This window comes from Elephas maximus, chromosome 7, assembly GCF_024166365.1.
Source record: "Elephas maximus indicus isolate mEleMax1 chromosome 7, mEleMax1 primary haplotype, whole genome shotgun sequence".
Taxonomy (NCBI): domain Eukaryota; kingdom Metazoa; phylum Chordata; class Mammalia; order Proboscidea; family Elephantidae; genus Elephas; species Elephas maximus.
The window spans coordinates 131638605-131708165 of NC_064825.1; the positions used below are offsets into that span (position 1 = coordinate 131638605).

At 51.2% G+C, this 69561-nt stretch overlaps 2 protein-coding genes across 5 annotated transcripts; one reads left to right on the plus strand and one right to left on the minus strand.

Annotated features, from left to right (window-relative positions):
- Window positions 1–3816: 3816 nt before the first annotated feature.
- Window positions 3817–13365, minus strand: MRPL21 (mitochondrial ribosomal protein L21). 2 transcript variants are annotated; one of them, XM_049892725.1, is made up of 7 exons: window positions 13249–13365; window positions 11197–11254; window positions 9220–9305; window positions 7875–8038; window positions 6263–6315; window positions 5756–5859; window positions 3817–3929 (listed from the first exon to the last, which is right to left on the minus strand). In XM_049892725.1, the coding sequence occupies exons 1-7, from the start codon at window positions 13346–13348 to the stop codon at window positions 3868–3870; spliced, it is 627 nt and encodes a 208-aa protein (XP_049748682.1). In that variant the 5' UTR covers window positions 13349–13365; the 3' UTR covers window positions 3817–3867. The 2 variants fall into 2 exon arrangements, with proteins under 2 accessions (XP_049748682.1, XP_049748681.1); XM_049892724.1 differs by lacking the exon at window positions 3817–3929 and having other exon boundaries at window positions 3936–5859.
- Window positions 13366–13420: 55 nt separating this feature from the next.
- Window positions 13421–54466, plus strand: IGHMBP2 (immunoglobulin mu DNA binding protein 2). Of its 3 annotated transcripts, none has more exons than XM_049892726.1 (15): window positions 13421–13562; window positions 15495–15664; window positions 24681–24873; window positions 26339–26436; window positions 29302–29465; window positions 33374–33574; window positions 35765–35912; window positions 43356–43530; window positions 44885–45067; window positions 45451–45569; window positions 45918–46012; window positions 47314–47437; window positions 48650–49603; window positions 49872–50044; window positions 53304–54466. In XM_049892726.1, the coding sequence occupies exons 1-15, from the start codon at window positions 13477–13479 to the stop codon at window positions 53499–53501; spliced, it is 3081 nt and encodes a 1026-aa protein (XP_049748683.1). In that variant the 5' UTR covers window positions 13421–13476; the 3' UTR covers window positions 53502–54466. The 3 variants fall into 3 exon arrangements, with proteins under 3 accessions (XP_049748683.1, XP_049748685.1, XP_049748684.1); XM_049892728.1 differs by lacking the exon at window positions 53304–54466 and adding an exon at window positions 52755–53297; XM_049892727.1 differs by lacking the exon at window positions 53304–54466 and adding an exon at window positions 52135–52304.
- The last annotated feature ends 15095 nt before the right edge of the window (window positions 54467–69561 follow it).

Here is a 69561-nt window from a genome sequence, read left to right on the forward strand (position 1 = left end):
GGCCCCTTCTGTCTTTTGGGCTCTTAGTTATCGTGTGACCTTGGTGTTCTTCATTCTCCTTTGATCCAGGTGGGTTGAGACCAATTGATGCATCTTAGATGGCTGCTTGTTAGCATTTAAGACCCCAGATGCCACATTTCAAAGTGGGATGCAGAATGTTTTCATAATAGAATTATTTTGCCAATTGACTTAGAAGTCCCCTTAAACCATGGTCCCCAACCCCCTGCCCTTGCTCCGCTGACCTTTGAAGCATTCAGTTTATCCCGGAAACTTCTTTGCTTTTGGTCCCGTCCAGTTGAGCTGACCTTCCACGTATTGAGTATTGTCCTTCCCTTCACCTAAAGTAGTTCTTATCTACTAATTAATCAGTAAAAAACCCTCTCCTACCCTCCCTCCCTCCCCCCCCGTAACCACAAAAGTATGTGTTCTTCTCAGTTTATATTATCTCTCAAGATCTTATAATAGTGGTCTTATACAATATTTGTCCTTTCGCCTCTAATTTTGCTCAGCATGATGCCTTCCGGGTTCCTCCATGTTATGAAATGTTTCACAGATTCGTCACTGTTCTTTAACGATGCGTAGTATTCCATTGTGTGGATATACCACAATTTATTTAACCATTCATCCATTGATGGACACCTTGGTTGCTTCCAGCTTTTTGCTATTGTAAACAGAGCTGCAATAAACATGGGTGTGCATATATCTCTTTGTGTGAAGGCTCTTATTTCTTTAGGGTATATTCCGAGGAGTGGGATTTCTAGGTTGTATGGTAGTTCTATTTCTAACTGTTTAAGATAACGCCAGATAGATTTCCAAAGTGGTTGTACCATTTTACATTCCCACCAGCAGTGTATAAGAGTTCCAATCTCTCCGCAGCCTCTCCAACATTTATTATTTTGTGTTTTTTGGATTAATGCCAGCCTCGTTGGAGTGAGATGGAATCTCATCGTAGTTTTAATTTGCACTTCTCTAATGGCTAATGATCGAGAGCATTTTCTCATGTATCTGTTAGCTGCCTGAATATCTTCTTTAGTGAAGTGCGTGTTCATATCCTTTGCCCACTTCTTGACTGGGTTGTCTGTCTTTTTGTGGCTGAGTTTTGACAGAATCATATAGATTTTAGAGATCAGGTGCTGGTCGGAGATGTCATAGCTGAAAATTCTTTCCCAGTCTGTAGGTGGTCTTTTTACTCTTTTGGCGAAGTCTTTAGATGAGCATAGGTGTTTGATTTTTAGGAGCTCCCAGTTATCTGGTTTCTCTTCGTCATTTTTGGTAATGTTTTGTATTCTGTTTATGCCTTGTATTAGGGCTCCTAAAGTTGTCCCTATTTTTTCTTCCATGATCTTTATCATTTTAGTCTTTATGTTTAGGTCTTTGATCCACTTGGAGTTAGTTTTTGTGCATGGTGTGAGGTATGGGTCCTGTTTCATTTTTTTGCAAATGGATATCCAGTTATGCCAGCACCATTTGTTAAAAAGACTATCTTTTCCCCAATTAACTGACACTGTGCCTTTGTCAAATATCAGCTGCTCATATGTGGATGGATTTATATCTGGGTTCTCAATTCTGTTCCACTGGTCTACGTGTCTCTCCTAGTCCAATTTCTAAAAGAAGCAAAATCTCACCAGTTCAACCCTGATATTAAGACTTCACAGGCACGCCCCGGAACAGCTCCGTGGACAACTCCTGCTGGGCTCCATGCTGGGTGACACAACAGTGATGCCACCAGGCACTCACTGTTTCAGGGGTCCGGAGACAGTACTGGTGCCGCTGCCATTTGACAAATGAGGAGCGTCAGGCTTGGAGGGTAAGCGGCTGGCCCAAAGCACACCTGGCTCTTTGGGGGGTAGGTCTGGGTCTCACCCAGGTCTGTCTGGCTCCAAAACACACACACCACTAGGAAAATGCCTTACCAAAGCAGGCATTTTCATTTTGGTGCCCCATTCTGGTATTCTTCGGTGGAGCAGTGGTTAAGATCTTGGCTGCTAACCAAAAGGCCGGCAGTTCGAACTCACCAGGCGCTACTTGGAAACCCTATGGGGCAGTTCTACTTTGTCCTGCAGGGTTGCTGAGCCGGAATTGACCCGACGGCAATGGGTTTCAAAGCTCAAGGAGCCCTGGTGGCACCGTGGTTAAGTGCTCAGCAGCTAACCAAAAGATCAGCAGTTCAAATTCACCAGGAACTCCTTGGAAACCCTGTGGGGCAGTTCTACTGTCTTATAGGGTCGCTGTGAGTCGGAATTGACTCCTAGGCAGCTGGTTTTGCCTTCGTTTTTGGTTCTCTATTTCAAACATAGTAAGAAATGTGAACTATGTAAGAAGATGAGTTCCAGACGTGATTCCTGCCTGAACATCACACAGCCTGGGGAAGACACGCAGACACCTGCACATGGATCCCCCATGGACAGCACCAATGACCTGGAGACCTGAGGGAAGGCCAGGAGAGGCAGATGCCGGCCACAGGACTTGTGACTCAGCTGTAGGCTGTGGCCGCTGGCATGAACTATGGTGTCTAGAAACTTGTTAAAAAATTCCATAAGTGGTGGCATAGAAGAGGCGAGAACCCCGTTTTGAGGTTTGGTCCCACCTTCCACATGGCAGCTGTCAACACAAGCTCCCTGGGGCCAGCACAGGGGAGCAGCTCAGTTCACCTGGCCAGCAGGGCTACTGCCCCCTGCTGTCCACAGAGGACACTGCAGGGGAAGGAGCCCTCCAGGGCCAGGTGAAGGTGGAAGTGGAGGGAGGTGGGAGAGGAGAGACACAAAGTGAAAAGTGGACAGTGGAGAGATGGGGAGAGGGAGAGAAAGAGAGCAGTTAAAAGGGCTTCAAGGAGAGGCTTCCTGGTGAGGAGTGCTGTCTTCATTTCTTTTCTCCAGACGACAGGGACGCCCCGTGGGCCTCCCAGAGGAAATGTGTAGGAAAAATGGTGTGGTTAACAGTACCATTGTGTCACATGAGAGCCCTACCCATGCTCAGGGAGTAAGATCCTGTCTCCGTGAATGGCACAAAACCAGGGGACTATCTGAGAGCCCACCCCTCCCTCCTCCAGGTGGCCCAAGCCCTCCTTCCTGCCTCTGGGCTCCTGTAGCCACTCTGGGTTCAGGACCTGACACTTCTTACCTGGACCTGCTTCTGAACTGTCCCCCCGCCCCACTGCCTGCCCACCCTCCTGAAAGGGGCCTGGGCACCCCAAACCTGCAGGCCTCTTTGAAGCTCACATGGGTTGGGGCCAGGACCAGCCCTGAGTCTCTGCTATTCTCCTAGAAGAGTCCCCTTAAGCAGCCCCAGACCCAGAGCACACAGTCCCCACCACCTTGAGGGTCACCCCTCCAGACTCGGCCCTCCCCACCGTCCTGCACCCATCTCCCCTCTCTGATGGACCGGGAGCAGGACTCTGGAGCCATGTGGCCTGGTTTGAACCTCAGCTTTTAAAAGGGCAAATCATCAGAGAAGGTGCTTTTTCGGTTCCCTAGGGATGCAAGTCTCATGTTCTGTGCATCTTGCCCAGAAATGGGATCTAGATGGCACCTCTCCTGACGGTAGGTCCTGGTCCCAGCCATGCCCCCAAGGCCCTCCCTCCCCCGAGCCAGCCACGGGCGGTGGGGAGGGGGGGAAGGATGGCCGAGAGTGCGATTGTCTTCCACAAGCACACAGACCCTAGGAGGCCCTGCCAGGAGGTTTTCCCCAAGTCCTGTTTTCTCTGGCTCTGCGGAGAAGTGGTATGTGTTAAGAATAAGCTTGTTGCCACAGAGCTTGAGGTAACATGGTCATGCATAACAGGCCTGCGGGGCTTCCTACATAGCACACACACCCGTCTCCTTGGAAAAGCAGAGTTTATTTTTCTGCTTCTGTCAACATGAGTTCCAGTCACAGGCAGGGCGCAATCTCGATGGTGTTTATCCGGAGCACAGTCTGTGCTGTGACAATAACTGCAGGAGAGAACACATTGACAGGCTGGCAGCAAACTCTGTGCTGTTCGCCAGGCCCCGCTCCACAGGCAGCACGCGCCCAGACGCCCCCAGCAACACCAGGTCACCCGCTGGGGCACGAGTTCTCTGTGATGCTCCCACCTGCTGCCCACACGTTCCGTGCACAGGCTACACCAGCTCTGTGGCTACGTGGACGTCATTGCAGAGGCTGGAACACCCAGAGCCTAGGGCCGGCACGTAGTCTTCCCTCCCCACACTGCTCACACCTGGTGACCTCGCCTGCCTGGGATGGGATGGCCTCCACCGGGCTTACCTGGGGGCTACCTGGAAGCATCCAGATGTAGGGGAGGCTCCCCACTAAAGTGGCTTTAAGGTAGCCTGGGGTCACCGTTTCGGGAGACCCTAATTCACTCATGCTGCTGTGGAACGGCCGGAGGTGCCACTGTTGCGGGTGTACTTTAACTACTCCCCGCTCACAGCAGGGGCGGTGGTAGGACTCTCGCCTTCCATGGGGGAGACCTGGGACCAATTTCCAGCCAGTGCACCTCATGCAGCTGCCACTCGTCCCTTAGTGGAGGCTTACGAGGTGCCATGATGCTGACCAGGTTTCAGCAGGGCTTCCTGACCAAGATGGCCTAAGAAGAAAGGTCTGGCAATCTACTTCTGAAAGTCAGCCACTGAAAACCTAATGGGTCACAACGGTCCAGCCCACTGTGTGTGGGGTCCCCATGAGTGGGGACCACCTCACCGACAGTTAAGTATGACACCGTAGTTTAGGCTGACAATCACTTTTGCAAATGAGAGCTGTAATAGCCATTTCCCCTGACAGAGCTCTATACCCACCCGCCGTATGCTAGCCAGGCCCTGGGCCACCCCAAGGAGCCCTGGCCCCCTGGGCTGTGTCTCCTGGCGGGGCCTCCTGGCGTGGGTGTCCACTAACTGCTTCCTTGGGGGCAATGCTAGGTGTCCAGGCCTGGAACAGAGAAGTGCAGAGTGGCGGGTACGGTGAGGACTTTGGCCAAGCTAGGGGTCAGGAACTCCCTCAGGATGGGCAGAGGAGGACAAGCCGTGGGGGATGGAGTGAGGCCACCTGGCACAGCCTCTCCCGAGACCTCACCTTCCCCTGCCCTCCCTATGGGTGTGTTGGTGTTTACGGACACCCCGGTCCCCTGTGCCCAGAGACTGCTGGACACGCTCCGCCTGCCCCTGCTTCTCTGTCTCGGCCAGCCAGGAGCCCGGGTGGTGTCTCCTGTGTCACAGCCAATGCCTGATGCTTCTTGGCTTCTGTGGCCAGGACCAGAATGCCATCAGGGCCTCAGCTGCCTCGCGCCGCAGGCCTTGGCTCACTCACACTGTTGAGTAATGGCTGTAATGGCTACAGTTCATTTCCTGTGTGGCTCTGACAGTCCCCAAGTGGGTCTATCTCAGCGAACCCACCCCTGCTCCTAGCATGCCATGGGGGTTGTGTCAAGCTTTTTGCTCCCATAAACAAAGCTGTTGCCCATATTCTTGTTTGTATCTCACGGTGCATGAGTGTGAGAGTCTAGCTGGGGAAGAGCGGAATTGCTGGTTGTGGTGCGGATGGGTGTTCAGCTAGTCCCAGGGGTCGTCCACATCACAGCTCTGGGGGCAGTGACTGCGGGTTCCCAGAGACCTGCTCCCACCACCCTGGTGCAGCTGAGAAGGAATCCTGACAGACCCCGGGGCCTCCTCACCTCAAACGGCACCTGGCAGAGGGTAGGGAAGTGCCTGGCCCGGCCCAGGGGGACACGGGACAACAACCAAGGCACAACAGTGCCCTGGACGCCAGCTACGCTCTTGCTTACTTTTTTTTCTCCTGTAGTTTCTCCTTTTCTTAAATTTCATATTGATTTTTGGCCATGATTCTGTCTTTTCAATGACCGTGGCTTCTACTCGAACAAGATCCTTTCTAGAAGGAAGGAGAATAAACAATGACATACCGTCTGATTGTTTCAATTTTACTCACACCCCATGTGAGAATTTCTAAAGTAAAATTTTATTTTCCTTTCTGCTGATTATAAAAGGAACTGTGGACATTTTGAAAAATACGGAAGCATGTGAGGAAGGTGAGTTCTGAGCAAGACATCAGCCAGTCCTAAAGGGACCGCACAGGGCTGGATGAGCAACGTGTTCTCTTCAGGGGACGCTGACGGGTACCCTCCACCGCTCTCAAGCAGGAATGCGTTGTGTGTTGCCTTTACAGCAAGTGGGACCAGACCCCCCCCCCACACCCGGCCTAGCTGCACTGTCTCCTTGGTCCGCACAACCAGCCCCCAGTCTGGAGACCATGCCCGTCACGTAACAGCACGTACCCAAGAAGCGGCTTGCCAACTAACGTGAAGTTGTCAGACCCAACCAGCAGGACCTTGAAAAATCAAACGGGAGCACTTATTTAATCATCGGCTCATGACCAATCAGTAACAAGGGTCTGAGGCTAGAAGTAAGGGTCAAGTCTCACGTGGCTGCACTGCTGAAGCGCAAAGGAGCAGATTATCTGATATCGAAAACACTTGAATACGCATTTGATTTATGCAATGACTCCTTTTAACATCAAAAACCTGGGTGGGCAAGCTTCCAGGCTCGTGGCCCTGAACGTGGCGGGGTGCTCTTACGTTCAGGCCCTGGCTGCCTTTGTCGCAGTGGCTCTGCACTCAGCTAACTGCCATGAACCCCCTACAGAAACTGGGGCCTTTTCGAGCAGTTGATGTTACTGCTGGTACGGCAGAGTCAGGCTCAGCTGTGTACTCGTAACGGCTGCGAGCTTGTGTACAGCCCGGCAGCCACCCGCAAGCTGGGGAAACCGGGACGCTAAGCTGTCGCAGGGGAAACGTCTGCACTCCAACCACAACGGTCACCTTATCAGATGTTGGGAGAGTGTCTTAAGTTTTACTGATGAGGACGAAATCCCATCCCATCCAACGCAATGTCTAAAGGCAAAGTACATTTTACAGCAACGTCAATGGACGATGTACAGTAGATAGTAACAAATAATAAAAAGAAGCTTTTAGAGTTGATTTCAGCGTGACACGTTCTCCATTACGGGGTTTCCTAAGTTCTGCGAAGCTGTCTGCATTACGTGGGCTTCCCATAACCTTTCTGTTAACGTGGAATGGCTCAAAATGGTGTCTTTTAAAAAATCCTCAGAGACATGCTCCTGAAGTCTCCTACATTTCTGACATGAAAAAACACTGGCACCCTGGCCCGTATGTGGCGACAGGGTCCCTGACATGCTTGGGGAGAACCGGGCTCCGCTGGCTGCTGGTGCTTCACGACAGCTCAGCTCACAGGCTGCATGCGGGAGGGCCTGGAGATGGAGGTTGCTGCTCGCCCTGGTCTACAGACACAGAAACTGTACCACCGTGAAGGAAGGAGGAGTTTTAAATAGTAAAATCACACATATGAATTATTAAATACACCCTGGAAAAATCAGCCATTGCAGAGATAAATGCAGGTTGATCCGCTCGGCTGAATCAGAACAGATCACTCTGTGCTGGCTGGGCCGTGAGGTACATCAGTGCCTGGAAGTGCCCTAAACAGTCCCGGTTAAAAACGGCAGCCACAGCAGACAAACCCAAGGTCAGAACAGTGTTCTGGCCGAAATGTAACCTTGTTCCCCTTAAATCTGGGCTTCAAGACCCACTCTGTACTTCCTGGGATGTTTACAGTGCCTCAGGGCCAAACATTTCCCGGGGAACGTGCTGAGAGTGGAGGGCAAATCAATATAGACACGCTTCGTTCCAGAGGGAGCAGTCGCCTCACCTGCACTTCCTGCGGCTCTGCCAGCGAGCAGGAGGGAGGGCTCCGGGCCAAACACCCCCCGTCCCTTCCAACAACGCAGGGTACACCTCCTCCCCCCAGCGGTGGACTGGGGCTGGGGTTGCCTCCTTGGTGACTCAGCCCGAGTGCAGGGAAACCATGCCTCACCTTCTCCAGGCGGATCCTCTCGCCACAGGCGGCATCCAGCTCATTCTCAATCAAAATCAGGTCCTCACTGGTCACTTTCCACTGGTGGCCGGCGAAGTGCACCACAGCAAAGAGCCTACCGTACTGGCCCGTGGCGATCAGCTCATTCACCTTGCCCACGACCTCTGCGGGGGAAGGGGACAGGTCAGTAAGCACACCTGGGAGGTAGCAGCCCCTGCAGGGGTCTCACCGTGCAACCCTCCACTCTCCCCAGTGACCCAGAGCTCCGTGAAGTGTCTTGGGCTGATGTGACAGCGGTACGCTTTCTCAGGCTGCCGGCTGAGCTCTTGCCCCCTTTCTCCCCGCCACCCTGTAGGGGCACCGGCACCAAGTACTGCAGGGCCTGCCCCACTCCCAGGAACATCGCTCACCATGAGAGGCCTGCACAGACCGACATCCCCACACGTCAGACCGCCAGAATGCCTCACACAATTCTCTGGCCCATGCACCCGGCCTACGCGGCCCCCTCCTTACGAATCTGGGGCAGTCTTGCTGGGGTGTAACAGCTGGAGGACTGAAGGGTGTAAAAACCCCAGAAGTAAAGGGAGGCCTTAGCACCTTTAGAATTAGCTGGGAAGGCCTCTAACCCTCGCCTCGCCCACCAGGGCTCCTGGCTCGTCTCCACTGTTGCTGCTCTGACTCAGCCCAGACCCCTCCACCAGGGCTATTCACTTTCTGAACAGGTGCTCCCCGTGTACCAGCCCAGTGGCCCTGGCTCAGGGTGGGGCACAGGCTGGCGTGGCCGTTCCTGCCCTGGACATGCAGCTGAGGCCACAGCTGCAGCCGGCAGTGCAGGGCTGACGGCATCGTCCTGCATTGCGTCCGAGGCAGTATGGTAAAACTAGAGGATTCCATGTGATAATTGGGATTCCCAGCTTCTCTGAAAACTGAAGGTCCGGCATGGGCACGGCCGAGGCGGCTGCTGGCTGTGCCCTCTTCCTCACATGCAGCATCTCACACGGCTCCGAGGGCTCTGCCTGTCTCCAGCAGGAGGACGCACCGGCCCCCGCTGGCCACCACGCCTGGTGCCCTTGTGCTTGGGAGGGGTCTTCCTCTGAACCCACAATTCTACCAACAGACAGGGAGGGCCGCCCTCATCCCGGTACCTGCCCAGAGTGCGGCAGGTGCTCAGGGACCATCCGTGAGGTGAACACGTTTCACATTTTGGTGTCAGCTGGCAGAAAATTAAGAGGCGCTTTTACACGTGCTGTGTCTCAGAGCACCTGGAGGTGAGACCTCCTCGACCTGGGCCAGGGGATGCCTCTGACTGGAGGTATGGGTGTGGCCTTGCGGTGAAGCCTGTTACCTGCGTGGTGCTTCACCTCCTCAACGGGGTCGGGCAGCACGACCTCTGGCCAAGGTGGCGAGCTCAGGGAGGTCTTAGGAACGTATCTGTGAAGACAATTTTATAGAAGCACATCACACTCCCGTACAAAGGTGCACAGACCCTACGAGGTGATGTGCACAAAAGGCTAAGAAGCACAGGGTCCCACCCGCTCAGGAAGTCGGGCTTGGGTCCTGCAGGCCCTTGTGGGGAGGCTGCCCTTGCAGCGGGAGTTAGCTGCCCTCAGACATTCACAGGAATGGCTGGAATGCTGGGAAGGGGCGTGCGGGTGTGTGCACCCATGTGTGTGTGTGTACGTGTGTGCATGCACGTGTGAGCTATCTTGATGTTAAGTGACTCCAGGCAACACCAACGCTGTCTCTCTAGTACAGACCCCACTTCTGCTGTGACCCTGAGGACAGGCGCCCACACATGCTCTCAGAACCCCATATACTTCAAGGGGCAACAGCAGTCATTCAGTGATCAGGGCAAGAACCCGAGGATATTGTGCTGTAGGCCAGCCCTCACTCCTGGGTGGGCACCCAGGGAGGCCGGACTCTCCCGGTGTCCTGGGGCACCCTTACCCTCGGAGGCTGAACCACTCACCCCTTCTCCCTACCTTCCCCATACCCTTTACTCTCCCCGCCTCCCGAATGCAGTTATGGTGCTCCCCACTCCCCTCCCCGCAGGCAAGGGCATCGAAAGCCTGGCTCCAATCGCCCTTCCCTGCATCTCATGCGAACAGGACTACTTTCCTTGCTCTTCCCTCACCTTATGAGCCCCAGCCCCTACCCCTGCCAGGTGGGTGCCTCCTCTTCCTTTCTGCCCAGACAGGAGCTGTGTGTCACCCCTGCCCTGCCACTTATGGCTACCATGATCTTAGGCAAGATGTTTACTCTATGTCCCAGCTCCTTCAGCTGTGAAAATGAGAACAGAAGCAGCAGCCTGAAGGGCTGTGGTGGGATGAGATCAGCCAATGTTCCCAGATATGCACTAGGCAGGGCCACAGGTCTGGGAACGTGGCCAGTGTGCTGTACCTGGGGCCCATCACAGTCTGTCCTTGCTACAGCCACGGGTCTGTCCGCCCCCCACCTCAGTGACTATGAGTGCCATATGGGCAAAGTCATCTCTGTTTTAGTAACTCCGCCTGTTCCACCCTCTGCCTCAGTTTCCAACTCCCTGACCCATACTTCCCTCTAATACCTGGCATCTACAAAGAGGGAAGGCCTGGTGGCACAGTGGTTAAGAGCTCGGCTGCTAACCAAAAGGTCAACAGTTTGAACCTATCAGCTGTTCCTTGGGAACCCTATGGGGCAGTTCTGCTCTGTCCTATACGGTCGCTATGAGTCAGAATTGACTTGACGGCAACAGGTACAAAAAGGGGAGGAGTAGCCAGAGCCCAATCCAAACGATCCTGACTGCTTTTATGCTTTTGTTGTTGCTTCTAACAGAAAATGAAATTGCAGTTTTTCTACCCCAGGGCCTCATAAAAAACAAACAACAAAAACCAAACCAAACAAACAAAAGCTGCCTGCAGGGAAACTTGCTCTCCTCTTGGGCACTGGCACACAGAAGGTCTCAGCACAAAACTTACTTCTGTTGTTTACATTAAATTTCTTTTTGTTTTCCAAGTATAACATTTTAACACTCAGTGTGATTTTCAAATCATGTCAATTCCTCCTGGAGATTGTGATACAGCCTTCTGCTCTCCCTTCCCAGTTAGAAATCTCTGATTAGGAATTACAAGATTTCCCTTAATGAACTACAGCTATATAAGGCCTAAAACGCCTTTCTCTCGGGGTGTTTGCAACGCTATCTATATTTAAAGGGCCTGAGGAAAATACTGCCAAAAAGTCAAATTTAAATATTCTTGAAAACCTGATGTTTGAATTTATGAATTCAGAAAGACAGTCCTACCAATGAAAGGAAAGAGCCACCAAGCCCCGCGTTTGGCATTACCCTTGTGGAAGTGAAGAGCTCTGGGAGCAGAGCTGCCGAGCAGCGGACCAGAGGGGAGCTGCGGGAACAAGAGAGACAGGGATGATTACCAGCGTGAACCACAAACTGCCCTTTACCGTGCTAAACACGCAACCGCAGTCACTGGTCCTAGCCAGTGTAAGCCACGGCATCGTAACTTCTGCAGAAAACTCTAGGGAGCCAAGCTAAAGGCACGTGGTTCTAGTAGTTGGTTATCTGTTGCCATGTGCTCATCACGCCATGTCACAGTACCAACTGCAGAATCATCTTCCCACGCACTTGGTCCTCAACCAAGTGCCTTGTACGTTCATCTCCATTCTATGTCCACCTGGGGGAGCAGCCTCCAAGAGGGCCCCAGTGAGCCCCGCTTCCTGGCCTTCTCACCCTTGTGTGGACCCACCTACAGGGTGGGTGTGGCCATTGGCACATCACTTCTGAGACCAAGTTATAAAAGAGACCGTGGCCTCCTCCTGCGTGCCCACTCTCTCTCTCTCTGGCTGTGGGGGCTGCTGTGTTGTGAGCAGCCACACGTTGTTGAGCAGCCACACGGAGAGGAGCTGAGTCCTGCTAAGCACCACAGGAGTGAGCTTGGCAGCACTTTAGCCCCAGTGGAATGTTGCAGTAAGTGCAGTTCCAGCTGCTGCTTGACTGCAATCTCTTAAGAGACCCTGAGCCAGACCCTTCCAGCCCAGCTGCTTCTGTATTCTCAGCACTCAGAAACAGTGTGAGATCATAAACGTTTGCTGTCTTGAGCTACTAAATTTTGGGTAATTTGTTTTGTAGTAGCAGATAACTAATAGTTTAGGGGACAAAGGCACTCACAGTCAGAGGGGAGAAATACAGTGTATGGTACTTTGAAAAAAACAGGGGAGAGGTTTCTCAGTAAGTACAGTTCCTGGAGAAGGACGTCGTGCTTCTAGCCTTTAGAAATAGCTTGCCTAGTTTCACGTAATTGTATTTAGGTGATCAGGCTCACTCAAACACTTGAAACTTATTCTTTCAGAAAACAATCAAGGATTAATGAACATGACTCCAGAGGTCTTGTAATCGTGGCTCACTGATCCTGTGATTGTCTTAGTAAGATTTCTATTTTTTATTCTTTATAATGTTTGTGCAGATTTATGTATTCTGACATAATCCTCTACCAATCAAAACTTGTTCAAAATTCCTGATTAAATTATACATAATTACCCTCAAAAATCTTAATTGGTGCACTGATTTACTTAGTAATGGTGTGATACCCAGCTTTAAAAGTTGTCTGTTAAACCTGCATGTTGTTGCTGTTAGGCACCCCGGAGTCGGTTCTGACTCACAGCAACCTGTGTACAACAGAAGGAAACACTGCCAGGTCCTGTGCCATGCTCACAATCGTTATGCTTGAGCCCACTGTTGCAGCCACTGTGTCAATCCAACTTCTTGAGGGTTTTCTTCTTTTTAGACGATCTTCTACTTTACCAAGTATGACGTCCTTCTCCGGGGACTGATCCCTCCTGATAAACCTGCACAACAATCTGTTAATGGTGTTCTGAGTTGTATATTTTGGACAAGAGGCCTGCAGAGCTTGGACAATGCGATCCTCTTTTATCTCTGAACCATCTCCTGTGCTCCTTCCCCCTTGCACCCTGCACCAGCTGCTGTAGTTCCTTGCCATTCCCGGAATCCGCCAGGCACACGCCTGCCTCCGAGCCTTCGTCCTGTGACTTGGGGGTGCGTTTGGATCACTCCCGTTTCCCTGCTGTGTGACCCTGGGCAAGTTACGTAACTCCTCTGAGCCTGAGTCCCCACCCCGACCCCTGTAACACAGAGAATATACAGAAGCTGAAGCGCCATAGTCAAAATTTAAGCTATTAACGGGAGAAACCGAGATCTGCACCCAGGTTCCCCTAACTCCAAAGCCCGTGCTCTAGCCACCGCATCAAAACACGTGATCAAACCGAAGCCACCAAGTTGGACAGACACGGACGCACACGTGGCGGGACGGCAGGGAGCACCGCTCGCCATGCTTCCCCCTCCACTCCGGGGCCCGGGTCTCACCCGCTCCGGGGCCGGGTGCTCTCAGGATGCTGCGGCGGCACTCAGACGCCAGCCGCCCGAGGTTGACCCTCAAAACCGAAGCTACTACGGCCGCCGCCATCTTCCTGCAGCCGCGGCCGGAAGCGGAAGTGGCGCGAACGTCGTGCGTCGACGCATCGGGTCCGGTGGGGGAACACCGGCCCGGCTGGGAGCATCCGACGGGTAGGGAGCATCGGCCCGGCGGCGGCCATGGCCTCGGCGGCTGTGGAGAGCTTCGTGACCAAGCAGTTGGAACTGCTGGCGCTCGAGAGAGACGCGGAGGTCGAGGAGCGCAGGTACGGTCGCCGCCTCCCTGCGGCCCCAGCCCGCCCGGCTCAGAGCTCCCGGGCCCTCCGGTGCTGCCGGGGCCGCGGGGCTCTGCTCGGCCGCCTGCAGGGAGGGCTCCCTCCGGACCTCCCGCGGCAGCCTGTGGGCGTTTTCCGACCCCTGGGAAGCCCTTTCGTTTCTCGGCCCGAAGCCCCCTTTCTAGACTTGCACTCAGAGGGCGGTGGTGGTTCACCGTAGAGCCCTCGCCTTCCATGCGGGAGACCCGGGTTCGGTTCCCAGCCAGTGCGCCTCGGGCGCAGCCAGCACCCTGTCGGTGGGGGCTTGTGTGTTGCTGGGATGCCGACCAGCCTTCAGCGGAGCTTGCAGCCTGAGGTGGACGAGGAAGAAAGGCTGGCGATCTACCCCCTCAAAATCAGCCAAGGGAAACCTTATGGGGCACAGTAGACGGATCCCGTTGTATATGGGGTCGGCGTAAGTTGGGGCCGACTGGAGGGCAGCTCACAGCCACCCCAAAGCATACAGCTATAGGTACTGGTCCTAGCCCCAGTTCAGCCCCAGCTGCTCTCAGCCTTTTTCCCTATTCATTCGCTCAGTAAGCACCGTTTGCACCTATTCTGCGCTAGGCCCAGGCAAAGCAAGTAAGATACGGCCTCTGGGCCTCTGTGCCCGGTATGGTCGACTGGAGGCTGGGTGTAAGCAGACAGGGTAGATGGAAACGTAAACAACTGCCTTCCAGTGGGAGAAATGCTGACAACTCCTTTACAGCTCACTCCCCCGTGCAGCAGGTTACTGTTGTCACCCTCACTTTGCTGATAGGGAGATGGAGCCAGAGAGGTAAAGTCACATGGTAACACAGGTGTCAGGATTTGAGTTGAGGCACACGGATTCTAGGGTTTGCACTCAGCCAGCACACTGCGGGCAGTGATGGGATTTGTTTGAGAGCGTATTGCTGGTGAAGGTTAAGTCAGCCCTCCCTTACTGGAATCCCAGCTCTCCATCTATGGCTGTGTGACTCTGCAGGTTCCCTCTCCGAGCCTGAGTTACCTCATCTGTAAAATGGCAACAGTTCCCACCTGGCAGGTTTACTCTGAGAATGAAATGGCCTCCAGGTGCTTGGCGTGGTACGCAGCGCCTCAGGTTGGTGGCTGTTCCTGACAGCGAAGGAGAGAGACAGAGGGTGCTCATCCAAGGGGCGTCTGTTCTATTCTGTGCACGGAGCGTGGGCAGCAGAGCTGTTAAGCAGGTGACGGAGGTGGATCGATCTGCATTTTAGCAGGCTCACTCTGGTACAGCTGCTGGACAGCTGGTCTGGGAGAGGCCAGAGCTCAGGCAGTTACAGTTACAGCTGCTATTGAGGCAACTCTGATTCGTGGCGCCCCGGGGTGTGCTAGAGTAGTACTGTGCCCCGTTGGGTTTTTGATAGCTGATTTTACGGAATTAGGTCACCAGGCCTTTCTTCCGAGGTACGTCTGGGTGGACTTGAACCATTGACCTTTCCGTAGCAGCCGAGCACGTTAACTGTTTGCACCACACAGAGACTCTGGTGAGGCTAAGTTAGGAGACCATTGAGTTCAGGTGAACAGTGACATTGGTGTGAACCAGGGCTACAGCAGTGAGCATGAGAGGTGGAGATAGACTCAGGGTATAACTGGGGGGAGGGGTTGATAAAACTCAACGACTAATGGGAGTAGGGGAGGGTAAAAGTGAATGAAGTCTCCTTCTTGGGTAGCTGGGAGGAGGGTCCTGGTGTCATGGGCACCGGGAGATATAGGAGGAGGAGCAGGTTTGCGAGTGGCCCGGTTCTGAGTTTCGTCGGGGAGTATTTAGTGCTCACACAGATCTCTTTCTGCTTTTCTCTCCCTTTTACTTTCCTCCTGCATGAATGGAAGTAAAGGCCTGCAAAGTACAAATATTGAGAATTAATGCCGTGTGTCTTCCAGGTCCTGGCAGGAAAGCGTCTCCCTGAAGGAGCTCCAGAGCCGAGGTGTTTGTCTGCTGAAGCTCCAGGTATCCAGCCAGCGGACTGGGCTGTACGGGAAGCTGCTGGCCACCTTCGAGCCCAGGAGGTGCGGGTCTGCTGCAGTGCTGCCCAGCAACAGCTTCACTTCCGGTTCGTGCCATGTTTGCAAACAGCTTTATTGAGTTAGAATTTGCATGCCATGCAATTCACTTGTTTAAAGTGTACAATTTGATGGAAGAAACCCTGTTCTCTTTAACTGTCACCTCCCCACCCTCCAGCCCCCCAAGCCCAAAACGCAGTGCTGTTGAGTCAATTCTGACTCATAGCAACCCCATAGGACAGGGTAGAACTGCCCCATAGGGTTTCCAAGGCTGTGGTCTTTATGGAAGCAGACTGCCAGATCTTCCTCCTGTGGGTGGCTGGTGGGTTTGAATCTCTGACCCTTTGGTTAGCAGCAGAGTACTTAACCACTGTGCCTCTAGGGCTCCTTCCCTAAGCCCTGGGCACCCACAAATCTACTTTCTGTCTCTATGTATTTGCCTACTTTGGATATTTCATATAAATGGAACCATACGCTATATGACCTTTTCTGTCAGGCGTCTTTCAGTTAGTGTGATGTTTGCAAGGATCATCCGTGTTGTAGCATGTATCAGAATGCCATTCCTTTTTTTTTTTTTTACACATTTTCAACAGCTCTATTGATATATAAGGAGCCCTGGTGGCACAATGGTTAAAGCAGTCAGCTGCTAACTGCAAGGTTGGCGGTTTGAACCTCCCAGCTGCTCTGTAGGAGAAGGATGTGGCAGTCTGCTCCGTAAAGACCACAGCCTTGGAAGCCCTGCGGGGCAGTCCTGCTCGTCTAACACAGGCGCTGTGAGTCAGAATCCACTCGGTGGCAGTGGCCTTAGTATTGGTTATTGATGTGTAATTCGCATATACGGTTGACCCATTTAAAGTGTATAATTTAGTGGGTTTTAGTATATTCACATAAGTGTACAACCATCACAATAATCACGTTAGAACATTTTCATTTCCCCTAAAAGAAGCTGCCATTTCTCAGTCCCTCCCATCCCATTCCAGCCCTAGGCAACCACTAGTCTACTCTTTGTAGTTTTGCCTGTTTCATATAAATGAAACCATACAGTATGTAGTCCTTTGTGACTGACTGGCTTTCTTTCACTTAGCATGATGTATTCAAGGTTCATCCGTGCCGTAGCATGTATCAGGACCTCATTCCCTTTTATGACTGAGTAATACTGCTATCCGAAATATCAGGAAACGTGTGCGGCAGGGTTGTATTCTTTCGCCATACCTATTTAGTCTGTATGCTTAGCAAATAATCCAAGAAGCTGGACTATATGAAGAAGAACAGGGCATTAGGATTGGAGGAAGACTCATTAACAACCTGTGCTATGCAGATGACACAACCTTGCTTGCTGAAAGTGAGGAGGACTTGAAGTACTTACTGATGAAGATGAAAGACCACAGCCTTCAGTGTGGATTACACCTCAACATAAAGAAAACAAAAATCCCCACCACTGGACCAAAGAGCAACATCATGATAAACGGAGAAAAGATTGAAGTTGTGAAGGATTTCATTTTACTTGGATCCACAATCAAGAGCCATGGAAGCAGCGGTCAAGAAATCAAAAGACGTGTTGCATTGGGCAAATCTGCCGCAAAGGACCTCTTCAAAGTGTTGAAGAGCAAAGATGTCACCCTGAAGACTACGGTGCGCCTGACCCAAGCCATGGTATTTCCAATCGCATCACGTGCATGTGAAAGCTGGACAATGAATAAGGAAGACCGAAGAAGAGCTGACGCCTTTAAATTGTGGTGTTGGCGAAGAATATTGAATATACCATGGACTGCCAAAAGGAGGAAGAAACCTGTCTTGGAAGGAGTGCAGCCAGAATGCTCCTTAGAGGCAAGGATGGCGAGACTGCGTCTTATATACTTTGGACATGTTGTCAGGAGGGATGAGTCCCTGGAGAAGGACATCATGCTTGGCAGAGTACAGGGTCAGCAGAAAAGAGGAAGACCCTCAACGAGGTGGATTGACACAGTGGCTGCAACAATGAGCTCAAGCATAACAATGATTGTAAGGATGGTGCAGGACCTGGCAGCGTTTCGTTCTGTTGTGTGTAGGGTCACTATGAGTCGGAACCGACTCGACGGCACCTAACAACAACAACAACAACATTGTTACTGCATGGATATACCACATTTCGTGTATCCATTCATCCGTTGGTGGACATTTGGGTTGTTTTCTCCGTTTGGCTGTTATGAATAATACTGCTGTAAAAAGTCATGTACAAGTTTCTGTGTGGACATGTCTTCATTTCTCTTGGGTACATGCTTAGGAGTAGGGTTGCTGGGTCACATGGTAAAAGTTTGTACGTTTTTTCGTGCAGAAATATGTTGACTCTTGCTGGCATTCAAACTGTGACTTTTATTCTTGTAAAAGAATAACCGAGGTTGGGAGAAGGACAATGAGAAACTCCACAGCTGCATGGCTTTCTCATAGTCTAGATCAGCAGTGTCCACAATGGCAGCCGCTGGCCACCGTGGTTATAGCACTTGAAATGTGGCTAGTGATGTGTTGAAAGTGTAAAATATACCCCCGATTTTGAAGACTTGGTACAAAAAACAGAAATCTAGAATATATCCTGGATAATTTTCTGAATATTGATTATATGTTAAATGGATCACATATTCTTCGTTTCTAAGGTTAAATGAAATATATTACTATTAAAATTAATTTTACCCATTTATTTTTTGTTTTGTTTTTAATGTGGCTGCTAGAAAACTTTGAATTACACGTGGCTCTCATTACATTTCCGTTGGACGGCGTTGGTCCGGGTTGCTGAACATGCAGCCTGTGTAGTTCTGTATTCCCGTACTTTCCGTACCACACGTACTGTGGCCAAATCTGTGCGTCTTAGTCACCCAGCACTGCTGTAACAGAAATGGCACAAGTGGATGACTTTAACAAACAAATTTACTCTCTCACAGTCTAGGAGGCTAGAAGTGCAAATTTATGGTACCAGCTCCAGGGGAAGGCTTTCTCTCTCTCTTGGCTTTTGGAGAAGGCCCTTGTCATCAATCTTCCCCTGGTCTAGGAGCTTCCCATCCCATGGACCTTGGGTCCAGAAGATGCACTTCGCTTCTGGAGCTTCTTTCTTGGTGGCGTGAGGTCCCTTTCCTCACTGCTTGATTCTCTCCTTTATATCTCAAAAGAGGTTGACTCAAGATACAACCTAATCCTGTAGATTGAGTCTGGCCTCATTAACATAACTGCTTCTAACCCTGCCTCATTAATATCACGTTGTTGTTGTTGTTAGGTTCTGTCCAGTCGGTTCCAACTCATAGCGACCCTGTGTACAACAGAACCAAACCCTGCCCACTCCCGCAGCAGCCTCACAATCGTTGTTGTGCTTGAGCCCATTGTTGCAGCCACTGTGCCGATCCATGTTGTTGAGAGTCTTCCTCTTTTTCGATGACCCTCTACTTAACAAGCATGATGTCCTCCTCCAGGGAGTGATCCCTCCTGACAACATGTCCAAAGTACATGAGCTGAAGCTCACCATCCTTGATTCTAAGGAGCATTCTCATTGTGCTTCTTTTAAGACAGATCTGTTTGTTCTTTTGGTAGTCCATGGTATATTCAGTATTCGCCAACACCACAATTCAAAGGCGTCAGTTCTTCTTGGGTCTTCCTTATTCATTGTCCAGCTTTCATGTGCATATGATGCTATTGAAAATACTGTGGCTTGAGTCAGGCATGCCTTAGTCTTCAAGGTGACATCTTGGCTTTTTAACACTTTAAAGACATCTTTTGCAGCAGATTTGCCCAATGCAACGCGTCTTTTGATTTCTTGACTGCTGCTTCCATGGGTGTTGATTGTGGATCCAAGTAAAATGGAATCCTTGACAACTTCAATCTTTTCTCCGTTTATCATGATGTTGCTCATTGGTCCAGTTGTGAGGATTTTTGTTTTCTTTATGTTGAGGTGTAATCCACACAGAAGGCTGTGGTCTTTGATCTTCATTGGTAAATGCTTCAAGTCCTCTTCACTTTCAGCAAGCAAGGTTGTGTCATCTGCATAATGCAGGTTGTTAATGAGTCTTCCCCCAATCCTAATGCCCCGTTCTTCTTCACATAGTCCAGCTTCTTGGATTATTTGCTCAGCATACAGATTGAATAAGTATGGTGAAAGGATACACACCTTTCCTGACTTTAAACCATGCGGTATCTCATTGTTCTGTTTGAATGACTGCTTCTTGGTCTGTGTACAGGCTCCTCATGAGCACAGTTGAATGTTCGGGAATTCCCATTCTTTGCAATGTTATCCATAACTTGTTATGATCCACACAGTCAAATGCCTTTGCATAGTCCATAAAACACAGGTAAACATCCTTCTGGCGTTCTCTGCTTTCAGCCAGGATCCATCTGACATCAGCAACGATATCCCTGGTTCCACGTCCTCTTCTGATCGGGCCTGAACTTCTGGCAGTTCCCTGTTGATATACTGCTGCAACCACTTTTGAATGATCTTCAGCAAAATTTTACTTGCGTGTGATATTGATGCCTATTCCAAAGAAAGGTGATCACCTTTCTTTGGAATAGGCATAAATATGGACCTCTTCCAGTCGGATGGCCAGGTAATTGTCTTCCATATTACTTGGCATAGGTGAGTGAGCACTTCCACTTCTGCATCCGTTTGTTGAAACATCTCATTTGGTATTCCATCAAGTCCTGAAGCCTTGTTTTTTGCCAATGTCTTCAGTGCAGCTTGGACTTCTTCCTTCAGTACCATTGGTTCTTGATCATGGGCTACCTCCTGAAATGGTTAAATGTCGACCAGTTTTTTTTGGTACAGTGACTCTGTGTATTCCTTCCATCTTCTTTTACTGCTTCCCGTGTCATTCAGTATTTTGCCCATAGAATCTTTCACTATTGCAATTTGAGGCCTGAATTTTTTCTTCAATTCTTCCAGCTTGAGAAATGCCAAGCATGTTCTTCCCTTTTGATTTTCTACCTCCAGGTCTTTGCATGTGTCCTTATACTACTTTACCTTCTTGAGCCGCCCTTTGAAATCTTCTGTTCAACTCTTTTACTACATCATTTCTCCTGTTCACTTCAGCTACTTGATGTTTAAGAGCAGGTTTCAGAGTCTCTTCTGGCATCCATTTTGATCTTTTTTTCTTTCCTGTCTTTTTAATAACCTCTTGCTTTCTTCATGTATGGTGTCCTTGATGTCACTCCACAACTTGACTGGTCCTTGGCCATTGGTGTTCAGTGCATCAAATCTATTCTTGAGATGGTCTCTAAATTCAGGTGGGATATACTCAAGGTCATACTTTGGCTCTCATGGACTTGTTCTAATTTTCTTCAGCTTCAACTTGAACTCGCATATGAGCAATTGATGGTCTGTTCTGCAGTTGGGCTCTGGCCTTGTTCTGACTGATGATATTGAGCTTTTCTATCTTCTCTTTCCACAGATCTAGTCAATTTGATCCCTGCGTATTCCATTCGGTGAGGTCCATGTGTATCATTGCCATTTATGTTGTTGGAAAAGGTATTTGCAATGAAGAAGTCGTTGGTCCACAAAATTCTATCATGTGATGTCTGGCATCATTTCTATCACAAAGGCCATATTTTCGAACTATTGATCCTTCCTCTTGGTTTCCAGCTTTGCCATTCCAATCACCAGTAACTATCAATGCATCCTGATTGCATGTTTGATCAATTTCAGACTGCAGAAGCTGGTAAAAATACTCAGTTTCTTCATCTTTGGCCCTAGTGGTTGGTGCATAAATTTGAATAATAGTTGTATTAACTGGTCTTCCTTGTAGGCATATGGATATTATCCCGTCACTGACAGCGCTATACTTCAGGGTAGATCTTGAAATGTTCTTTTTGACGATGAATGCAACACCATTCCTCTTCAAGTTGTCATTCCCAGCATAGTAGACTATATGGTTGTCCAATTCAAAATGGCCAGTGCCAGTCCATTTCAGCTCACTAATGCCTAGGATATCGATGTTTATGCATTCCATTTCATTTTTGATGATTTCCAATTTTCCTAGATTCATACTTCGTACATTCCAGGTTCTGATTATTAATGGATGTTTGCAGCTGTTTCTTCTCATTTTGAGTCGTGCCACATCAGCAAATGAAGGTCCCGAAAGCTTTACTCCATCCACGTCATTAAGGTCGACTCTACTTTGAGGAGACAGCTCTCCCCCAGTTGTCTTCTGAGTGCCTTCCAACCTGGGGGGCCCATTTTCCAGCACTATATCAGACAATGCTCCGCTGCTATTCATAATGTTTTCACTGGCTGATGCTTTCAGAAGCAGACTGCCAGGTCCTTCTTCCTAGTCTGTCTTAGTCTGGAAGCTCAGCTGAAACCTGTCCTCCATGGGTGACCCTGCTGGTATCTGAACACCGGTGGCAAAGCTTCCAGCAACACAGCAACACGCAAGCCCCCACAGTACGACAAACTGACGGATGCGTGGGGGCATTAACACCATAGAGGTAGGATTTACAACGCATAGGATAATCACATCAGATGACAAAATGGTGGACAACCACCCAATACTGGGAATCATGGCCTAGCCAAGTTGACACACATTTTTGGGGGACACAGTTCAATCCGCGACAGTATGCCAACCCTGTTGGAAAGGGGACACTTCTTAACCACACGCTTCAAATCCTTGTCATCCTTGGACAGAGTTGGAAGCCTAGAGAAAGGAATCCCGCCAACACCGTAGCTTTCGCCACCGCAGCCTCTGCCCCGTTTTTGTGGTGAAGGGGTGTTTGATTTCACGGACTCTTTCCCCAACAATTGTTGGAACGTTGGCCTGGTAAAAACGATCTCTGTCTAAAATAGACAATAGCATGAAACTTGTTTTCCAGCGACAAATGTGACGTTCCAGGCATGGGTGAGAGGGCTCAAGGTCGTGGTTGTGGAAACCTAGAAGACAGGCTACGTTTAGAGACAGATGAGTCTAGGCGGACAGCAGAGGATGAGGCGTGGGGGGGAGCCTGCTGGTCCGAGTCAGACTTGAGCAGCAGGAGGTCTTACACTTTCTTGCTCTGGGCCCTAGAGTCCATCACTCACCCTCTCTGAAGACTGGGCTAAAGGGATAAGAGTGGTACCCGTGGTGTTGCTGCACCTTCTGCGTTGCCGAAGGTGCCCCGGTGGCACGGTAGTTAAGTGCTTGGCTGCCAACCAAAAGGTTCGAGGTTTGAACCCACCAGCGTCTCTGCAGCAGAAAGACGTGGTAGTCTGCTTCTGTAAAGATGACAGCCTTGGAAACACTATGGGGCAATTCTGCTGTCCTGTGGGGTCACATGGTTTGGAATCGATTCGGTGGCAGTGGGTGGTGGTGGCGTTGCTGTGGGGATGAAATGAATAGGTTGGATGTATGTGCGGTGGTTTGTAAACTCTAAAATGCAAAGATAAAAGCATATTCATTTAGTAACCCTTTGTGAAGTGGATGACTTAATAGGTTAGTTAGTAGTTGATGACAAACAGGAAGTCGGCGGATGTGGCATTTATGTGGAAAAGTCGGGAGCTAAAATTTCGCTGTGTTGTTATAGCTCTTGGTCAGATTCCGGTGGAGCCGTGATTTCTTCATCTTGGAGGCACAGTGTTAAGGCTCAGGAGCTCAGAAATACAAATCTGAAGTGCTGTGTCCCATGCGGGGCTGCTGCTGGGAGGGTCAGTTAGGGACGAGGCCTCTGTGTGCCCGCCTCTGGGGGTGCCCGGACACAGACCAAACCTCTGCCCCGGAAGCAGTGTTGCCACCTCCTGTTTGCCGTGAAGAACCTGGGGAAGGAGATGAGATAAGAGTCAAGGTGCGTGGAATTCACTGGGGAAGGAAGCCAGCCAGGGCTGAGCGTGAGCCTGACGTTCGGTGATGCCATGCACACATTCACACTCGGAGTCAGAGGGTGGAAATAGATGGCTTTGACCTCAGAGTGGGTTCTGTCAGGCAGGCCTGTCTGCTCCAGGTGACAGAAAACCCCAGCCAAGCTGGCGTAGCCCAGGAGGGAATGCGTCAGCTGTCAGACCTGAGCGGCCAGTTCTGGGACTCCAAGGAGGTTGATGCCAGGGCTGGTTTCTCTCCACTTCCTGGCTCGGCCACGTGGTAGCAGTTCTGTCTCTACCCTATGTCCTCTCAGGCTCCTGGTCTGCTTCCAGGTGTCCCGGCAGATGTCTCCGTGCCTCTCAGGGGCTGCATTTGGTCACACCGTGAGCCCATCCCCAACACACTTACTGTGGTCAGGGACTTGCAGAGCCCTGGTCGCTGACATAGGCTTGGGTTTGTGTGCTATCCCTGGAGTTGGGTGAGGCCCCTCAGAGTCACCTGGCAATGAGTGGGTCACCAAACAGTTATCCCAGGAAAAGATCCATGCAGAGCGGGCAGTAAACAGCCACCGTCTCCATCGGTCTCCTGTTTCTGTCTGGAATGTTCCTCCCCAGCCATGCTGAAGGTCTTCACTCATGTGGGGCCACCCTGCTTACCTGTCACCCCTCAGGGGGGCCTTTCCACACAGCCTTCCTACAGTACCTCCTCGTCCCTCTGCACTCCTTCCTGTGCCTCGCTTTCCTTTTTGGCACTGACAATATCCTGTAAGTAGTTTGAGGACAGGGGCTGGGTTTTGTCCACGGTACAGAGCCAGTGCCTGGCACAGTTGTGGTCGAGACAGGCTCTTTATATAGCTTGTTGATTGTCATGTGTGTTTAAACAGCTCCTTGATCCTGAATAAATTTCCTTATGAGTTAACCAAACCTGTTGCCGTCAAGTTGATTCCGACTCATGGTGACCCTATGTGTTAGAGTAGAACTGCTCCGTAGGGTTTTTTTCCCCCTGTAATTTTTTTAATCTTTATGGAAGCAGATCGCCAGGCCTTTTTTTCTCGGTGCTGCTGGGTGGATTGGAACTGCCAACCCCTCTGTTAGTGGTCTAGCGCGAACCGTTTGCCCCACCCAGTGACCTTAGGTGTTAATTTTTTTCTTTTTTCCTGTTACTGATTTTGTTTACAAAAGAAAGTAACAGAGATAAAATGTTGGAAATAGAACGGAATTTATTCTGCAGCTCGTATGTCGCTTTTCTCAGTGTTTCACGTACCTTTGCGTTTCGGGGTTCGCAGGCGATATCGTGGGGCTGTATGACGGCGCTAACGAAGGCAGTCCGCTGGCCACGGGGATCCTGACGCGGGTCACCCAGACATCGGCCACGGTGGCCTTTGACGAGTCGCAGCATTTCCAGTTGAGCTTGGAGCGAGAGGATTCCTACAGACTACTCAAACTTGCCAACGACGTCACCTACCAGCGACTGAAAAAGTGAGCGTGCGCGCCGAAATCAGGCCTGACGTTTCCAGAAGCTCCGCCAACGCCCTCCCACCACTTTGCCTGCTGCGCCAACAAAAAGCAACCCTGCGCTCCCCGGTGCTTCTTGCGGCACATGCGGACGGGGAGCTGCAGGCGGCGGGGCCCGGTGGGGGCGGGGCCGGGGCGGGGCCGGGGCGGGGATTGGGCAGGCGGGGCCGGGGCGGGGTCGGGGTGGGGATTGGCCGGTGGGGTGGGGCCAGGGCGGGGCGGGGATTGGGCCGGCGGGGTGGGGCCAGGGCGGGGTCGGGGTGGGGTGGGGCCAGGGCGGGGGATTGGGCAGGGAGGGCGGGGCCGGGCGGGCTGGGTGGGGCTGGGGAAGGGCTGGGGTGGGGCTCGGAGGCGGGGCTGGGTGGGGCGGGGGGGAGGGCTGGGTGCGGCTGGGGGAGGGCACGGAGGTGGGGCTGGGGCGGGCCTGGGTGGGGCTGGGGTGGGGCTGGGTGGGGGCTGGGGAGGGCTGGGGCGGGGCTCAGGTCTGGCTGGGGTGGGCTGGGACGGGGCTCGGAGGTAGGGCTGGGTGGGGCGGGGGGGAGGGCTGGGGTGGGGCTGGGGTGGTGCTCGGAGGTGGGGCTGTGTGGGGCTGGGTGGGGCTGGGGTGGTGCTCGGAGGTGGGGCTGGGGTGGGGTTGGGGAGGGCTGGGGTGGGGTTGGGGAGGGCTGGGGTGGGGTTGGGGAGGGCTGGGGTGGGGTTGGGGAGGGCTGGGGAGGGCTGGGGCGGGGCTCAGGTCTGCCTGGGGTAGGCTGGGGCGGGGCTCAGAGGCGGGGCTCGGTGGGGCGGGGGAGGGCCGGGTGGGGCAGGGGTGGTGCTCGGAGGTGGGGCTGGGTGGGGCTGGGGGTGGGGCTGGGGTGGTGCTCGGAGGTGGGGCTGGGGTGGGGTTGGGGAGGGCTGGGGTGGGGTTGGGGAGGGCTGGGGTGGGGTTGGGGAGGGCTGGGGTGGGGTTGGGGAGGGCTGGGGTGGGGTTGGGGAGGGCTGGGGTGGGGTTGGGGAGGGCTGGGGTGGGGTTGGGGAGGGCTGGGGAGGGCTGGGGCGGGGCTCAGGTCTGCCTGGGGTAGGCTGGGGCGGGGCTCAGAGGCGGGGCTCGGTGTGGCGGGGGAGGGCCGGGTGGGGCAGGGGTGGTGCTCGGAGGTGGGGCTGGGTGGGGCTGGGTGGGGCTGGGGTGGGCTGGGCGGGGCTCGGAGGTGGGGCTTGGAGGTGCGCTGGGGCAAAGTTGGGGCCTGGGGGGTACGGCGGCGGCGTGGGGCTTGGGGCAGGATTTGGGTTGGGGCCTGGAGCCGGGCCTGGGGCGGGGCTCGGAGGTGGGGCTGGGGCCGGGCACCTGGGGAGCACAGGGTGGGGTGGGGTAGGAGCTCGGGGCAGGAGCTCTGGGGTGGGCCTGGGGCAGTGAATCCCGGCTGCTGACCCGGGGCGTCTCCCTCGGCAGAGCTCTGCTTGCCCTCAAGAAGTACCGTTCTGGCCCCGCGTCCTCCCTCGTAGACGTCCTCTTCGGCGGCTCAGACCCTAGTCCCGCTGCTGACACACGTAAGAACTTCGGGTTTTTCTTTTCAGCTGACATGGCTGTTGACAGCCTCTGGAAGAACGAGACCGCGGGCCATTTTAGCAGGCATTTGAAAATGTACAGTTAGAACAAACCTATCCTTGACGTCCTTTTATGAATGTCTTTGAGCAACTTGTATGTATTAGACCCTCTTTCAGCTACTCAGTAGAACAAAAGGAGCTTGTTCCATCGTTCTTTAGAATGTTCTTTCTAATGTATCTAAACATCTTATTTTGAAATGTGAGGCTATTTTTTCTAGCTCAGTACCGTGTGAAATTAGAGGACGCCTGATCATACTTTATGCTTGATAGCACTTTTTGTTTGTTTGAAAAATCTGAATTCGGCAAGCATTTGATTATTTTCTCAACATCCTTCCAATTTAAGATAGTCTGTCCTGACTGTGGGGTCCCTGTGTGGGGCAGACGTGCCTGACTGCTGAAAGGTTGGCTGTTTGAACCCACCCAGAGGCACCTCGGAAGACAGGCCTGGTGACTTACTTCCAAAAAATCTACCACTGAAAATCTTACGGAGCAGAGTCTGCTCTGACGCCCATGGGGTCAGCATGACGCCCATGGGGTCAGCAGGCAACTGTTTTTTTTTCAATTGTAACAGTAACATGTTACTGTTGGCACAAAGTTTAGAAATAAAGAAGCATAAAATCAAAGGAAAAAAAAAATCGTTCACAAAAATATGTTGACCTAGCTTGTCAGGGCTGCTGTAACAGAAATGCTACGAGTAGGTGGCTTTAAAGAACAGAATTTTGTTTTCTCACAGGTTAGGAGCCTAGAAGTCCAAATCAGGGTCTCGTCAGTGTCGCACCTTCTGTGGGCCTGTCTCCTGGTTTCCGGTGACTGCCGGCAGCCTTTGTGGGATGAGACCTTACATGTCATCTCCCCGTGTGTGTCTCTGGGTATATTCTGCTCTTTTCATAGGTACCAGTCAGAAGCGGCTATCAGGCTTAGGGCCACCCTATGCTGGCATGGCCTCATTAACGTAACAGAAGAAAACCCCTATTTCCCAAGAGGGCCTATTCTTCTTGGGGGACACGGTCCAATCTGTAACATGTCGTCTAGAGTTAGCTGCACTAGTACTTGGTGTATCTCCTCCTAGTCTTTTTCCTGTACGCATATGGAACAGTGTATCTATTACACACACGCACACACGCATGCACGCACGCACACACATCCTACCCTTCACTTCGCTTTCAGTCGTCGCTGTACTTTCTTCAGTGTTCTGGAGGAACATCGTTTTCGAGGGGAGTTTGTGTCTCATCAGGCAGCTGCGTGTCATTTGTCCAGTCCTGTAGACGCTGGACTTTGTCGTTTTTTACAGCAGTGACTTTGGTCCAGTCTAGTACAAGGGTTAGCCCACAGCCGTTTCTGTCACATCTGTGTTAGTGTCGGCTTTAAAGGTGCAGGGCTGCTCTGTAGTGCTTTTTCAGTTTTGGTCTTGATGACTTACTGTCTTATAAATACGCATTTTCTTTGTGTGTTTGTCTTTGGCAGTTGTGAAAGCGCTCACATTTCAATGATACCTTTTTTTTTTCCAGCTAATATTTATTGAGGGGTTATGGACTGAATTTTGTCCCTCAAAAATATGTGTTGTAAATCTTAACCCCTGTACTTGTGGATGTCCCATTTGGGGATGAGGTTTTTCTCTGTTATGTTAATGAGGCCATATCTATGTAGGGAGTGTCTTAAGCCAATCACCTTTGAGATATAGAAGGAGTGGTTTAGGCACAGAGAAGGAAGCCCGGATGGGGGAACGTAGATCCCAGCCACATGACGATCACCAAGGAATCGAGGAACAGAGTTGGGAAGAGAAAAAGACCTTCTCCTAGAGCCAACAGGGAGAGAGCGAGAGGCTTCCTCTAGAGCCAGTGCCCTGAATTTGGTTGGACTTCTAGCCTCTTAAACCGTGAGAAAATAAATTTCTGTTTGTTAGAGGAACCGCTTATAGTATTTCTGTTAGGATAGTGCTAGATGAATAAGGCACAAGGCTGCTATGTGCTCAACACAGAGTTAGAAACGTGTTTACTCTGTGTTTAGGAACACGATGTGTCTTACTTATAGTTATGAGCTAAAGACAGGGGTACAGTGAGGAGTCACAGAGGGGACCCTGGAGCTCTGGATCAGAGGGACCGTGACGACCCCACATTCCACTATTGTGACTGTTCATGAGGGTTGCTTCAGCCTTATTTACTCGCTTACTGAGCGTCTCTGTGTGCCAGGTACCGGGAGCACAGCTGAACAAACGGTCCCTGTGCTCAAGGAGACAGAGCAGAAGAAACAAATTAGCCTTGTCATGGGAGATTTGAAATAGAAACACGATCCTGGAATTTGTTATTAGTTGTATTTTGTCATTTGTCATTTTTTGGGCCCTTAAAAAAGGGACAACGTGGTAGAAGCTAGTGTGTTCCAAGAATCATTTACTTCAGAAAAGTCTGTTACTTAGGAGCATGAGTTGGCCAGCTTTTTCTGTAAAGGGACAGATAGTAGATACGCTAGGCCTTGCGAGCCATATGGCCTCTTTTGCACGTCAGCTCTGCTGTTGTAGTGGAGAGCAGGCACACAGACGATATGCCGACAAGTGAGTGTGGCTGTGTGCCAATAAGACTTTATTTACAAAAACAGACAGTGGGTTGGATCTGGCCCATGAACCGCAGTTTGCTGATCCCTACTGCAGAAGAAGTTGTGTGGAAACAAAGATTGATTTCGTGTTGATGGGGTTTTCCTTGTGGGGAGGTTGTTCCTGGCGTGTATCAGTTGCTTCCCTCAACGCACACTCTGAGAGGAAGGAGTGCCAGGTGAGGGAGAGCTGGGGCCTAACTGCCATTGCTTCTTCTCCAGCACCGCCAACCTTCTACAACCCCTCCTTGGACGCCTCCCAGAAAGAAGCGGTTTCGTTCGCGCTGGCCCAGAAAGAGCTCGCCATCATCCATGGGCCTCCTGGCACCGGGAAGACCACGACTGTGGTGGAGATAATCCTTCAGGCTGTGAAGCAGGGCTCGAAGGTGGGCAGGGGTGCCTGTGTCTGTCAGGTGGCCGTCCACGCTTAGCAGGAGCTCAGCCAGGCACCAGCCTTGGTTCTGGTTCTGCTGAAGCTGGTCAACAGTGTTACTGAGCACTTATTCTTTTATTTTTAAGGAGGAGGTTTTATTCATGAAGAGATTTATAACCACTTACATTTATAAAACGTAAACCTGGTAACAACCTAAGTCTCCAACAACAGGGGGTTGGGGAGAAAGACTACGACATACCTACAAGGGGGCTGTTGTGCAGTCGTGAAAAGTGCGTTTGTGCCGAAGAGATAACACATATACTGGAGGTGACCAGCTGTCCCTGTTTGCCGAGGACTTCCCCAGTAATTTTAGGTCTGAAAGTCCTGCCTCTCAGGAAACGCCTGGGTCCTGAGCAAACAGGGCCAGATGGTCACCCTAGGCAACTAGTTGCAGCTGAGTCAGTTCTGACTCATGGTGGTCCCGTGTGTGTCAGGTGAACTATGCACTGAGTCGTTGCTGATCCAGCACTGGGCTGGGCCCTTTCTGACTCTGACCATGCCCCAGGACAGCCAGGAGGCCCTGGTGTTGTGTTTGTGCTCAGAGAGCGTCCGTCTGGGCCATGGAGAGAGTCTCCTGGCAGCCTTTGTTATGGACCAGGCATCGGTCTGGGATGCAGCTGCTCATCCTACTGGCTGTGCTGGGGGTCTGGCCAGGGCTGGGGCTGACGCTGACCACGGCCCCATCTGTGTCTTCGGGAGCTCAGGGTCTGGTTGGGGCAGACAGTTGAATCGTAGTTAATCAGGTCGCCTGGTTAGTGGGTACAAGGCCACGTGCAATCACAGATCCCTGGTTTTTTGACGTATGGAATGTAATATTGTGCGTTATTGTGTACAGCTGTTTTTTTAGGTTCCCATTTAACCATTTCTGCACAGGCTGTTCAGTGACATTGATTACATTCTTCATGTTATCTCCGTTCTTGTTGTCCTGTTGCCATTAGTTTCCCTGGCCCCTTACATTCCCATCTTTGTCTTAAAGTGACTGTTGACCATTTGGTCTCCTATAGGTTATTTTTAAAGGAGCACAGTACTCATGGGATATTCTCTATTTTGTGAGCCAACCTGTTATTCAGCTACAAGGTAACCTGGGGCCAGCTTTGGCTCAAGGCTTAAAGGGCATCTCAAGGCAGTAGTCTTGGGGAGTCATCCAGTCTCAATCAGTCCAGTAACTCTGGTTTTTTTTTTTTTGTTTGTTTAAGAATCTGAGCTCTGTTCCATATTTATCTCCCATTCTGTCAGGATCCATGTACTGTGGCCCTGATTAAAACGGTAGATAGTGGTAGCTGGGCACCGTCTAGTTCTTCTGGTCTCTGGATAGGTGAGGCCATGGTTCCTGTAGAGTAGTTTCTTCTTTGAGTCTCTGGTTTTCTTCTTTTTCTTTTGCTCCAAACAAGTGAGGCCAGTAGTTATATTTTAGATTATTACATCCTTTTGTAATGTTTGAGGAAGGATCTCTTATCTCATTCTCATCAACATGATGCCATCGTGGAAGGCTTTCAAAAAGGTTTCAGGTTTACCAAGTGTTGGATAACAATGAGAATTGGAGCAGCGATGGTCACCATGTGCAGGTCAATGGTGACCAAGTGCTTCGAGACCTGGGCTCTCGGAAGTGCTTCCACTCTGCTTACCCCTCTGGTGTGAGCTGGACGCTATTGCTGCCCAGTTCCCAGACGAAGCTGAGAAGCAGGATCAGGTGCCCCAGGCCCTGAACAGCGAGGGCAGAGCTAGGACGAGCACCCGGGCCGACGTCCTCCCTGAGCCTTGCTGCCTTTCTGCTGCCTCTCAGAACTGAGCAGGAGGGCGTGCTGCTCCTGCAGAGGCACAGAGAGTGAATCTTCAGGTTTCCTTTGCAAATTGACTGCCTTTGCAGCAGAAAGCAGCTGTAGATAACACCTACCGGGAAATCTGCTGCTCAGAGAACTGCCGTCAGGGTTTTCCTGCTAGTGTGTCTTGGTTGGCACAGACATTTGGAAACTATTAGGAAAAGATCGCTTATTGGCAGGAAGCAGACTGGGTGGTTTTGGTTGGGTGCCTGTGTTTCGATAAACAAAGTGCAACAGGAGACCTGGCGCTCGCTGCCTCTGGCTGCGTCTGTGAGGATGGGGGCTGTGTCGGGAGGGCGCGGGGCTGGCAGCTCCTGCCCGATTCCTGGGCTGCCCTTGCTGCCTCCTTTGCAGCTGCCGCCTGCTCCCAGAGTGGAGCTGCAGTTTCTGGAGCAAGGTGGGGTCCATTCAGAAAGAGTTCCCCTTTCTAACTGTCCGTGATAGGGTGGTTTGGCCAGGGATGTGACGGAATGCCCCACCCGCTTGTTTCAGGGCACCCGCCACCCCATCCTTTTCCTTCTACAAGTCACTTAACCCTGCTGCTGCTCTGGTGACTGGCACTTTTTGAGACACAGCTTGTGGTTACCCACGTACTGTGTAGTTGGCAGTCAGGTGTGTTCTTTAGACTATTTTTACACATTTTTTTACAGCTCCAAGCTTACACGTTAAAATGATCAGTCATACACACTTCACCCTTTTTTATTCTTCAGGCTTTCCGTTTGTCTTGGTGTAAACTTAAGTGGTGTGATTAAGATATAAATGACCAGGCCACAATAGATGGACCCGGATAGAATGGGAGAAAAACATGGACCTTAAATTCCTATTAAAAAAAAAAAAAAAAAGACTGAACCGGTTGAGACTGGCGGACTCCCTGAGACTCCTGAGATACTCTTTAAACCTTGAATCAAAACTAGCCCCGAGGTCACCTTGTAGCTAAGTAACAGATTGGCTCACAAAATAAAGAATATCACCCATGAGGACTGTGTTTCTTAAAAAAAATCATCTATCTTTATGAGACCAAATGGTCAACAATTATTTAAAACAAAATGACAGTGTCAGGGGGCCTGGAAACTAGATTAACGGAAGAGGAATAGCTAGAATGGAAATACAGAGAGTGTTCACCCATTGTAAAGAGCACAACCAATGTCACTGAACAATTTGTGGAGAAATTATTGAATGGGAATCTAAACTGCTGTGTAAACCTTCACCAAAAACACAATAAAATGTTACTTAAAAAAAAAAAATATGCATATGTGTCTTAGTCACCTAGTACTGCTATAACAGAAATACCACAAGTGGATGGCTTTAACAAAGAGAAATTTATTCTCTCACAGTCTAGTTGGTTACAAGTCCGAATTTAGGGCGTCAGCTCCAGGGGAAGACTTTCTCTCTGGAGGAAGGTCCTTGTCCTCAATCTTCCCTTGGTTGAGGAGCTTCTCAGGCGCAGGGACCCCGTGTCCAAAGGACGCGCTCTGCTCCTGGTGCTGCTTTCTTGGTAGTTTAAAGTCCCCAACTCTGTGCTTGCTTCTCTTTCCTTTTATCTCTTAAGTAATAAAAGGTGATGTAGACTACACTCTGGGAAACTCCTTTAACTTTGGAGCAGGGAGGTGAACTGAGTAAGGGTGGGGTTACAATCTCACCCTAATCCTCTTAACGTAAAATTACAATCACAAAGTGGAGGACAACTACACAATACTGGGAATCAAGGCCTAACCAAGTTGATACACACATTTTTTGGGGAACATAATTCAATCCATGACAATGTGTATATAGATATTCATGTATGTATGACTAACTAAATCTGTTATTGTCGATTCTGACTCGTAGTGACCCTATAGGACAGAAGAGAACTGCCCCATAGGGTTTCCAAGGCTGTAATCTTTATTGAAGCAGACTGCCACATCTTTCTTCCACGGACCTTTCGGTTAGCAGCCAAGCACTTTAACCATTGCGCCACCAGGGCTCCTTGTATACGTGTAGGTGCATATATAAAGTTACAAATGAGCAGACCCTGGTTTGAACTTTGCGTTTCTTTTCCTAGGTCTTGTGCTGTGCTCCCTCGAACGTCGCAGTGGACAACCTGGTGGAGCGCCTGGCCCACTGTGAGCAGAGGGTTCTGCGCCTGGGACACCCAGCCCGCCTGCTGGAGTCCATTCAGCAGCACTCCCTGGACGCGGTCTTGGCGCGGAGTGACAGCGCCCAGATCGTCGCAGACATCAGGAAGGAAATCGACCAGGTCTTTGTAGGTACCTCTTTGCCAGCGCCCAGTTGATTTCTAGTCTCTTTAAGGAGTGTGCTGTGTCTGTTTGAAGTCCTCTTTGTTTGCTCCTGCCTCCATCTGTTCATTTAGTAATTTCAACAACTGGGACTCTCATTTTTTTTTTTTTGGTGCTAATCGTAAAATGTTATTATTTTTTTTATAATTTATTTTTGTTGTTGAAAGTATACACAGCAAAACATACACCAATTGAATAGTGTCTACATGTACAATTCAGTGACATTGATTACATTCTTCTAGTTGTGCAACCATTCTCACCCTCCTTTTTTGAGATGTTCCTCCCCCATTAATGTAAACTTGCTGCCCCCTAAGGTTCCCGTCTAACCTTTCGAGTTGCTCTTGTCAGTTCGATTCCGTGTAGACAGATCTTAAAAGAGCACAGTGCTCAAAGCAGACATTCTTTACTAGTGAAGCTGAACTATCTGGTTTTAAGAAGACTTGAGGGGATATTTTTGGCTTAAGGTTTAAACAGTATCTCCGGGCAATCATTTTGGGGGTTCATCCAGCCTCCACAGCTCTAGATTGTCTGGATTCCATGAGAATGTGAAATTCTGGGAACTGCCCGTTTTGACAGAGAACTAAACTCAGGGTTCTGCAGGAACCTAGCTGCCCTTGTGGTAAGTTCGTCTGTGGATGAGGGATCATTGTAAAGAAGACATGTTTCTAAATGCCCACCCGTAACTGCACACATTGTCTAGGTAATTGCATGAAGAAAAACAAAGCCTGAAATAGACGTTCAAAGTATATGTATTCTTGGGGAGCTTTTTTTGTCTGTTTTTACGTCATCATTGTGAAAGAGAGCACCTGTAACCTGGGAGCCAGGTAGGTGGGGTTTCCATTTGCGATGCAATTTTTCTCAAAGGCAAGCCCAGTCCTTTAAAGCTCTTGGCTTCTCTAGTTTACACGTTCCCCAGTTTCCCTAATTACTTGTCCTGTCCCGAGTCCCCATCAGCAGCCTCCCTGCCTCTCAGGAGCCCGCCTTGATGTCCCAGCCTTGGACAAGTAATGGCAGGGCAGGGTGCTGGGCGCCGGTGGCCTTCCCCAAGTCCTCAAGCAGAAAGGTTGCTCTGGTGCCACAGCAGGGATGGTTCACACGCTCTGGAGGTGGGGAACAGGACACACACGTCTCTCTCAGCTGAAGGCGGGTGGGAACACGCTGTCGGGTGACTGGCTGTGTCTCAGACTTGGGTCATTTCATTGTCTTGCTTCTGTTTAAATCCGGGCTTTTCAGAGTTTTCTCCTCTGCAAATTAGGCAGGAGAAAGTGTGTGCTGTCACATACGGTCAGTTGTGTCCTGTTACCCCTGCCAAACCTGTCTTCAGAGTAGCCGTCACAGATGAGGAGAGGGCTACATGTCTTTCTGAGGTGTTAAAGGAAGTGAGATGGGCGTTGTTGTTGTTGTTGTTGTTGTTAGGTGCCGTCGGGTTGGTTCTGACTCATAGCAACCCCGTGTACAACAGAATGAAACGCTGCCCGGTCCTGCTCCATCCTCACTGTTACTGCTGTGTTTGAGTCCATTGTTGCAGTCACTCTGTCAGTCCATCTCATCAAGGGTCTTCCTCGCTTCTGCTCCAAGAGCATGTAAAGTGACTGTCTGTGCAGGGCTGGGCTGAGGTCCACTTTCTGGACTCTTAGGAGTCTAGTTAAATGCACCGTCTTCTTCGAGGACTTGGTCCCTTTTGACCTTCCCTAAAAGGCAAGTGAGGGCTCCCTGGGTGGTGCTAGTAGATTAGGACTTGACTACTAACCAAGCAAATGGTTAAGTACTTGACTACTAACCAAAAGGTTGGTGGTTCCAACCAACCAGAGGTGTCTCAGAAAAAAGGCTTGTCCTTCTATTTCCAAAAGGTCATAGCCTTAAAAACCCTATGGAGCACAGTTGTACTCGGCACGCGCGGGGTCGCCATGAGGCAGAATTGACAGCCTCAGATTTGGTTTGAGTTTTGGGTTATAAGGCAAGTGAAGATGTCAGGGGCTTTGTCACTTGTGTGATTCTGTTGCCCCTTCAAGAAAAGTTTTTGACATTTCAGTGCTTTTTAAGGAGCCTGCTGAGCTGGACCAACTGATTATAAAGAAAAGCCATCATAAACGAAAGAGAGCTAAGTAAGTGTGGAGTGTGCCAAAATTTCCTATTTTCTTTGCTTCTCTTTGTAGGTGAAAAACAAAAAGACCCAGGATAAGAGAGAGAAGGGTAATTTTCGGAATGAGCTGAAGCAGTTAAGGAAAGAACTGAAGGAGAGGGAAGAAGCAGCCATGCTCCAAAGCCTCACCTCGGCCCACGTGGTCCTCGCAACCAACGCCGGTAAGCGGTTGTCTCCATCCGTCCTGTCGGGCCTCAGAGAGCCAGTTGGGAAGTGTACCCCCCCCTTCAGTTTCTGGAAGAGTTTGGGTACCAATGGTATTATTTCTTCCTTAAACGTCGGGTATGATCTGCAGCTGCAGCCCTCTGTCCCCCGCGGCGCTCCTCACAGGAGGGGTTTTAACTACATACTCAGTTCCCTTGTAGATGCAGGAATATTCAGACTCTCTCTTCTTTTTTTAAAATGATATTTTATTGTGCATTTGGTCAAAGTTTACACAGCAAATTTGGTTCGCATTAAACAATTTCCGTACATACTGTTCTAACTCATAGGAGTTGACTCACTGGCAGCTGAGTTTAGTTTTTTTATACATAGTGTTCAGCGCATTTGTTATTGTTTTCACGACACGTCCGCATTCTCTGTGTTTCCAATCTGGTCGTCAAGTTCTTTCTCCTTGAATGAGCTTGTATCCTTCAAAGAATTTGCCCGTTTCACCTTTGTTGTCAGTTTATGGGTGTAACGTTTTTCATAATGGTCCCTCATTCCTTTACTTTGTAGACACTCTAATGGTGTTGCCTCTCTCGTTGCTGGTGTCAGTCATTTGTGTCGTCCTTGTTGTTTTTCCTGATTGTTTTCGCTAGACGTGTATGGATTTTATAGATCTTCTCCAAGAAGCAGCTTCTGGTTTCATTGCTTTTCTTTGTTCATTTTCTGTTTTCAGTTTCATTGATTCTGTGTTGATCTTTATTAGTTCGTTTTTTTGCTTCCTTGGGTTTAACTTGCTTCTCTTTTTTTTAGCTTCTTAAGGTGGAAGCTGAGGTCATTGAGCTGAGACCTTTCTTTTCTGACACATTTGTGCTGTCACTGTCCCCTTGAGTCCTACTTTTGTGGCATCCCACGTTTTTTGATTTGTATTTTCATTCATTTCAAAAATCCTTTCTGACTCCCATCTTGATTCTTTCTTTGAGCTGTGGTTATTTAGAACTGTGTTATTTACTTTCCAGACATTTGGGGATTTTTTAGATCTTTCTTGTTGTTGATTTCTAATTTAATCTCACTGTAGTTAGAGGACATACATTATATGACTTGAGTCGTTTCAAACTGAATTGAGACTTCATTAGGGACTAGAATGTGGAGTGTCTTGGTAAATGTCCGTGTCCACTGTTTGTTCATGTTTAAATCAGTGTTTCTCAGGATTTGCTTTTCTTTAAATTTTGTTGTTGTCAGGTGCCGTCCAGTTGCTTCTGACTCATAGCAACCCATATACAACAGACTGAAACGCTGCCTGGTCCTGCACCATCCTTACAATCATTGCTATGTTTGAGCCCATCGTTGCAGCCGCCGTGCCAGTCCATCTCATTGAAGGTCTTCCTGTTTTTCACTGACCCTCTACTTTACCAAGCATGATGTCCTTCTCAAGGAACCAGTCCCTTCTGATAACACGTCCAAAGTACCTAAGACGAAATCTCGCCATCCGTGTTTCTAAGGAGCATTCTGGCTGGACTTCTTCCAAGACAGATTTATTTGTTCTTCTAGCAGTCCATCATATATTCAGTATACCTGAAAGCCATCAGTTCTTCAGCCTTCCTTATTCACTGTCCAGTTTTCACATGCGTATGAGGCGAGTGAAAATAACAGGCTTGAATCAGTGGCACCTTAGTCCTCAAAGTGATATCTTTGCTCTTCAGCACTTGAAAGAGGTCTTTTGCAGCAGATTTGCCCGTTGCGACACGTCATTTGATGTCTTGACTGCTGCTTCTGTGGGCGTCGACTTTGGATCCAAGTAAAATGAAATCCTTGACAACTTCAGTATTTTCTCTGTTTATCGTAATGTTAGTTATTGGTCCAATTGTGAGGATTTTTGTTTATGTTGAGGTGTAATCCACACTGAAGGCTGTAATCTTTGATCTTCATCAGTGAGTGCTTCAAGTCTTCTTCACTTTCGGCATGCAAGGTTGTGTTATCTGCATCTCTCAAGTTGTTAATGAGTCTTCCTCCAATCCTGATGCCCCGTTCTTCATGTAGTCCAGCTTCTTGGATTATTTGTTCAGCATACAGATTGTATAAGTATGATGGAAGGATGACCCTGACACACACCTTTCCTGACTTTAAACCATGCAGTATTCTCTTATTCTGTTTGACCGACTGCCTGTGTACAGGCTCCTCGTGAGCATAATTAAGTGTTCTGGAATTCCCATTCTTTGCAATACTTCCCATAATTTGTTATGATCTACACAGTCGAATGGAGCCCTGATGGCACAGTGGTTAAGAGCTCGGCTACTAACCAAAACATGGGCAGTTTGAATTCACCAGCAGCTCCATGGAAACCCTATGGGGCAGCTCTACTCTGTCCTGTAGGGTCGCTATGAGTCAGAATCAGCTTGACAGCAACGGATTTGGTTTACACAAATATCTTTGCATCGTCAGTAAAACATAGGCAGATATCTTTCTGGTATTCTCTGCTTTCAACCAAGATCCATTGGACATCAGGAACGATATCCCTCGTTCCACATCCTCTTGTGAATCTGGCTTGAGTTTCTGGCAGTTCCCTGTCGATGTACTGCTGCAACCGCTTTTGAATGATCTTTAGCAGAATTTTACTTGTGTGTGATATTAATGATATTGTTTGATAATATCTGCATTCTGTTGGATCACCTTTCTTTGGAATGGGCACAACTATTGATCTCTTCCGCCAAGCAGCTATCTTCCGAATTTCTTGACATAGACAAACGAGCGCTTCCAGTGCTGCACCCATTTGTTGAAATATCTCAATTGGCATTCTGTCAATTCCTGGAGCCTTGTTTTTTGCCAATGTCTTCAGTGCAGCTTGGACTTTTTCCTTCAATACCATCGGTTCTTGATCGTATACTACCTCCTGGAATGGTTGAACGTCGACCAGTTCTTTTTGGTACAGTGACTCAGTGTATTCCTTCCATCTTTTGATGTTTCCTGCGTCGTTCAGTATTTTGCCCGTGGATTCCTTCAATATGCAGCTCAAGGCTTGAACTTTTTTTCAGTTCTTTCAGCTCGAGAATTGCTGAGTGTGGTCTTCCCTTTTGGTGTTCTAACTCTAGGTCTTTGCATATTTCGTTATAATACTTTATTTTGTCTTCTCTAGCCGCCCTTTGAAATCCTCTCTTTAGCTCTTTTACTTCATCATTTCTTCCTTTTGGTTTAGCTACTCGACGTTCAAGAGCAAGTTTCAAAGTCTTTTCTGACATCCATTTTGATCTTTTCTTTCTTTCTTGTCTTTTTAAAGGCCCCTTGCTTTCTTCATGGATGATGTCCTTGATGTCTTTCCACAGCTTGTCTGGTCTTCGGTCACTGGTGTTCAGTGCATCACATCTGTTCTTGAGGTGGTCTCTGAATTCGGGTGGGGTATACTCAAGGTTGGACTTTGGCTCTTGTGGACTTGTTCCAGTTTTCTTCAGCTTGAGCTTGAGCTCGCATATGAACAATTGGTGTCAGTTCCACAGTCGGCCCCTGGCCTTGTTCTGACTGATGATGTTGAGCTTCTCCATCGTCTCTTTCCACAGATGTAGTCGATTTGATTCCTTTGTTTTCCATCTGGCGAGGTCCAAATGTGTAGTAGTCGCTCATATTGTCAAAAAAAAAAAAAAGGTATTAGCAATTAATAAGTGTTTTCAATGAATAGATCGTTAGTTTTCAAAATTCTACCATGTGATCCTCGGTGTTGTTGCTATCACCAAGGCAGTATTTTCCAAGTACTGATCCGACCTTGTTTCCAGCTTCTTGGGTTCCAATCGCCACTCATCAGCAATGCATCTTGATTGCATGTTTGATCAATTTCAGGCTGCAGAAGTTGGTAAGAATCTTCCATTTCTTCATCTTTGGCCTTAGTGGTAGGTGTATAAGTTTGAGTAATAGCTGTATTAACTGGTCTTCCTTGTAGGCGATAGGATATTATCCTGTCACTAACAGCATTGTACTTCAGGATAGATCTTTTTTTTAAGTTTTTTTTTTATTATGCTTTAAGTGAAAGTTTACAAATCAAGTCAGTCTCTCATACAAAAATTTATATACACCTTGCTGTGTACTCCTAGTTGCTCTCCCCCCACTGAGACAGCACACTCCTTCTCTCCACTCTGTATTCCCCATATCCATTCAGCCAACTCCTGTCCTCCATCGCCTTCTTACCTCCCCTCCAGACAGGAGCTGCCCACACAGTCTCATGTGTCTGCTTGAGCCAAGAAGCTCACTCCTCACCAGTATCATTTTCTATTTTATAGTCCAGTCCAATCCCTGTCTGAAGAGTTGGCTTTGGGAATGGTTCTTGTCTTGGGCTAACAGAAGGTCTGGGGACCACGACCTCCGGGGCCCTTCCAGTCTCATTAAGTCTTGTCTTTTTACGAGAATTTGAGGTCTGTATCCCACTGCTCACCTGCTCCATCAGGGATTCTCTGTTGTGTTCCCTGTCAGGGCGGTCATCGGTTGTAGCCGGGCACCGTGTGGTGGTTCTTCTTGTCTCAGGGTGATGTAGTCTCTGATTTATGTGGCCCTTTCTGTCTCTTGGGCTCATAATTACCCATTGTCTTCGGAGTCCTTCATTCTCCTTTGCTTCAGGTGGCTTGAGACCTGTTGATACATCTTAGATGGCCGCTTGCTGGCGTTTAAGACCCCATACACTGCTCACCGAAGTGGGATGCAGAATGTTTTCTTAATAGACTTTATTATGCCAGATGACCTAGATGTCCCTTGAAACCGTGGTCCCCAGACCCCTGTCCCTGCTACGCTGGCCTTCGAAGCATTCAGTTTATTCAGGAAACTTCTTAGCTTTTGGTTTAGTCCAGTTGTGCTGACCTCTCCTGTATTGTGGGTTGTCTTTCCTTCACCTAAAATAGTTCTTGTCTACTATCTAATTAGTGAATACTCCTCTCCCTCCCTCCCTCCCCACCCTCATAACCATCAAAGAATATTTTCTTCTGTGTTTAAACTGTTTCTTGAGTTCTTATAATAGTGGTTTCATAAAATATGTGTCCTTTTGCAACTGACTGATTTCACTCAGCATAATGCCTTCCAGATTCCTCCATGTTAGGTTTCACAGATTCCTCACTGTTCTTTATTGATGCACAGTATTCCATTGTGTGAATATACCATAATTTATTTATCCATTCATCCGTTCATGGGCACTTTGGTTGCTTCCATCTTTTTGCTATTGTAAACAGTGCTGCAGTGAACACAGGTATGCATATATCTGTTCATGTAAAGGCTCTTATTTCTCTAGGATATATTCCAACGAGTGGGATTGCTGGATCGTATGGTAGTTCTGTTTCTAGCTTTTTAAGGAAGCGTCAGATCGATTTCCAAAGTGCTTGTACCATTTAACATTCTCACCAGCAGTGTATAAGTGTTCCAGTCTCTCTACAGCCTCTCCAACATTTATTATTTTGTTTTTTGGATTAATGCCAGCCTTGTTGGAGTGAGATGGTATCTCAGCGTAGTTTTGATTTGCATTTCTCTAATGGCTAATGATGGTGAGCATTTCCTCATGTATCTGTTAGCTACCTGAATGTCTTCTTTAGTGAAGTGCCTGTTTCTATCCTTAGCTCATTTTTTAATTGGGTTAGTTGTCTTTTTTTAAGGTTTTGCAGTATCATGTAGATTTTAGAGATCAGATGCTGATCGGAGATGTCCTAGCTAAAAACTTTTTCCTAGTCTGTAGGTAATTTTTTTACTCCTTAGGTGAAGTCTTTGGATGAGCACAGGTGTTCGATTTTTGGGAGCTCCCGGTTATCTCGTTTCTCTTCTGGCATTTGTGCATTGTTAGTAATGTTTTGTACACTGTTTATGCCATGTATTAGGGCTCCTAGCATCCTCCTTATTTTTTCTTCCATGATCTTTATCGGTTTAGATTTTATATTAAGGTCTGGTCCATTTTGAGTTAGTTTTTGTTCATGGTGGGAGGTATGGGTCTTGATTCGTTTTTTTGCAGATGGGTATCCAGTTATTCCAGCACCATTTGTTAAACAGACTGTCTTTTCCCCATTTAACAGACTTTGGGCCTTTGTCAAATATCAGCTACTCACATGTGGATGGATTTACATCTGGATTCTCAATTCTGTTCCGTTGGTCTATGTATCTGTTGTTGTACCAGTACCAGGCTGTTTTGACTACCTTGGTGGCATAATAGGTTTTAAAATCAGGTAGTGTGGGGCCTCCTACTTTGTTCTTCTTTTTCAGTAATGCTTTACTTATCCGGGGCCTCTTTCTTTAGGATAGATCTTGAAAGGTTCCTTTTAATGATGAATTTCTCTTCAATTTGTCCTTCCCAGAATGGTTGACCACACGATTGTCCATTTCAAATTGGCAAATACCAGTCCATTTCCACTCACTAATGCCTAGGCTATCAATCTTTAAGCATTCCACTTAATTTCTGACAACTTCGAATTTTAGATTCATACTTTGTACATTCCAGGTTCCGATTATTAATGGATGCTTGCAGCTGTCCCTTCTCATCTTGAGTGGTGCCCGTCAGCAAATGAAGGTCCCGAAAGCTTGATTCCATCTATGCCATTAAGGTCGACTCTGCTTTGAAGAGGCAGCTCTTACCAGTCTGTTTTGAGTGTTTTCCAACCTGAGGGGCTCATCTTCTGGCACTGTATCAGACAGTATTCCCTTGCTATTTGTAAGGTTTTCACTGGCCAGGTTTTTCAGAAGTAGACTGCCAGACCCTTCTTCCTAGTCTGTCTTAGTCTAGAAGCTCTGCTGGAGCCCGTCCACCATGGGTGACACTGCTAGTATTTGAAATACCAGTGCCATAGCCTCCAGCATCACAGCAACACACAAGCCACCATAGGAGGACAAACTGACAGACGAGTGGTGATCTATTTAAATTAAAAAATTTAAATTAGGCACAGTAAATTATCTACTATATTTTATATAAATACCTGTCAGGTCAAGATGTCTGATGGTGGTGTTCAGGCCTATGAATGTTTGCTGATTTTCTGTCCGCCTGCTCTATCACTTACTGAGAGGGGCTGTGGAAATCCGTGAATATGAACACACACCCTTCAGCGTCTCATTGTAGTTCTGTTGGTTTTTCTCATGTGTTTCGAAGCTCTCTTATTAGGAGCGTGAACGTTTGAGCTATGTTCTCTTGATTAATTGGCCAGTTTATCATTATGAAATGACCTTTGTCCCTGGTAATTTTTTTCTTGAGCCTATTTTGTCCGTTATTAAAATAACTGCTCCAGCTTTCTTTCAGCTGGCGTTAGCACGGCGTATCTTTTCCCATCCTTTGACCTATAACCTATTGTGTCTTCGCATTTACAGTGAATTTTCTGTAGATAGCACATAGTTGGGTGTTGCTTTTTTATCCGGTTTGATAGTCTCTGCCTTTTAATGGGGGCGTTTGGAACATTGACATTTAGTGGTGTTAGAAGCCACAGCCACCTGTAAAGACTTTGGGTTCTTATTTTGACCAGGTGCTTCTTCTGATGGCCCTTTAAAATTGCTGCCCGAGAGCTACTTTGACGTGGTCGTCATCGATGAGTGTGCCCAGGCCCTGGAAGCAAGCTGCTGGATTCCTTTGCTGAAGGCCAGGAAGTGCATCCTGGCTGGGGATCACAAACAGCTGCCTCCCACCGTCATCTCGCACAAGTAGGGCCCCTCTGCCTGAAGCGCCTTTCTCTGCCCCTCCCCTCCATGCTCTGCACAGCCTTCATGGTCCGGGGTCACCCTGGGCTCACCAGGAGGCTGAGGCTGTGCCTTCTTCACTCATTTCCTGAAGCCCCTCCTGCCCACTGCAGTGCCTTGATTCCTTGAGACGTCTCATCTTCACTTAGACTCTGCTCTCTGAGGGCGGGGTTGTACCACAGTCAGCAGAACCTGCACAGTGACTCTCACGTTACCAGTGTTCAGTCAGGAATCGTTGATTTAAGTTAAATCTCTCCCGAAGAGTCCAGCGGGTCCCTGGCTGGTGTAAACAGTTAAGCACTTGACTGCCAGCCAGAAGGTGGGTGGTTCAAACCCACTCCAAGGCAGCTGAGAAGACAGGCCTGGAGATCTGCTTCCGAAAGGTCACAGCCTTGAGAACCCTGTGGAGCAGTCTACTCCATCTGCGTGGGGTCGCCACGAGTCAGTCGACTCAACGGCAACGGGTGAATGAGCCCAGCAGGCTTGAGGTAGGCTCCTGTAGGCTCGTCTGTTGTAGTAAACGTGGCGAGCTGAGGCCTGCCCACCGTGGAGGTGCAGTATTCCTGAACATCGTGACCCAGCTCAGACTCTGTCCTGGGTGGAGGCTGTGCCGCTTTGCGGCCTGGGCCCTCTCACCTCATTTCCCACCACTGGGCCACATCGACCCCCTCTGCCTGGGCCACTCCTTCCCCAGGTAGTGGGTGGGTTGCATCCTCCCTCATTTGGTTCTCTGCTCAGGTGTAGCCCAGCGTAGTCTCCCATCACAGCCCTGCCTGAGCAGCATCCCCGTCAGCATCAAGCCCCTGCTATAGCTCGTTTATTTATTCTTAGCACCCGTCACAGCCAGGCAACGCTGCTTATTTTTCTCTTCGCTTGCTTGTCTTCCCACCTAGCACATCAGTTACATGCAGCCTGGGAACAGGGCCTGGCACGGGGGTTCTTCTTGAGCAAGTGCCAGCTCCAGAGTCCATGCCCAGAAAGACAGTCCCGCCTCGTTTTCTCCTTGTCTTCTTAATTCTGTTGCTCTTTTAAGCAGTTCTCTACCTCACTGTATGTGTCTAGAAGTCACAACTGAACCTGAGGGCCAGGAAGAGTGATGTGCAAGAGTGACTGGCGGGGTGGAGGGGTGTCTAGGCCAGGTATCTCCTAGAAAGAGTCATGGAAGACTACTCCCATCACTCAGGCCCTCTCCCCGATCCTCCCTGGTTGCAGGGCCATGCTGGCGGGTCTTCCGCATTCCTCTCCTCTTCCCGTCTGGCTCCGGGGCCCTGCCGTGGCCCCCTGCTCAGGCTCTCTCCCCGTTCCTCCCTGGGTGCAGGGCCGGGCTGGCGGGGCTGTCGCTCAGCCTGATGGAGCGCCTGGTGGAGCAGCACGGTGAGCGCGCAGTGCGCCTGCTGACGGTGCAGTACCGCATGCATGACGCCATCTCGCAGTGGGCCTCCGAGGCCCTGTACGGCGGGCAGCTCACCGCACACCCCTCTGTGGCCCAGCACCTCCTGAGGTGAGTGATGTGCTCGGCCCGCCCCAGCCTCCCGCCCCGTCCTGCGCGGACTGACCCGTCTCTGTGACCTGTTTATAAGCAACAAGCTGAAGTAAAACACGTTCCCTAAAGATTTCAGCATCAGAGGTTCACTGTGAGACTCATTGTCTCAGCGGGAGAGGCCCTGCAGTTGGGGGGGCTAGTCTGGGTGCTTCTCCATCCCTGGTGTTCTCTGATAGCACCAAGCTTTTGGGGCGGTGCCTCCGGGTCCCTCCGAGGTGTCCCCCCGAGGTGTCCCTCCGAGGAGACTCGGTGCCACAGGAGGTGAAGGGTGTGTGGGCTTGTCCTGGGGACTTCAGCCCGTTATATCGCCGTGAACTCACTCGCTGGGACCCCTCTGCCAGGGACCTCCCAGGAGTGGCCCCCACGGAGGAGACGGCCGTGCCCCTGCTGCTCATCGACACCGCCGGCTGCGGGCTCTTTGAACTGGACGAGGAGGAGGAGCAGTCGAGAGGGAACCCAGGTGGGCGCCCTTGGGAAGGGCCAGCCCTGAGCTCTTCTCTAGCACCAAAACCAAGTCGAACCTGTTGCCATTGAGTCTGTTTTGACTCATAGCGACCCTATAGGACAGAGTAGAACTTCCCCAGTGGGTTACCAAGGAGCTTCTGGTGGATTTGAACTGTTGACCTTTTGGTTAGCAGCTGAGCTTTTAAGCACTGTGCCACCAGGATTTCCCGGAAGCTCCCTTAGACAAGGGGTAAAGTCAGCTCATCTCCATAGCAGGACATTGCCCCCAACAAGTGCGGACTGGTGATGGGTGTCAGCTGAAAGCATCTCTTTGCTGGAAAGCCTGTTGTTTGTTGTCCTCCAGGTGAGGTCCGCCTTGTCAGCCTGCACGTCCAAGCTCTGGTGGACGCCGGCGTCCCGGCCCGTGACATCGCTGTCATCACGCCGTACAACCTCCAGGTGCGGAGAGCCCTTTGTCCTTTGTCTCTGTCAGTTGGGACTCAACCTGCAGTAGCTAAAGGGAAGGCTTTGTGGGCCCTCATGACCGCAGGGTCCAGGGAGATCAGCACAGCTGCAGCCAGGGCTCAAGTGGTGCCAGCCAGGCCCATCGGGTCTGTCCGTCTGTCTGTCTCCCCTGCAGCTCCCTCTCTCTCAGCCTGGTTCCCGTGTGTTGGTTTCATTTCCAGCAGCTTTCCCAGGGGCCTGGCAACCATAGGTACCCCCTTAGTGGTGGGCCTGCCATGTTGGCAGCGTTTCCCCAGGTGCCTCAGCCCTGACCCTCACAGCCTGGCATGCCCCTGCCTCTGAGCCGATTGCTGTGGCCAGGTGGGATCGGCTCGGCCGTACCCCCACTCTGAGCTGATAGATCGCTGTGGCCGGGGTGGGGTCGGTTCAGCCGTGGCCCGCCTCTGAGCTGATAACATCGCTGTGGCCAGCCGGGGTCGACTTGGCTCAGCTCCAGCGGAACCCCACAGGCACTGGGGGGAGCAGGAAGCCTCCCAAAGAAAAGTCAGGTGTGAGCTAGAGAACCGGAGCAGCGGTGGCTCAGTGGTAGAACTCTCACCTTCCATGTGGAGACCCGGGTTCAGTTCCCGGCCAGCGTACCTCATGCGCACCAACCGCCCATCTGCCAGCAGGGCTTGCGTGGTGCTGTGATGCTGAGCAAGTTTCAGCGGAGCGTCCTAAGTGGACTGGAAAGGAAGGCCTGGAGATCTGAAAGCTAGCCAGTGAAAACCCTGTGCACCACAGTGGGCCAGTCCCGTTGTGCACGGGGTTACCATGAGTCGGGGGCCGACTCAGTGGGAGCAGACAGGAACGACCACCTGGAGGAGCAGGGGAGGCCGTGGACAAGCAGAGCAACAGGTGTCGCTCCCTCCCGCCTCCTCTCGCCTCTCTCCTGGTTCCCCTCCCAGCACCCGTGAGCTCAGGAAGGAAGCCCACCCAGTTTGGTGGGACAGACACGCCCCCTTCCCGTCCTGCCGGGCCTGTGGGAGCCGCTGGCCCCTTCCTGCTGCATCACATGGAGGGTGTGCTCAGCCCGGCAACATCTGGAGTCAGAAGGAACAGCCAGGTTCCCGTGATGGGGTCATGTTGTACCCGTTCACGTGTCATCTGTCTGTGTTAACCTGGGGCCTCTGAGCAGGGTAGTCACTGCAGCCGTGTTTCCAGGGTGGCTCCCACAGGGTTCCCCTGGCCGTGGCGGTTGAAGCAGGGGGCAGGGCGTGTGGCAAAGCCATGTCCTGCCTTGCTTGGCGTTTCAGGTGGACCTGCTCCGGCAGAGCCTTGCCCACAGGTACCCCGAGCTGGAAATGAAGTCGGTCGACGGCTTCCAGGGGCGAGAGAAGGAGGCTGTGATACTGTCCCTCGTCAGGTCCAACAGGAAAGGTTCGTGGCCTCCCCAGAGTCCCACCAGGACAGTGCAGAAATGTGTTTACTTGTTCAGAGGGCGAGGAGTGTCTGAGTGGAGCACACGGGTAAGCACTCAACTACTAGGCAAAATGTTGGTGGTTTGAACCCACCCAGAGGCACCTTGGAAAACAGACCTGGCGATCTGCTTCCGAAAGGTCACAGCCTTGAAAGCCCTGTTGAGCAGTTCTACTCTGGCACACGGGGGGTCGCCATGAGTTGGAATCAGCTTGATGGCAACTTGCAACAACAATTCGCAATGCAGAGTGGCTTCCTGTGGGTGCCAGGCCGGCTGCTGGGACCTTGGTGGTGGAGCGCAGGGTCTGTCCTTGACAAGCTCGCATCAGGCAGACATGATCCATGTGGAATCAAGTGAAGCAGTGAGGCGGGATGTGTGTCCTGGTGGAAGCCCGCCCAGAGAATCTGCCTGCTGGGGCAGGGCGGGACCTGTCCCGGGAAGACAGCGTCTGAGTGGTGCGTCATAGTGGAAGCGGCACAAGCCCGATGCGCCAGGTGGGGGCAGAGTGCAGAGGTGGAGAGGCAGAATGTGCACCTGGGAGGAGGTCGGTGTGGTGGAATGAGACGGGAGGTGGGCTGGGAACTTGGGGCTGGCCGGGAAGGGCCACAACGCCAACAAGAGCGGTGGGACTGCCTAGCCCAGAGAGCTTCTCCCCTTCTATGGGTGGTTTCTGTGCCGCTGCGGTTCAGTACGAAAACTGCCCACGTGATGTTTAGCTCACGGGCCTTGTGGAGAGCTTTCAGTAGAAGGGAGGCAGGGTGATGGGCAGGAAAGGGAACGAAGTTCTGGAGCACCCTGTGCTTTCTCTCACGTGTCAGCTGCAGCCACACCCCCAGGCTGTCTCCTGAGTCTGGGCTTGGGGGGAGAATTCGCATTTAGGTGGGAGTTAGGAACAGCGTGGTGGCTACCAAGACCCAAATCAGATAGCATGGAGCTGTTCTCATCTGGCAGCGGTGAGCTGGTAGAATGTGTGAGGGTACGGTGTCATCACAGCTGTCCTGTAGGCTGTGCGGTGGCCAAGGAGGGAGAGCGGGTGGTGGCAGAGGCCACGTGCAGGCCAGCGGTGAGAGTGTGATGCCCTTCAGGACTGTTGTTGGCCAGGGCTTGCAGAGCCTGACCACCACCGCTTGGTCTGGGACCTGCTCTTCAGCTCACCTGTGGCTCCGTTGCAGGTGAAGTTGGCTTTCTTGCTGAGGACCGGCGCATCAACGTGGCTGTCACCCGCGCGCGCCGCCACGTGGCAATTGTCTGTGACTCGCGCACCGTCACCAACCACGCGTTTCTGAAGACCTTGGTGGGCTACTTCACGGAGCACGGGGAAGTGCGCACGGCTTTTGAGTACCTCGATGACATCGTGCCCGAGAACTACTCCCATGAGAGCGCCCAGGGCCCGGCAGGCGTGAAGGCCCAGGGCTCGGCCCCGGAGGTGAAGAGGCCTCCGTGCAGCGGGCAGCAGACGGGAGGCTGGGCCGCCAGAGCTGCCAGACTGGACCAGAAGAAGCTGGATGCTAAGCCTTCGGGCTCTGAAGCCCCTTCTCAGCCCAGCCTAAATGGGGGTGGTCCGGAGCCAGTGGAGGGAAGAGACAATGAGGACCACTTCAGGGCTATGATCACGGCGTTTGTGGCGAGCGAGGAGACAAGGCTGGAGTTTCCTGCTTCCTTGAATGCCCATGACAGGATGCGGGTCCATCAGATCGCTGAGGAGATGGGGCTGAGGCACAGCAGCTCTGGGGAGGGCAGGGGGCGGCGTGTGACTGTGAGCAAGAGTACCGGCCCCGCCTTGCTGCCCTCCAGCCCCCCGCAGGCCAAGCGCTCCCCTAGCCCTGTGCAGGCTGAGCCTCCCCCGACCCCCACTCAGGCTGAGCGTCCTTCTAGCCCCCTGCCGGCTGAGCATCCCCCCCTTCCTGTACGTGCCGAGCGTCCCCCCAGCCCCACACAGGCCGAGCACCCCCGCAGTGAGCTGAGCAGTAGCGGCGGCTGCGGCGGGGACCCGCTGGACCTGAAGGCACTGCACCTGGAACGGCTGCAGAGGGAGGCGGGCCGGTGGGAGCAGCTGGCCACGAAGGGGCAGGCGGGCGTGGGGACGCGGAGGCTGTCAGAGAAGAAAAAGAGGAAAGAAGGAAAAGGTAAGTTGGCCCGCTAACGAGGCCTCAGTGTGCGTGCCCCTGACCACAGGGTTTGCCACGTTTGCAACCCACCTGCTGTCCTCAAAAAGAACGAAGGCGCCACCACCTCTGTTTGCCGTCTCACCCCTTACTTTTTACCGTGTGGCGGGGGCTGCCTCAGGCCGGGGTCAGCGTGGCAGGCCGAGTGTCGCCTGCTGCGCCTGGCGGCGGGGCCTTCATCGGGTGCTCGTCTCCGTGGGACTGGGGACTGACTCTGTTCTTCCCATAGGGCACACCGCCATAGCCTTTCCCGTGGAGGAGGACTTCGACGCCCTGGTTTCTGCTGCCATTAGGGCTGACAACACCTGTGGCTTTGCCAAGTGCTCGGCCAGTGTCGTGACCCTGGGCCAGCTCTGTCCGCACTGCAGCCGCCGGTACTGCCTCAGCCACCACCTGCCCGAGGTACCAGCCAGCTGCCGGGGGCTGTCGGCTTGGGGGGGGGATGGGCTGTCCTCGAGGCGGTGGGAGAGGCCGCTCCTCAGACATGTCTTCTGTGAGGCCTGGGGAGACAGCAGTCCTGCTGGGCTCAAGTCACTTCCTGGGGTGGCGTTCCCCCCAGATCCAGGCTGGTGGCCGTTTGTCCACGGTGCTTTGCCCAGCCCTGCCCGCCCCTGAACCTAGAAAGGGCCCTCCCTGGTGAGAGGCTTCCTCTCTGTCCGTTCCCCTGGCCCTCCACACAACGCCTGTTGGTGGAGTGTCTGGTGTGAGAAAGATCTGTGTCCAGAGCTTAAACCGGGTCAGGTGTGAGGTATGGACAGTGGCTCCCAGAGCTGGGTGAGCGCTTGCTGGCCAGTGGTCCCTGCTAGGAGGCCAGGGCAGGGGGCCAAGCCTCCAAGTTGTTCTTCCTGTAGGAGCTGCACCCCCACCTCTAGACTGTGAGATCTGGACCTCACACCATGCACCCTGGTGCCCCAAAGGAGAGGCTCCTTTTGGCCATCCTGTGTGCTGCTTATAGGGTGGAGAGCAGCCGTCTGGTTGCCAAGGAGCACTGTGGGGGGGAGGAGCAGCCGTCTGGTTGCCGAGGAGCATTGTGGGGGGGAGGAGCAGCCGTCTGGTTGCTGAGGAGCATTGTGGGGGGGAGGAGCAGCCGTCTGGTTGCCGAGGAGCATTGTGGGGGGAAGGAGCAGCCGTCTGGTTGCTGAGGAGCACTGTGGGGGGGAGGAGTAGCCGTCTGGTTGCCGAGGAGCACTGTGGGGGGGAGGAGCAGCCGTCTGGTTGCTGAGGAGCATTGTGGGGGGGAGGAGCAGCCGTCTGGTTGCCGAGGAGCATTGTGGGGGGGAGGAGCAGCCGTCTGGTTGCTGAGGAGCATTGTGGGGGGGAGGAGCAGCCGTCTGGTTGCCGAGGAGCATTGTGGGGGGAAGGAGCAGCCGTCTGGTTGCTGAGGAGCACTGTGGGGGGGAGGAGTAGCCGTCTGGTTGCCGAGGAGCACTGTGGGGGGGAGGAGTAGCCGTCTGGTTGCTGAGGAGCATTGTGGGGGGGAGGAGCAGCCGTCTGGTTGCCGAGGAGCACTGTGGGGGGGAGGAGTAGCCGTCTGGTTGCCGAGGAGCATTGTGGGGGGGAGGAGCAGCCGTCTGGTTGCTGAGGAGCATTGTGGGGGGGAGGAGCAGCCGTCTGGTTGCCGAGGAGCATTGTGGGGGGAAGGAGCAGCCGTCTGGTTGCTGAGGAGCACTGTGGGGGGGAGGAGTAGCCGTCTGGTTGCCGAGGAGCACTGTGGGGGGGAGGAGTAGCCGTCTGGTTGCCGAGGAGCATTGTGGGAGAGGGAGCAACCGCCTGGTTGCTGAGGAGCACTGTGGGGGGGAGGAGTAGCCGTCTGGTTGCCGAGGAGCATTGTGGGAGAGGGAGCAACCGCCTGGTTGCTGAGGAGCACTGTGGGGGGGAGGAGCAGCCGTCTGGTTGCCGAGGAACATTGCGGGGGGGAGGAGCAGCCGTCTGGTTGCCGAGGAGCACTGTGGGGGGGAGGAGCTGCCGTCTGGTTGCCGAGGAGCACTGTGGGGGGGAGGAGCATCCGTCTGGTTGCCGAGGAGCACTGTGGGGGGAGGAGCAGCCGTCTGATTGCCGAGGAGCACTGCGGGGAGGAGGAGCAGCCGTCTGGTTGCCGAGGAGCACTGTGGGGGGAGGAGCAGCTGTCTGGTTGCTGAGCAGCACTGTGGGAGAGGGAGCAGCTGTCTGGTTGCCGAGGAGCACTGTGGGAGAGGGAGCAGCCGTCTGGTTGCCGAGGAGCACTGCGGGGAGGAGGAGCAGCCATCTGGTTGCCGAGGAGCACTGCGGGGAGGAGGAGCAGCCATCTGGTTGCCGAGGAGCACTGCGGGGAGGAGGAGCAGCTGTCTGGTTGCTGAAGAGCACTGTGGGGGGGAGTGGCTTTCAGGCGGGCAGGAGCAGGAGAGGCTGTACAGAGGCATGTGGTGTTTGGCGTCAGGGATTCCACCCTCAGAGCCTCCCTTCCCCCCCGCCCCCATCAAGTGGGGCTGCGGAGTCTGATCTCCGTCACCCAGGTGCTGTGCAGGGCAGCTGGGATAGTGGACATGGAGCCCTGGACCACACGGGAAAGATGACACAGCCCGCCTGTGTTTGTGGAACAGCCTGGTGGGTAGGCAGGGCCCCGTGGCTGCAGGGTGGGGGGTAGCCCCAGGGGACAGAGGTGGCAGGTGGGTACAGGCTTCACTGAGGATGGGAGGGAGATGATGGGGACATGGGTGGGCACCAGTGCGGGGGGCTCCAGGTGTGGGGCACACTGTGCCAAGCTGGGCAGGCAGGTCCTGTCAGGTGTGAACGGGGGCCCCACCAGCAGCTTCCAGGGCAGCACCCCTCCGTGTGGTGGGGACAGACACAGGTGTGAACTGGGGCCCAGCCAGGAGTTCTGAAGGCAGCACCCCTCGTGTGGTGGGGACAGCATGCAGGTGTGAACTAGGGCCCCGCCAGTGCTCCGAAGGCAGCACCCCTCGTGTGGTGGGGACGGCATGCAGGTGTGAACTGGGGCCCCGCAAGCAGGCAGGCTCCAGTGGACGAGACAGGAGGTCAGTTTGGCCCTGGGCTGTTCTAGGAGTACAGATGGGCCCACAGAGCACCGGATGTGCGTTTTCTTCTGTTTTTCTCTTTTCCCTTCCTTTTAAAGAGGGAAGAGTCATGTTAGCGTTTAATTGAAGCACATTGGGAAACAGAGGCTACTTGCCCCACGTGGACATTCACCAGCACACGTTTGAGCACCTGCTGCATGCCCAGCCCTTGTGTGACATCAGGCGAATAGCCCTGGCCCTGGAGAGGGTGGCTGATGTGGGGTGTGTGTGAGATGACAAGGTGCAGAGGCAGCACTACTGGCCGCTGGGCACTTGTGGACTTCCCGCTCAGGGTGGCAGCATGGTGCCTGGGAAGGCACGGGAGTGGGCTTGACCAGATCTGCATGGGGGGTGGTGGGAGACCATGCAGAGTGCAGAAGACGGGCGTAGGGGCCTGTGTCTGCAGCAGTCACGTCTGGGAAGGACCCTTGGTGCTGCTGTTCCCATTCTGCACACTGGGGAGACCGAACTGGGGTGGAGGGTGACGGGTTGCTGCAGGGAGAGTCACACTGGGCCCCCCAGGTCTGAGCTCTGTGACGGGCAGAGCGGAAAGGTCTTGTCCCCCCACCCGCGCACCATTCCTGACGTGCTGACCGTTGTGTTCTCAGGTCCATGGCTGTGGAGAGCGGGCACGTGCCCATGCCCGGCAGAGGATCAGCCGAGAGGGTGTGCTCTACGCAGGCAGCGGGACCAAGGACAGGACCCTGGACCCCGCCAGGAGGGCACAGCTGCAGAGGCGGCTGGACACCAAGCTGGATGCCCTGACTAGCCAGAGGAAGAGCAAAAGGAAAGACAAGGAGAAGTGACAGACGGGCTCCATGCGGCCCCCAGGGTGTCTGTCTGCAGTGTGGGTAGGGGTGAGGGGCTGCCCCCAATAGGTTACACTGTACAGCCTCATCTCTGCTCACTGGGCCTTGAGGGGGAGGTGTCCTGTGGGGGGACTGCTGGGCTTTTGGACCCCAGTAGTAAGCTCTACTGACATGACAAAAGGGGGAAAATACCTTCAGAGGAAAATAGAGCCATTGACCCTTGACCGTCTCTGCTCGATGTGGGGCAGACCGGGAAGTGTGTGCCCCCGACACCAATTCTTGCCCTGGTACCCAGTGCCTTCTCCACCACCAGTCAAAAGAGAAACCCCAGCCTCTGGATCCTCAAAGCTCTCCCAGGGGCGCCTGGAAGGTTCCACCACCTTGGAGATCTGCCTTGGCCTGAAGCCTGTGAGAGTGACACCCACTGTCACAGCCCACTAGGGTCAGGCACCTAAAGGTAACAAGGAGCCCAGGCTTGTTAGCGGGCATGCAGGTGTGTCATGAGAACGTTTCAGCACTTCTCCTTCACAGTCCAAGGCCATCTTGCATCAGTCTGTCTGTCTTCCTGGTGCTGCTGGGACTCCTTCCTGGATGTCCTACAGTGCTGCAGACAGCCTGCCCCCCGACCTGCTCAGAGTCTGGAGGGTCTTGGGTGCCTCAGCAACGTTCTCCCTGGTCCCCAAGGGTCCCTGGCTCTGTGCCTGCACATGCCCACCCTCTGCTCGGGACGCGGCATGGGGAAGCCTGGATGTGGCTGCCCTAGGTAAGCGGCCCGGGAAAGCCTCCAGAGTCCGCGCTGGTGACACCTGCAAACCCAGAGGCGGGCAGAGATGTCCTCCTTGCTCTCTGCCAGCTTTTGCTGAAGCAAAACTCAGGGGAGGCATTATCTTAGTCTCAGGTTGTTATTTGTTTCAAAGGGATATAAATTATTTAAAATAAAAACATATGCATCATCCACGGTATACTTGTTAACGTGTCTGAAAGGAACCTTCTTCCTTTTGCCCAAGGTGTCACTTTATTGAATGGCTGACGAGCGAAGGTTTGCTCCACATTCTCAGGGCGTCAGACAGCCTCCGTGATGCTCCGAGCAGGGGCAGGGGCTGCCGGCCTGCCGGCTGGGGAGTTCTTGTTAACAGATGACTGGGAGAAGGAAGAAAGCATCGCTGTTTTGCTTCTGGCTGTCCTACCAACCAGAATGAAGGTTTCAAATTGGACTTTTAGAATCAGAAAACTGGAGCGCCAGCCGAGCCCAGGGGAAGAGCGGGGCTGAGGGTGTCAGAGGGGCCACCTGCTGCAGAGGTGCCACTGGTCCCAGGAGGCCGCGGGGAAGGCCCAGCGCTGGGGGGGGCACCTTCTGCTGAGTGACTGGCCCCTGCTTGCCCCTGACTGCCTCCCTCCCCTCCTCGCTGTCACGCCTGGGTCTGTCTCGGCTCCTGTGGACTATCCCCTCTGAGGTCCCCCACCTCCGACCCCTCACTGCAGCCTTGTGCCCACTGATGCTGACTGCTGTGTCTGCCCCCTGGGCTTCTGAGCCAAGCTCGGCCCCCAACAGCATCCAGGGCCATGGGACCAGGGCTCTGTCTTCCCGGGAGCCTCCTCTGCTCCATGGCAGCACAGTTGTTCAGCCTGGCTTCCATGTCGGGCATGGTGCTCCTGGGCGGTGCTGCCTTTGCTCGTACCTGGACACCCTCCTGGGGGCACCCTCCCACCACTCAGGCCAAATGCCCTGTGCCCAGCCACCTCCTGGGGGCACCCTCCCACCACTCAGACCAGATGCCTGTACCCGGCCACCCTTCTGGGGGCACCCTCCCACCATTCGGACCAGATGCCCAGTGCCCAGCCACCCTCCTGGGGGCACCCTCACACCACTCAGGCCAGACACCCCTTTTGCCATCACCCTCCTTGGGGATACCTTCCCACCACTCAGTCCAGACACCCATTGTCTGGCTACCCTCCTGGGGGCACCCTCCCACTGCTCAGGCCCAACCCCCCACTCTGTCACCCTCATGGGGCACCCTCCTACCACTCAGGCTTGACACCCCACTCACCCTCGTGGGGTACCCTCCCACACTTCAGTCCTGACACCCTACCCTGTCACCCTCATGGGGTGCCCTCCCACTGCTCAGGCCTGACACCCCACTCTGTGCCACCACCTAGACGCCTTCCTTGCTTGCCGCCACCGTGGTAGACTGAGTTGTCCAAGGAGACGGGGACCACCGTAGTTGATTCAGTTATTTAAGCATCGAGGAACATGACCGCTGCTGAGCATTGAGAGGTTCAGCAAGCGGCTCTCACCTCGAGGACCCAGGCCGCAGGGACCCACGTGTGGATGGGTGGTTAGGGGCCAGGAGCGACGTGACTGAGCGTCACTGTGTGGTTGCTGAGGCGCACAGTGGTAGCTGCTTTCCCTGCTGAGGGCTCATGCTTTCTCTCCCTCTCTGGTCATCAGCCCTGACCCTCTGGGCACGGGGAGGCTCAGCTTCCTTGGCTGGCTCAGTCAGAGCACCACCCCGTCCTGGCCACTGCAGGGTGGTTAGGGATGGGCCCGACTCCAAACAGGGCCAGTCAGAGTTCTGCCCTGGGGTCAGCACATAGATGCTGAAAAGAAGGTTCCCCTCCCAACAGGGGTGGCTGGCAGCCCCCCTCCCTGCTTCCTAGAGGAATACGTCTGCAGGGGAGGGGACTAACTCAGAAACAGCCCCAAATGGGGGCTGGGATGGCCTGATGATGTATTATATGATTGCCTACGCACCTGCATTCCGCCACACCTGACACCCACACTATCCTTCGCCGGTCCCAAACCAATGTCCTTTATTGGCTGAAGAAAGGCTGTGTTCGGTTCCTGTCACTTGCAGCTCTAAGAATCCTGCTGGTCAGTGCTGCCCACGTCTGTCTATCATACTGGGTATCCCAGCCCCAGCACAGGCAGTGCCGAGTCAGCGCCCCTTTGCCATTAGAGAACGAGCAGAGCTGGGACCCAGCCCTGTACCTTTCCACAGGCTCTTTCTGTGGGCTGTCCCTCCAGAAAGAGCGCCGAGCATGGGACAGCAGCATGTGGGGCGAGATGGTGCGAAGTCTCTGGAATTGCAGGGACTGGAGTCTGCCAGAGCCACCACTGAGGGCCGTGTGACGTCAGCACGCCCCTGCCCCTCTGTGCCTGTTTCCTCATCTGCGCAGGGCGTGAGGACTGCCCCTGCTCGCAGGACTATGCAGAGAATTTGGGGAGCAAGGGGTGGGCAGCCCCACATGCTGGTGAGGCCAGAGCAGGGCCTAGTGCCCTGGCAGGGATGGCACCGTGTGGGCACGTGGCCCTTGCTCCCCACCTGCTCTGTCCATCACTGACCCCCACAGAAGCCAAGGCTGATGCATTGTTAAAATGTCAGGGCTGAAGGCTGCAATGCAAAGTTTCCATTTCCCACCCCAGAGGGAGCTTGTTAGGAAAATGTTACTAGCTGGTTGCTTGTAAAATGTCCTACAGTTTGGCCTGGACAGGATAGCCCAAAAAGAGGAAAAATATCCCACGCCAAACGTCCTCACCAGCGTGTGTGATCTTGCTGAGAGCGGCCTGCAGCCCTTTTAGAAGGAAGAGCCCAGAGCTGAGGGTTCCCTTCAGGGGCGGGCCAGCCTTGCTTTCTCTCCTCTGGGGCCATCGGGGAGGAAGGCCTACCATTTTCTTCTTCTGGTAGCTTGGGGCGAAATGGCACAGGATGGAGCCCCGGGCTTAGGGCTCGCTCCGGGCTCACCTCTCAGGTGCCGCAATGCCTGCGCCTCAGTTTCCTCATCTGTAAACTGGGAGAAATACCAGGACCCATCTCATCACCTGGTTGTGAAGACTCAACAAGTTAATCCATGCAAGGCACTTGGAACAGTGCCTGGCACGTAATAAAAGTGCAGAAAGTGTTTGCTGTCACTGTCATCAAACGAGACGGCGCGCTCTGCACGTAGTAGGCGTTCGCGGTGCAGCGGTAGGACTCTCGCCTTCCATCCAAGAGACTTGAGGTCGATTCCCAGCCGATACACCTCGTAAGCAGCCACCGCTTGCCTGTCAGTGGAGGCTTGACTGCTGCTAGGATGCTGAACAGGTTTCTGAGGAACTTCCGGACTAACAGGGACAAGGAAGAAAGGCCTGGTGATCTGCTTCCCAAAATCAGCCAAGGAAAATCCCGTGGATCACAGCAGTACGATCGCAACCTACCAGGGGGATAGCGCAGGACCTAGCAGAGTTTCGTCCCGTTGCGCGTGGGGCCCCGTTTGCTGGGAGCCGATTCAACGGCAGCTAACAACAACAACAGGGGTTCAGCAAGTGGCCTTTTCCTGCGTAAGGCGGAGAGGGTGCTCCCGCCCTCAGCTCCCGCTCCTGGTCTCCTTCCAAGCAGCAGCGCTCACACCCGCCCCCTGCTGGATGGCCGCGGGGCTGTCTGTGTTTACTGGGGTTTGTTTGGAGCAGGCCCCAGGGGGATCCGGGCCGAGTGGGCTGATAGGCATGGTGCTGCTTCGGGGCGTTGTGGGCCCGAGCTATAACCTGGCACTTAAAAGGAATTGTGTTCCGGGCCAGGCGCATTGCAAAAGCCGCAGCCTTATTTGGTCTGGAAATTTCTCTGCTTAGAGGAAAAGTGGAGCAAGTAAGCAGACCTCTCATGTGGACGGCGATACGTGGGCAGTTCTTAATTACCCCAGGGCTGGTGGTTCAGCTTCTAAATGACTGTGATCACTCTCTGTCTAGCTGTCTCTTGCAACAGCCATTCTCCCCTAGAACCCCAGCTCAGCTATCTCTCCTCTGCCCTCAGCTGCCATCAAGGGTTTTACTTCACAGCGTTATTGAGGTAGAAGTTACACACCATCCAGGGCACCATACAGTAAATTAGTAAATTCAGAGGGTTGTACAATCTACCATCCCCACAAACTTCCCTCAGACCAATTTGCAGTCAATCCTGTCCCCACCCCCAGCCCCAGGCAATCACTGATGGGCTTTCTGTCTCTGTAATTTGCCTTTTCCGGAGACTTCGTATACATGGAACCACACAGTACGTGGTCTTTTACATCTGACTTCTTGTACATAGCACGAGGTTCCTCCATGCTGTATCAATGCTTCGTCCCTCTCTGCAGCTGACTACCACTCCGTTGTCTATGCGTTCCTCTCTTGATGGGTATCTCAGTTTCCGCTCTCACAAGCAATGCTGCTACGTTCACGTCTTTGTGCGGACATGTGTTTCATTTCTCTTTGGTAGATTCCTAGATATGGAGATGCTGGGTCATATGGTAAGTTTATATTTTTTAAGGAACTATGAAACTTTTCCAAAGTAGTTGTACCATTTTATATGATCACCAGCAAGGTGTGAGGGTTCTAGTTTCTCTACATTCTTAGTTTTGTCTCTTTTTTTTTTTTAAAATTATAGCCATTCTGGTGAGTGTATAGTAGGATTTTATTGTAGTTTAAATTTGTATTTCTCTAATAACTAACGATGTTGAGCACCTTTTCATGTGCTTATTAATATATCTCGGTGCTGGAGGTACTCACTCGTCTATGCCAAGAAATTTGAAAGACAGCTGCTACGTGGCCAACCGGCTGGAAGAGATCCATATTTGTGCCCATTCCAAAGAAAGGTGATCCAACAGAATGTGGAAATTATCGAACAATATCATTAATATCACCAGTAAGTAAAATTTTGCTAAAGATAGTTCAAAAATAGTTGCAGCAGTACGTCGACAGGAAACTGCCAGAAAATCAAGCCCAAATCAGAAGAGGACGTGGAACGAGGGATGTCATGGCTGATGTCACACAGATCCTGGCTGAAAGCAGAGAATACCAGAAAGATGTTTACCTGTGTTTTATTGACTATGTAAAGGCATTCGACTGTGTGGATCATAGCAAATTATGGATAACATTGCAAAGAATGGGGATTCCAGAACACTTAATTGTGCTTGCGAGAGGTAGTCGTTTGAACAGAGCAAGGGGGTACTGTGTGGATTAAAATCAGAAAAGGTGTGTGTCAGATTTGTATTCTTTCACTATACTTATTCAGTCTGTATGCTGAGCAAATAACCCAAGAATTCAGACTATATGAAGAAGAACAGAGCATCAGGATTGGTGGAAGACTCATTAACAACCCGCCATATGCAGATGACACAACCTTGCTTGCTGAAAGCAAAGATGACTTGAAGCACTTACTGATGAAGATCAAAGACTACAGACGTCAAGGATTGCATTTCCCTGGATCCACAGTCAACATCGATGGAAGCAGCAGTCGGGAAATCAAACGACATCTTGCAACGGGCAAATCTGCAACAGACCTCTTTAAAGTGTTAAAAAGAAAAGATGTCACTTTGAGGGCTAAGGTGCACCTGACCCAAGCCATGATAGTTTTAGTTGGCGCATATGCGTGAGAAAGCTGGACAATGTATCAGGAAGACTGAAGAAGAATTGATGCCTTTGAATTATGGTGCAGGTGAAGAATATTGACTATACCTTGGACTGCCAAAAGAACGGACAAGTCTGTCTCGGAAGAAATACAGCCAGAGTGCTCCTTGGAAACGAGGATGGTGAGACTTTGTCTCACGTACTTTGGACATGTTATTTGGAGGGACCGGTCCCTGGAGAAGAACGTCATGCTTGGTAAAGTAGAGCGTCAGCAAAAAGGAGGAGAATCCTCGATGAGATAGATTGACAGTGTCTGCAACAGTGGACTCAAGCATAACAACGGTTGTGAGGATGGCACAGGAGAGGGTAGTATCGTACATAGGGTTGCTATGAGTTGAACCGACCTGATGGCACCTAACAACAACATTAAAATACCTGATTCTTTTAGACATTTTATGATGCTAGCTTCACAGTTAAGTCTATGATCCATTTTGTGCTAATTTTTACATACGGTGTGAGGGAAGGATTTTTTTTTTTTTTTTGCGTATGGATATCCAATTGTTCTAGCCCCATTTGTTGAAAAGATTTTCCTTTCCTCATTGGATTGTCTTGGCATTTTGTGGAAAATCAATTGAGAGGAAGTGGAAGGGTTTATTTCTGGGCTCTCAGTTTTGCGCCGTTGATTTGTATGTCAATCCTTAAACCAATGCAATAGTCTTGAATTTGTAGCTTTGTAGTAAGCTTTGAAAAATTGGCTCGTGTAAGCCTTCCAACTTCATTCTTCTTTTTTCAAGATAGTTTTGGCTATTCTAAGACTTTCGCATTTCATGTAAATTTTAGGATCAGCTTGCTGATTTCTACAAAAAATGCCTGCTGGGATTTTAACAGGACTGCATCAAGTCTATAGATCAAGTTGAATGTAACTGCGATGTTAACAATATTGAGTCTTACAATCCATGAACATGCAATATTGCTCCATTTCATTTGGTCTTTAATTTCTCACAGTAGCGTTTTGTGGTTTTCAATGTATCATTTTGAACCAGCATTTTGTTTTTATTTTTGATGCTGTTGTGAGTGGAATTATTTTCTTAAATTCACTCTTGGATTTTTGGTTAGTATATAAAATATGACTGATTTTCATATATTGACTTTGTTTCCTTCAGGCTCACTCAACTCGTTTATTAGTTCTAGTGGCTATGTCATGAATTCCTTTGGATTCTCTACAGAGAAAATCATGCCATCCACGAATAAAGACAGCTTCGTTTCTTCCAGTGTTGACATCTTTTTTTAAAAACTTGTTTTGTTTTAGTAAAATCTATCTAACAAAACATTTGCCAAGTTAACATTTTTTACGTGTAAAATTCAGGGACACTGATGACTTTTGTCAGGTATTGTAAACATCACCACTATCCATTTCCAAACCATTCCACCGCCATTGACAGAAACTCAGTGCCCGGTAAGCAATGGCTCCCCTTTACCCCTCCCTCCCGCCCTGGTAATAATGTGGATATCCTTTAATTTTCTTTCTTGTCTGTGTTGCGCTAGCTAGAACCTCTAGTACAAGGTTCAATAGAAGTGGCAAGAGCCGACATCTTTGGTTCCCTGTCTTAGGAGGAAAGTCTCAGTCTTTTTTCATTAGGTGTAATGTTAATCGTTGGGGTTTTTTGTAACGCTTTTCATCAGGTTGAGGAAGTTCCCTTCTATTCTTAGTTTCTTCAGAAAAAAGGACATTTTTTTTTTAACCTTGAGTAGGTTTTGGACTTTGTCATATGCTTTTTCTGTGTCTATTATTTTTTTTTTTTATTGAGATGACCGTGAGGTTTTTGTCCTTTATCCTATTAATATGGAATATTGCATTAATTGATTTGTGAAATGGTAAACCAGCCTTGAGTTCCTGGGATAAACCCCACTTAGTCATGGTGTATAGTTTTTTTTGCTTGTTGTTAATGATCAATAACATTTAAAAACCACTGTTTTGGGGTCTTTCCCCAAGCAGAAGTGAATCTCCTTATGGGCCGACCACACTTGGATTCTTCTCATGAAATGAGACAGAAATTTCAGGAACCAGAGAAAGAGAGATCCATAAAAGTCTTTCTCACACCCCTCCCTTCCTATTAAATACCCAGATTTTGTGTGCACTTGTTTTAGCCTGTAGCCCAAAGGTAGAAAACTTGAACAGTCGAAGTTTTAGGGACTGAATTGTGAAGTCCTAACCCCTATCTCGGAAACTCTGGTGGCATAGTGGCTAAGTGCTACAGTTGCTAACTAAAAGATCAGCAGTTTGAATCCACCAAGTGCTTCTTGGAAACCCCATGGAGCAGTTCTACTCTGTCCTACAGGGTCACTATGAGTCAGAAATGACTCAAAGGCAATGTCTTTTTTTTTTTTTTTCAAATCCCTATCCCTATAAATGTGACTCTGTTTGGGGAAGTGGGGTCTTTCTTTGCAGATGTGATCAGTTGACAAAGTCATACTGGAGAAGGGTGGGTCCTAACCCTAATCCCCTCTGAGTGGTGCCTTATAAAAGAGAAGGACAGGAAAAAGTCCTTCACGCAAGGAGAAGATGGCCTGTGAGGATGTCTAGGCCAGGAAACATCAAGGAATGCCTGGGGCTACCAGAAGCTGGAAGAGACAAGGAAGGACCTTCCCCGAGAGCTGACAGAGAGAGCACCACCCTGCTGAGGGCCTGAACTCAGACTTCCAGCCTCCAGAACTGTGAGACAGTGAATTCTTGTTCTTTAAAGCTGTCTGTTCTATGGGATTTTGTCATGGCAGCCCCAGAACACTAAGGCACAGAGAGGCTGGCCCTGAGCCAGCACTGCTCACACCTGGGGGTGGGCAGAGCTGGGCCCCTAAGCGCACTGTGCAGGTTGGGCTGCGAGGAATGTGTAGGGGCTGGAATCCACCTGCGCCCTGCTCACCCAGTCATGCACGCAGACTGAGGCCACTTGCAGGAAGTATGCTGTCTACAATGTACAAGAAGATGTGTAGGCTGCTGATGGCCCCGGACAGACGGAGATGGGGGCGGAATGGGACGTGGGGCTAGAACATACAGCTGAGCCTATATGGCCTGTGTGGGGGATTTGGGGTCCATCTTCTTTAGTGAATGGAAGGAAGGTCCTGGCTCTCTTTGAAGCCCTTTCCTGGAGTTCAGAGGCCAGTCTGTGGCTTGCCAGTGATATCTACTTCCAGCCCCCCAGCACTTAGTTCCAGCAGAACTTGAAGGACAAAGCTTTTGGAAAATCCTACACAGAGTGCCGACCCTTTCTCTAAATATACTGCCGGGGAGACATCTTCACTGGGAATGGTGAGCAGTGACCCTGGACAAAAGCACTCTGATCAGGGAATGAATCTGTCTCGTGCTCCCACGGTGCGGAGACGCAGACATCCCCCAGGTCTCGGCAATGACCTTCAGCACGTTGCAAGAGGAGCATTGGCCGTGCCATCGCTGTCCTCCACCCTTGGGTGGTGAGGAGGGGAAGTTCCGGCTCCCTGGTGGGTTCTTCCCAAGCCCCCCATCGTAGAGGGCTGCCCATTTTGCAGGAGGCTTAGAAGCGAGACTTCTGGCCATGATGGTGTCACAAGCTTAGGCCGAGAGCCACAGTCTCCCCCACCCCCAACCCAACTCTCAGCAAAGATACAAAGAATGGAAAAAAGACTTATAAAAACATGCAGCCACACTCAGAAAGATTGCTGCTGTTGTTAGTTGTCTTTGAGTTGGCTCCGGTTCATGGTGACTTTACGTACAACCGAAGGAAACGTTGCCCAGTTCTGCGCCATCTTCATGATCTTTGATGTCTGAGCCCATTGCCGTGGCTCTTCCATACTTCTCATTTTGAGCCCTGTTACGTCAGCAAACAAAGGTCCTGAAGGCTTGACTCCATCCACGTCATTAAAGTCGGCTCTACTTTGAGGAGGCAGCTCTTCCCCAGTTGTATTTTGAGTGCCTTCCAGCCCAAGGGGCTCATCTTGCGGCACTATATCGCACAATGTTCTGTTGCTATCCAGAAGGTTTTCACTGGCTAATTTTCAGAACATCCCTGAATTTCAGAGAATAGACAGATATAGTGCAGTCAGAGGGTGGAGGCTCCTGGATGGTCAGGCAGAGGTGGCCCCGAGTTCTTATCATATGTGTCACAGGGATGGAAAGGGCCAATTCCAAGTGGGGATCAGAGCCAGGCTCAGACTGTGAAAGTAGGTGCTGGGCAGGGCTTTCTGATTCACAGGGGAAAAAGGCTGCTCCCGTTACTATGGCTGCATAATAAATTTGCCCTAAACTCCTCAGTATGAAACAGCCATTTGTTATGCTCATGGATTCTGTGGGTCAGGAACTTGGACAGCGCGCAGTGGGACATGAGGATTCCAAAGATCAGCCCTGGCCTCAAGGGGAACCGAGCTCTGTGCTGGAATCCCTGCCCTGGGGCTCCCATGGGGTAGGACCCAGGCTTGTCAGCAACAGAGACCACAGCTCTGCTTGGCTTGTCCCCCTGGCTGGTCTGCTCCCCTCCCTCTTCTCCTCCTGGGTGTCCTCGCTCAATAAATCCTACATACCCGACCCCCATCTCAGGCTATTTCCAGGAAGCCAGACCTGGGCCATGCTGCCCTCTCGGGGCCTTAAATGCCATTTATCTGCTGATGACTCCCCGGAGAGTGTCTTTGCCTGGACTTCTGGAGACCCAAATGCCTGCTCCCATCTCCACTTGGATATTTCATGTTGTCCCTGTGAGTCCAGGCGGTCCCTGACTCATGGTGACTCCATGGACAACAGAATGAAACACCACCCAGGCACCTCAGACTCCATGTGTCCAAAGCAGAATGCCTGATCTCTCCCTGTATGGACTGAAAGGTGGCCTCCCAAAGATACGTCCACATCCTGACCTCTGGGGCCCGCAACTGTGACCTCAGTTAGAAAAAGCACCTCTGTAGATGTGATTAAGTGAAGGACCTTGAGAAAAACGCATCCTTGATGAGCGTGGGCCCTAAATCTGATGACTGGTGTCCCTTTAAGAGGAGAACAGGAGACAGACGCATACACAGAGGGAAGATGCTGTGTGAAGATGGGGGCGAGGTTGGAGTGATGCAACCACAACCAAGGAATGCCTGGGGCCACCAGGAAGGGAGAGACAAGGAAGGAAGCTCCCCTGGAGCCTTCAGAGGGAGCGTGGCCCTGCCGACACCTTGATTTTGGACATCTGGCCTCCAGAACTGTGAGAGAATAAACTTGCTGTTTTAAGCCACCCAGTTCGTCATCATTTGGTTACGATGGCTCCTGGAAGCTCATATATCTTCTACATTTGTAACTCCAGCTCTCAGGTTTCTCATCCTGAAAACTTAGAGTCATCCTGTTGTTGTTCTTAGGTGCCGTCCAGTCAGTTCCAGCTCATAGTGACCCCGTGCACAATAGAACAAAACACTGCCTGGTCCTGCGCCATGCCCACAATCGTTATGCTTGAGCCCATTGTTGCAGCCACTGTGTCAACCCATCTCATTGAGAGTCTTCCTCTTTTTTGCTGACCTTCTACCAAGCATGATGTCCTTCTCTAGGGACTGATCTCTCCTGACAACATGTCTAAAGTATGTAAGATGCAGTCTCGCCGTCCTTGCTTCTAAGGAGCATTCTGGTTGTACTTCTTCCAAGACAGATTTGTTCGTTCTTTTGGCTGTCCATGGTATAGTCAATATTCTTTGCCAACACCACAATTCAAAGGTGTCAATTCTTCTTCTGTCTTCCTTATTCATTGTCTAGCTTTTGGATGCGTATGATGCGATTGAAAATACCATGGCTCGGGTGAGGCACACCTTAGTCTTCAAGGTGACATCTTCGCTTTTCAACACTTTAAAGAGGTCTTTTGCAGTAGATTTGCTCAATGGGATGCATCTTTTGGCTTCTTGACTGATGCTTCCATGGGTGTTGATTGTAGATCCAAGCAAAATGAAATCCTTGACAACTTCAATCTTTTCTCCGTTGATCATGATGTTGCTTATTGATACACTTGTGAGTATTTTTGTTTTCTTTATGTTAAGGTGTAATCCATCCTGAAGGCTGTGGCCTTTCATCTTCATCAGTAAATGCTTCAAGACCTCTTCGCTTTCAGCAAGCAAGGTTTGTCATCTGCATGCTGCAGGTTGTTAATGAGCCTTTCTCTGATCCTGATGCCCCATTCTTCTTCATATAGTCCAGCTTCTTGGATTATTTGTCCAGCGTACAGGTTGAATAAATATGGTGAAAGGATACAACCCTGATGCACACCTTTCATGACTTTAAACCACGCAGTGTCCCCTTGTTCTGTTCGAACGACTGCCTCTTGATCTATGTACAGGTTCCTCACAAGTACAATTAAGTGTTATGGAATTCCCATTCTTTGCAATGTTATCCATAATTTGTCATGATCCACACAGTTGAATGCCTTTGCATAGTCAATGAAACACAGGTAAACATCATAGGTAAAGATCATAGATAGATGATAGATATATGGATGATAGCTAGAAGACAGATAGATAGACGATGGATAGGTAGCTGCCATTGAGTTGGCTGTGACTCATGGCGACCCTGTGAACAACAGAGTGAAACATCACCCGCTCCTGCGTCACCTCACAATCACTAGCATATTCGAGTCCATCATAGCTGCTATTGGGCCAATCCATCTCACCCAGGGTCTCCCTTGCCCTCACTGGCCTCTACTTCATCAAACATGCTGTTGTCCGCCTCCAGTGATTGACCCTTCCCAATGGCGTGTCCAAAGCTAGAGCGATGGACAATGTTCTGTTGTAATCCATGAGGTTTTCATTGGCTGATTTTCAGAAGACAATTGCCAGGCCTTTTTTTCTGGCCTGCCTTAGGCTGGAAGCTCCACTGAAACCTGTCCACCATGGGCGATCCTGTTGGTATTTGAAGTATCAGTGGCTTAGCTTCCAGCATCACAGCAATGTGAAGGCCACCACAGTAGGACACACTGAGAAATGGGTGGTGGCGGGGATTTGAGGATCTGACTGATTCTTTAGAGGACTTTCATCCCTCCTCTTCATTTTAACACCTCCCACCCCACTTCCTGTGCAACTGAGCTCCCTGGTTCCCGAGCCTTTTGGAGAGTTTGTGGTATAAGTTGAGTCAGCGCTCAGCTTCTTCCAGCTCAGGATTCAATTTTCTGAGATTGCTCGAGTCCTTTACTACTTGTGTGTTTTTCACTCCACTTCCTGTGCAACTGAGCTCCCTGGTTCCCGAGCCTTTTGGAGAGTTTGTGGTATAAGTTGAGTCGGCGCTCAGCTTCTTCCAGCTCAGGATTCAATTTTCTGAGATTGCTCGAGTCCTTTACTACTTGCGTGTGCTCTCTAGCAATCCATCCTCGTGGGCAATTTTTTTTTTTAATCCCTTTACTCTCTGTTTAGTGAGCTTGAGTAGATGTGTGTTCAGTCTGCCATCTTGACCAGCAAGTCCCTCTATAATATTTGAGAATTCTTTCTGCAAATACTTTGCAAATACCTAGAGTCCCTGGGTGGTGCAAACGGTTAACCTGCTCAGCTGCTAATCAAAAAGTTGAAGATTCAAGCCTACCCAGAGGAAAGGCTCGGTAAGCTACTTCTAAAACACCAGCCATCGCAAACCCGATGGAGCACAGTTCACTCTGACGCACATGGGGTCGCATGAGTTGCAATCAACAGGAACTGATTTTTGTTGTTGTTGTAAACACCTAGACCAGTCTTTAAAGCCAACCAGGATAATCGTCCTATGATCATATTTTATAATCGTGTTCTATATTATCTTCTATAATCATGTTCCATAATTACATTCTATACGCACATTCTATAATCACACTCTACAACCACGTTCTATAATCACTTATGCTAATGTTTAATGATAAAAGTAGCATGAGAAACTATATATTCAATGCGCTCTAACTTATGTAAGACACACACATACTCATAAAACAGATAGAAAGGTATAACACCGAATTGTAAACTCCTCTGGGATTTGGGGCGATTCTTATCTTGTTTGTACTTCTGGTTTCTTTTTTTTTTTTTTTCATTTTTAAAAAGTTTCTGTGGTGGTGAGCACGAGCTTTGTAATCAGAACAGAACAAAATAATTCCTGCTGGCTGGTCGGTTTTCTAGTTGGTTGTCTAGTTGATTGAGCCACAGCAGCTCATGTTTATAGCAAGTGCAAAGGCGTGGCCAGATCCCCGTTGGGTCCAGAGTCCCTGCGCCCTTTCTGCATCCTGGACCCCATGTGGCCTAGTTGACTATGGCTCCAGGTGGTGGGTAAGCCTCGGCTTCACGTCGGTGGAAGGAGGTGGCAGTGGGCACAGAGGAGCGGTGATAGGGCCTGTTATGGATTCAACTGTGTCCTACAAAAGATAAGCTCAAGTCCTAACACTGTCCCTGTGAATGTGACCTTGTTTCGGGAAATAGGGTTTTTCTTTTGTTATCAGTTGGGCCAAATGAGGTCATACCTGAGTATGATGGGTCCCCATCTTACCATCTTCTGAGTGGTGTTTTATAAGACAGAGACACACAGGGGGAAGACAGGTACCATGTGTCAATGGAGACAGAAGCATCTATGACAAGCCTGATGTGTGATGTAGAATGATCTTTCTGGTTACCGCCTTGGGGAGAAGGTGCCCAAGGTGGACGAGGGTCTCCATGAAGACCCACCAGGAGCTGTAATAAGCTTCTGGAGAGGGAACAGGGCCAGATGGAGGGCAGTGCTGGTTCAGTCAGTGCTGATGGGCACATCTACCAAATATTCATGGGTTAACTCATTGGAACTTGGCTGACACACCACCACGAGGGTACAGGCTGGGAAGAGCCCCATGTTTCTGGCTTGAGTAACCGGGTGACTCAATGGCTCAGGAAGTGTTACCCAAATGTTCTTAATAACAATTGTGTTTCCTCTACTTTCATCCACATGTGCTTCGCAGAAGTTCCAGGCTTCCTGGAAATGTCTGCAGATGAAGAATTCTGGATTTTCTAGGGGTGTCGATTAGGTCCCTTGGGAGCTGCCAACAATATGTTCTACTGAGCTCATCGGGGCTCTTGGCTACAGGCAGACACAGTGCAGGCTGGACCACCTCATTGGAGAGGAGCTTCCCAGGGCCCTTTGTCCCCTTGGAGCAAAGTTAGAAGCTGCCCTGGGGTCGGGAGTTGTCAAGTCAGGGGGACAGGGCCTGAGCTGGCCCTCTCACTGACCCAGGCTCTGGACATGTCTCTTGGGGGAGACTCAGTGTGTTTATTTGCGTGGTGTGCAAGTCGTGTTCCCTCAGGACATCCTGCCTCTAGTTGTCAGGGGTCACCTGACAACACCAGCTCTGCTGACCGATAGCAGTGGCTCCAGGCCTATTGTACTCAGCCCCAGGCAGTGGGTGTCCATTGGTCTACCCAGTCATGGTAAGGCCACTCTCCTTGACCCAGGCTTGTCGGGGGTGGGCTGGGGGCCAGGCTGGTCAATGACGCAGGGGTGGAGGGTGGGGGAATGTTGAGGGGGGCTCTGGGAAAGGCCTTCCTTCCCCCAGAAGGAGCGTCATTTGTGGGGTGCTCTCTATCACCCTGGCGTCCCCTAGCTTCCGGCCTTTGAATGCAATGCCTCAGGGACACGATGCCCAAAACTGTGCATCCATTGTGTGAGGATGAACACACCTGCAGACCCGAGGCAGCACTTGCAGACAGCACAATGTCCTTGATGGCTCCGTCAGCTGCCGGACCCGC

Coding starts and splice junctions, on each gene's coding strand:
- IGHMBP2 (XM_049892726.1), top strand. CDS start 13,477: ATGGCCTCGGCGGCTGTGGAGAGCTTCGTGACCAAGCAGTTGGAACTG. Junction 45,570..45,917: donor GCAGTCGAGAGGGAACCCAG/GTGGGCGCCCTT, acceptor GTTGTCCTCCAG/GTGAGGTCCGCCTTGTCAGC. Junction 49,604..49,871: donor AAAGAGGAAAGAAGGAAAAG/GTAAGTTGGCCC, acceptor TTCTTCCCATAG/GGCACACCGCCATAGCCTTT.
- MRPL21 (XM_049892724.1), bottom strand. CDS start 13,348: ATGGCGGCGGCCGTAGTAGCTTCGGTTTTGAGGGTCAACCTCGGGCGG. Junction 8,039..9,219: donor GGAGGTGAAGCACCACGCAG/GTAACAGGCTTC, acceptor CTTCCCCCGCAG/AGGTCGTGGGCAAGGTGAAT. Junction 6,316..7,874: donor AGAGGATCCGCCTGGAGAAG/GTGAGGCATGGT, acceptor TGATTTTTCAAG/GTCCTGCTGGTTGGGTCTGA.